This window comes from Mugil cephalus, chromosome 2, assembly GCF_022458985.1.
Source record: "Mugil cephalus isolate CIBA_MC_2020 chromosome 2, CIBA_Mcephalus_1.1, whole genome shotgun sequence".
NCBI lineage: Eukaryota > Metazoa > Chordata > Actinopteri > Mugiliformes > Mugilidae > Mugil > Mugil cephalus.
Window position 1 is genome coordinate 2,833,376 of NC_061771.1, and position 61,156 is coordinate 2,894,531.

The 61,156-nt window shown below is 40.4% G+C and overlaps 5 protein-coding genes across 6 annotated transcripts; 3 read left to right on the top strand and 2 right to left on the bottom strand.

The window, feature by feature from the left end:
* Positions 1-2,842: 2,842 nt before the first annotated feature.
* LOC125004190 (CCN family member 1-like) lies at positions 2,843-8,799 on the top strand. The gene is made up of 6 exons (XM_047578620.1): positions 2,843-3,030; positions 3,864-4,077; positions 4,685-4,932; positions 5,516-5,660; positions 6,537-6,718; positions 7,661-8,799. The coding sequence occupies exons 1-6, from the start codon at positions 2,971-2,973 to the stop codon at positions 7,964-7,966; spliced, it is 1,155 nt and encodes a 384-aa protein (XP_047434576.1). The 5' UTR covers positions 2,843-2,970; the 3' UTR covers positions 7,967-8,799.
* Positions 8,800-9,149: 350 nt separating this feature from the next.
* Positions 9,150-15,267, bottom strand: LOC125004189 (ATP-dependent RNA helicase DDX39A). The gene is made up of 10 exons (XM_047578619.1): positions 15,148-15,267; positions 13,388-13,595; positions 13,133-13,260; positions 11,693-11,969; positions 11,483-11,601; positions 10,873-11,004; positions 10,423-10,532; positions 10,026-10,170; positions 9,624-9,771; positions 9,150-9,405 (listed from the first exon to the last, which is right to left on the bottom strand). The coding sequence occupies exons 2-10, from the start codon at positions 13,593-13,595 to the stop codon at positions 9,389-9,391; spliced, it is 1,284 nt and encodes a 427-aa protein (XP_047434575.1). The 5' UTR covers positions 15,148-15,267; the 3' UTR covers positions 9,150-9,388.
* A 1,608-nt stretch (positions 15,268-16,875) lies between these two features.
* evi5l (ecotropic viral integration site 5 like) lies at positions 16,876-44,849 on the top strand. 2 transcript variants are annotated; one of them, XM_047578239.1, is made up of 20 exons: positions 16,876-17,406; positions 25,263-25,655; positions 27,495-27,684; positions 28,232-28,456; positions 28,943-29,017; positions 29,641-29,766; positions 29,932-30,075; positions 30,172-30,261; positions 30,783-30,880; positions 31,197-31,257; positions 31,365-31,418; positions 31,950-31,982; positions 32,800-32,940; positions 35,551-35,667; positions 36,044-36,184; positions 36,292-36,468; positions 37,272-37,418; positions 37,833-37,928; positions 38,018-38,113; positions 40,437-44,849. In XM_047578239.1, the coding sequence occupies exons 2-20, from the start codon at positions 25,414-25,416 to the stop codon at positions 40,752-40,754; spliced, it is 2,571 nt and encodes an 856-aa protein (XP_047434195.1). In that variant the 5' UTR covers positions 16,876-17,406; positions 25,263-25,413; the 3' UTR covers positions 40,755-44,849. The 2 variants fall into 2 exon arrangements, with proteins under 2 accessions (XP_047434195.1, XP_047434196.1); XM_047578240.1 differs by lacking the exon at positions 31,950-31,982.
* Positions 44,850-46,712: 1,863 nt separating this feature from the next.
* On the top strand, positions 46,713-52,553 carry LOC125003966 (zinc finger protein Gfi-1b-like). Its single transcript, XM_047578241.1, has 6 exons — positions 46,713-47,083; positions 49,728-50,015; positions 50,116-50,348; positions 50,699-50,824; positions 50,917-51,082; positions 51,953-52,553. The coding sequence occupies exons 2-6, from the start codon at positions 49,772-49,774 to the stop codon at positions 52,129-52,131; spliced, it is 948 nt and encodes a 315-aa protein (XP_047434197.1). The 5' UTR covers positions 46,713-47,083; positions 49,728-49,771; the 3' UTR covers positions 52,132-52,553.
* A 5,636-nt stretch (positions 52,554-58,189) lies between these two features.
* Positions 58,190-59,389, bottom strand: LOC125004177 (lysozyme g-like). Its single transcript, XM_047578598.1, has 5 exons — positions 59,224-59,389; positions 59,038-59,115; positions 58,716-58,930; positions 58,495-58,645; positions 58,190-58,411 (listed from the first exon to the last, which is right to left on the bottom strand). The coding sequence occupies exons 1-5, from the start codon at positions 59,225-59,227 to the stop codon at positions 58,275-58,277; spliced, it is 585 nt and encodes a 194-aa protein (XP_047434554.1). The 5' UTR covers positions 59,228-59,389; the 3' UTR covers positions 58,190-58,274.
* Between the last annotated feature and the right edge of the window lie 1,767 nt (positions 59,390-61,156).

Genomic DNA, 61,156 nt, shown 5'->3' on the forward strand with positions numbered 1-61,156 from the left:
TGCTTTCTGTACTGTTAAATAAACATCAAATGCTTTCTATCTGTGGGAACTATAGAATTGTACAACTATTATCCACTTCTGTTGGACTGTTAAATAGATGAATGTCTGTTACATTCACGGCTTTCAAGCACTTGTCACGTGTTACGTCCCTTGGTGGTACTAGGGGAATTTAGAGACAAACACATGGCAACAAGAGAAGTTGAGAGTGAGGGTAGAAGGAACTTAAATAGATTTATTTTACCATCAAATATGCTAAAACTTATTTACACATAAACTATGGGGAAAGATGGAGCAATGTGATTGCTGAAAGCAGTAAAACAAAACCAGGCCTCACTAATGAATTCCCTTGAAATAAAAACAAACAAAAGGCTTATGTGTCATATCTACAAAGACGTAATCACAAAATACATAAATGGCAGTGTATTTAACAAACGTTACTTACATGTGGACGTACTCTTCCACAGCCTTCCAACACAAATCTATTAATACTGACATAAAGCGCACAGGTCCACACATCTCAAGGTTTACACAGGTAGAATAACAAGCAGCAGCCTGGATCCCTTGGCTGGGCCCCTTTTCAAGAAGGCTCAGGACAGTAGTTGGTCAGTCTGGGGTTGAAATTCCAACACAGATGGAAACTAATCTGGCAATCAACACACACAAAACAAACAGTGGAGGGAGAGTGAGACACAGATATAGAACGTAACACAACTGTGCAAACCAATACCAAGGAAATCTATCTTATTTTGCAATACAGAGCTTTTTCCATGGCGACATTCCCACACTGGCGCACCAAAAGCAGTACATTTTACACCCGTGTGCAGTGACTTGTCAATTAGATAGATAGATAGATAGATAGATAGATAGATAGATAGATAGATAGATAGATAGATAGATAGATAGATAGATAGATAGATAGATAGATAGATAGATAGATAGATAGCAATTATTCATTCATTTTCTGTAAACGCTTGTCTTCTGGAGGAGCCTATCCCAGCTGTCATTGGGCGAGAGGCAGGGTACACCCTGGACAGGTCTCCAGTCTATCACAGGGCGCACAGAGACAAACAACCATTCACACTCACATGTACACCTACGGCCAATTTAGAATCATCAGTTAATTAAACATGTATTTGGACTGTGGGAGGGAGCACCAAGAGGAAAACCAACATACAAACTCACAGAAAGGTCCCAGTCGGCCCCAGAACTTTCAGACTGTGAGGCATCAGTGCTAGCCACCAGCTCCAAACTGTAGAATAAGTATGTTATAAGTTGCAAAATCTGCAGTCACGCCACAAGCTGAAGTATACTGGTCTTGTTTCATTCGTTTGCAGCACTGCCAAATGCTGGCATTAAGTAATGGAGGTACAGGAGAGATTAACAGCTGGGGATGTTTATGTGTCATGCTCATCTCATCTGTCTTCCACTTGTTAGAATTGTTCAGGCTGCATCATCTCCATAAGGACATTGATAAGAACTGCTTAATCACCATGGGATTTCCACTGGTGCTCTCAGTCTGAAGAGCATCGCTCAGCAAGGGACTGTCTACACTGTAACAGATGTCACATGGCACAAATAAGGTCGTAGAGGACGTGGACATGGTGTCAAACAGCATGAATTATAAAACCCACTGATCTTCTGAAGGAAAATATTTTACGTTTAAAGTTCACATATATATCCAGAGGTACACAGCTCAGTGCAGTGAGATATTTATTTTCCAGTGTACGCAAAGTATAAAAGTATAAAAAGTATAATATAGTATAGCAATGTATAACTCATAAATCAGTAAAGATATAAGTTAAAAACTAAATATGGACGATATGCAGCATAATACTTATTTTGATGGAGGGATGATCAAGAGATTCATTTATCAAGAGACATCCTGGCACATCAGATAAGCACAACCCATGTGTAAGTTTTTTTTTGCCTTTTAAATTCAAGCCAGAACTTTACAAGTGCACACAGACATTCATAGCGGGATCCTAACCTTTGCCTATCATATTTATTTCATCAAAAGAGGTCTCTGTGTTAGGGCAGGTGTGGCTGGAAACCTGCGGTTGAAAAAAAGACAGCAGAGGGAGGGGAGAGGCAGAGGGAGAGGAGGCCAACCCTCATATGCGCTGCCCTTAAAACAATAATCCCGCTTTCAACCTCGACTCTGCAATACTTTCCAAGTGATCATATCCTCATCATTCTCATGTCAGCACCATGTGGTTGGAAATAATAGTCCGAAAAGAGCCAGTTCACCTTAATTCAAGATGAGGCAGTCACAGAGCAAAACAATCATAAAAACCATGGAAACATTTTCTCAGACTGTGATGGACACAGACAGGGAGGTGTGTTCACTCTCTCTGACAACTGCTATTATCTTACTATTTACTTAATATACTCCACTTTAATTTTCTGCCCTGGCACCTACACTGGCCTGGAAAAACAGAAAGAAATTCCTTCCCCCTCCCTCTTTTCCCCCCATAGGTGGAGGTCTTATTAATGTTGCCCTGCTGTCTGGCCCAGCTGAGTATATTTACTCAGTGTTAGGAGAGCGCTGGCCACAAAAGCAGGAATGTGTCTAAGTGTGACTTGAAAGCGGCAGTTACATTTAATTTTTAACTCATAAAACAAACACAGAGCGGCCCAGCGATTTTTATGAATGGCTGCTTTCATTACGAAACCTGCCCACCAATCAAAAAAAATTTACCCCGGTTGTAAAACCACGCCCATTTGAAAACGTCTAAGTTGTTACCTTTGCGCTGATTGGTTAGAAGTATTGAGATGGGCGGGGCTTTCCATGCTTTCACTGCGCCTATAAATTAGCGTTTAGATACTTATCCCCTTTAGAATAAGGACTACGGTCCGAACTATTAAGAGGCTGAAATTCGGTGTAAATCTATTTAAGACTAAAAATCATTAAGTTGATTGCTCCTTGCAGGCACGGATTTAACTTTACTTGTATTTTGTGAGACTTTCACCATGTTAATCATGGAATTTCTGATCTACCTGACTGTAATGACAACAGCCGTCATCTCGCAGGTAAGACACTTGTTTCCTGACAGAAGCTCATGTATCTGCATGTGAGCCTGAAGTCTGCTTCTAGAAAGAATGCTTAAGGATTAGTCTGTGTTATCTGCTGCTGATAACCAGTAAAAGGCAATCAAACTTTGAACTCCTGGGAATGAAGAGTAAAATTAGATTAATAGTGGTTACTGGAAACATTTATTATGATTACAAAGATTACAAAATAATTATAAAATAAATCATGCATATGGGGTTATCACTACCAGTAGCCTATATCCTTGCTTAAATTATAATGAGTACAGCTCTTCTAAAGGTGTTTGCCTATGCTGGGAATCTGCATGTCTCCTCATGTCTAGTTATAAAGCACAGTGGCGTGTTGATTCCAACAAAATGGAACAAGTTTGCTCTCGTGCTCAGCCATGACTCAAATCACGTGCCAGCAGGGGAGCTGGGTACAAATCCTGAGCTGTCTAGACACTGAGGGATGACTGGCCAGCGCTGACTTGACTTACCGTAGAGAGGCGTACTGCAGTGCTTTGTCTGTGGAAGAATTCAAAATCGAGTCACAAGCTCTGGGGAGTCTGAAACAGCTAACGCAGAATCAAAAATGAATGTATCGGAGCTCTTCTTCACACTTTGATGCTCAAAGAAATGCAGAGGCTGGTGCATTGAACTCCCATGCTGATGACTCTAGCCCTGGTATGGCGAATTTTTCAGTCACCACTGTGTGGTATTGCTAGAATTGGCTAATAATTACATACATTTGTAACGTAAAAAGTTGTATCTCTTCTGTCTTTTGATATTTGCAAACATCATCTGGGTTTTGTCTGACTGTATGATCCCTCCAGGTGACTGCTAGCTGCCCAGCAGTGTGCGAGTGTCCTGCAGAGCCCGTGGATTGCCCTCCAGGCATTAGCGCTGTGCCAGACAGATGTGGGTGCTGCAAGGTGTGTGCTGCACAGCTCAACCAAGACTGCAGCCCCATGAGGCCCTGCGACCACTACAAAGGGCTGGAGTGTAATTACGGCAACGATGTGACCTTGGCCTGGGGCGTCTGTCGAGGTGAGGGCGGAGGGAACAATTTATGTTGGGTGGGAAAGGATCTTGCCATGAAAATAGATGCCATCTGCAGCCATCCGAACCTTTTTTGATTCTGCTGTTCACGTCAAAAGCAAGTGGCAGCTTCTTAAAATTTATTCTGGCAATGTGATGTGCTAGAAGAACTAAAGAGTCATGACAAAGGTCAGCAGAAAAAAAATCACAGCTCGGTGACTAAGCCACGTCTAACCTTTTACACAGGGGGCTTTTTTAATAAGTCAAACATGTTTATGTCAGCAACAGGGGGGTTTCAGAGATAAAAATACTCCATCCTTACCATGCCAGTGTTGCCCTACAAACTATGAATAGCTGGTTCTTCCATGCTTTGGAGACAAGGAGGCTGACACTTCCTGTTTCCTTATTTCCACTCTTCATATGACCTTGGTGGTCCCCTGTTGGATTGTTTGGACTACATTAATTTAGATGACGTCAGGATAAACAATCAAGGGCATTAGCTGTTAAAATAAGATGGAAATACGTTTAATACTTCCTACTTCAAGAAGTGTTTCTTTTTCTGTATGTGACCACGCTTTATTTTCAAGTGAATGTGTGACAATACGTGTCTCTACAGCCAAGTCAGAGGGACGCACATGTGAGTACAACGGCAGGATCTACCAGAACGGCGAGAACTTCCGCGCCGGCTGTAAACACCAGTGTACCTGCATTGATGGCGCCGTTGGCTGCGCTCCTCTATGCAGCAACAAGCTGCCACCAGCCTCACCATCCTGCCCTTACCCGCGGCTGGTCAGGATTCCTGGGCAGTGCTGCTTCAGTGTTGACTGCCACAAGGGCACCTGGCAACTTCCACCCAAGCACCAGGTTTGTTTTGTGTTGATGACAGAAGTCGCTACCAGTTTAATATGAAGCAATGTGTACCCAGTAATGGAGGCATAATTAATTACCTGCTACTGTGACATTCTCTTGATTGAATAATATAATATATGTCATAAAAGGCTATTTTTGTCCAACACAAGTAAATGGCAGTGGGCTTAAGTAGGTTAAATTCTGTTCTGATTTAATTGCTAATTCTCTCAACTACTCAGTTCTTCATTTGACCAAAAAACAAGGAAATTGACCGAACAGAAATTTTCTATTTATGTTTCAAGGACAGGTAGAGACAGAGTTCAGAGAGACTATCTTGTTTCCTATTGCATAATCCAGTTGCATTTTACACAAGCAAATAGAGGTTACTGAACTACTAAAATAATTCTTCTAGTTCTTAGTCAAAGTTTTACAAACACAGACCAGTGCCTTAAAGCATGTTTTCTCATCAGACCCGCACCCCTGCAGTAACCCCTCGTGACACTATGGTGATAAGACTATGGAGCAAAGCACAAAGCACAGACGCAGTCACGCCAGAGATGAATCGCACCGTCTCATCTTATCTCATCTCTCTTCACAGGTGCCTCCACCACAGCAGCACCTGCCCAGACCTTGGCACCATCCTGCGAAGCAACACCTTGAAAATGAGCTGGTCCTCGCCAACGAGCTGACCACCGTCAGGTCCAGCAGCTGGGAAAATGAACGTGGTTACAAACACCTGCCTGGTAAGAGAAAGCAACATTGGGTGGGACTGTAGTTGGGGTTTTTTAATTGTCGCAGTTTGACTTAGTTTTATGTCAGAATAGTTGCCTGTGATAACAAATGGGTAGGGCATTTTACATACTTGTGGAATTTCCTTTGAAGGTATTGTAATGGCAATCAAAATACATGATGCCCGTATATGGAATGACAGAACTCCCTAAGTTTTCACGTGATGCATTGCGCAGGTGTTTGCACAGAATATGACGACTTCAAAGAATCCTTCTTTGCTCTGAGAAAAATGTTAATATAAGCCTGGTAACACCAACCAGGTGTAGCACAAACTGAGATCCAAATGCATCTTTTCTGTTTTACGTTCTGTTAATTACTTATCTTTATATGTTGTCTCAGTGTTGATAGTAGTTGATAGTATTGACCAAATTTTGAACTGATGGTCCTAGATGAAAGGTCAGGGTACCACCAAAGTTAGTACAGATGATCCTGAGTAAGACATGAATATCCAAACCAAATTTGATGGCAGTCTGTCTCTCAATCGATGGTAGTGCCGAAGGGATGGTCGGAGGACCTGTAAAGTCTATCAGACCGAGGCAATCTTGCAAATGTACCATCTGGGGAACATGTTGTACTGAGTGTTGAGATATTTCAGCTTGAACATGGGGCCAGAATGGCTACAAAGGAAAATCAGAGGAAATTTGAATAAATAAACATGATGTTGCATGGAAGAAATACGCTGTTTCTTGATCTATTTCCGTGTTTATTGTATTGCAACTATAAGATTTACTTTGTGATCTTTTGATGACATCTCAAAATGGTGCATGGTCACTTAGATTTTCTTTTTCTTCTCATCTTCCTTCCTCTTTCATGTGTGTGGCGTTCCTCAGTGTGGAACCCTCTGAGGGAGAAGAAGTGCCCAGTCCAGACCACTGACTGGTCCCAGTGCTCCCGCAGCTGTGGCATGGGTGTTTCCTCGCGTATAACCAACAAGAACCCTCAGTGCAAGCTGAAGAAAGAGACGAGGATTTGCACTGTACGGCCCTGCCACAGCCCGGCTCTCCCAGCTAAGGTGAAGTAGACTGAACTTAACCTGAATTGAGGGAGAGAGACCGAACATAGGTCAATTACTGCTTAGAATCATAAACGTTGAAACCTAACATCTTATCTCTCATGCGGTGAGGCCTTGTGATAAAACTTATCATTATGGGAATATTACAGCTAATTCACATCGCATTGTTTGACTGTGGGATAAATTAAAGGATTATCTTATTTTAGACAAAACAATACCTACTCTTTTTGACTCTGCTTAGTTTTTTTCCTCCTTCAGTAAAGACTGGAGGATAAATCAAATCAGTGCTGCGCAGAATGAAAAATTAGATGTTCTGGCCCTGATTAAATATGCTCTTAGTGCTAAAGCCATCTTTATCCTGATCTTAAGAACAGAGATTAATGTTGCGGTACATTCAGGAAGCCTGGTGTCCGCATTGGAACAGGGCAGTGTGATTTTCTCGGCAGTGTTTTGGTGGCAGGCAGGGACCTTTTAAATATAGTTCCCCACCCCCGGCATTCCTGCCAAGCAACTGTCCATAGCTCTGCCCTGGCTGTGTACTCAGAGTCCAGGGAAGTGGTGTGTCTATATTAATCCTCCATGTTGGACTCGCACTCTTCTAATGTTTACCGGATTAAAAGCTCTGCTGCTGTGGACATTGATAAGTGTCAGTGTTTTCCCATAAAAAGATTTGCAAATGTTCAGTCTTTAATCTTAAATTTAATTACTTAAATCTAAATATAATCCCTCTTGGATTTCCTGTTTTGGCAAAACAAGGGGAAGTCTGGTTCTCTTAATGTGAAACTAATGAGTTTTAGTTTAAAGCCTCTTAAATAAGCCGTTATGTAACAGGACGGGGCATTTTTTATTTTTTTTTTCACTTTAATGATTAAGCCAATTGGGACACGTAACACGCGTTATCATCCAGACTATGACTATTTTACTTTCATTATCCAACCACAGAAGGGGAAGCGCTGCTCTCCTACCCAAAAGGCACCAGAGCCCATCCACCTGTCCTATGGCGAATGTAAGAGCGTCCGCCTCTACCGGCCCAACTACTGTGGCGTGTGCATGGACGGGCGGTGCTGCTCACCACGCCGCACACGCACACTTCCTGTGACCTTCGTGTGTCCAGACGGCGAGCGTTTCCAGAGGATGGCCATGTTCATCCAGTCGTGTAAATGCAGCGACGACTGCGGACACCTCAATGACGTGGCCCTTCCTCCACAGCACTGGATGTATGGAGACACACACAAGTTCATAGACTAGGACTGAGGGTTGTTTTTGTTTGTTTTTTGTTTTTTTAATTGTGATGATGGCAGATTTCTTAAAGGAGGAGGAAGCCTCAAGACGAGGGGCCATTTTTCCTCAACCGGCTCCAAATGAGTGAAGGCCACAGGCCGGAAGGAGTATTGGTATCATTCACAATAATACAAGCAGCCCTTATTGTAATGTGTGAGACCGGAGTGGATTGTACACTTGCCTGCTCAAACTGACGAGGGACCTAAATAAGAGCCCTGAAATGCTCTGAACTGAAATTGCTGGCTGAGCTGTGGAGGATTCTTTTTTTAACACCGGCAGACCAGCCCGAGAGAGAAACACTATAAAAGCAACAAAGCACTTTATTTAGCACTGCAACTTGGGACAATATGAGCAGTGCAAAAAATCTAAAATCTAACATGATCAGCTGCTTCAACAGCTTTACCTGCATAAAGCGGTATTGACTTAATATCCCACAATGCACTGTGACAACCAGCACAAGAATGCCATTTGTAGTTTTACACAAAGAACTCAAAGGAAAATGTGAGCAACATTTTTTATTCAAAATATACAAGAGAGCACATAGTGAATATAAACACAGACATCAGTAGTGCCTTTATGTGGCATGCTTCCACGAACAAACATTGACTCGGTTTCCTTTAACTTAGATGATAAGGAACCCTATTTAGCCTTGACAAGCTTTCTGTAAGGGCTGAACCAATGCCAACTGATTTGTTTTTGCATTAAATGCAACTTAAAGAAATATCTTATATAAACCTGTACTTCTTGAGAATGTATGCTGGATCATAACGTATTCTGTAAATACATTTTCTTTCTTTTGATTCAAGTTTGTATTATTGTCACATTTACACTCCTTATGGACTGGGACAGCAGTGTAGCTGTCTTAAAGATTTTTTGTTGGTCCATCCATGTGATAAAACTGGCTGCTGAGATTAAGTTTCATGTGAGGTTTTATTTTAACTCAATGTGCACAGTTTCAAATTATGCTTCTTGGCAGGCAGCACAAGTCACAAGCCATTCAGGAAAACATCAGTGTCCTCAAATGATGACAGCGCCCTCTGCCTGTGAGCTTCATTAATTACAGTCAAAATTGTATTTGATGATGCTGTTAATCTAAGACTGACATGCTTTAATGTTTAAGAGGTGCAAAATTAAATCCAACACTGTTAAATAAGATATAAAAAGTTTATTTCTTCTTAACCAAAACAATATATTCATGGTTTTAACGAGGGAAACACTAAAACAAGCACCCTGTAATGACATGAGAAAATAAAAATGTCACGTCTTTATGAACTTGACAACCTATATGGTGGCAGGTAGGACCATAAAATAAAAAAAAACTTTTTTTCCTTCTGAAATACAGCAACACGAAGGGTCATACGCAGTCTTCACTGGAAGGACACTTGGTACTCATCTTGACTGTTCAACTGAAAATAAGATGAATGAAAGAATTTTAAGAAATTATGTAAATGTACATGTCTTCAACTATTTAAAATAACAGTCGGTTTGTGTTTCTGCACACAAACACAAATAGGTTTGGAAAGAAACCTCATTACCAGGATACTGGCACACATAAACAAACGGTTACTGAAAGTTAACATCTTTTAGCCAACTGTTAGCACCTGTAAGCATCAAGACAACTTACTGTAGGAGGAGATGTCGATCTCCTCTGGAAGCTCTGCTACGTTGACCTCAAAGCGGTCTTGAACTTCATTCAGGGTTTTGGCATCAGCCTCATCTGATACAAAGGTGACTGCCAGGCCTTTTGTTCCAAACCTGCCAGCTCGGGCAACCTGAGGTTATAAGAAGAGTTTAAAATAGGCTGTGCTTAAAAGAAAAGTCAATTCTAATATTTTACTGCCATGAGTCTCTTCTAAAGTTTAGCTTCTGAGTAGACACAGTATTTTATCAAAAACATGTTTTGGTCAATATGGTACCTGCTCCAGATGCTTGTTAATGTAGTTCTTCACTCTTTTTTTTTAACATTAGAAATCAAAATATATATATCTCCTAAAACCATCTTAAATTATAATGTAGCTGAACTAACTCTGTGAAGGTATGTGTCAGAATCCTCTGGCATGTCATAGTTGAAGACGATGTTGACTCGCTCAATGTCCATGCCTCGACCAAACAGATTGGTAGCCACCAGGATCCGCCGCTGGAAGTCTTTAAACTGCTGATAACGAGATAACCTGGAGAGGAACAGAGCAGAGGAACAACAACGTTATGAACCAAAAGAATGAGTATTAAATCCAAATCTGAGACCAGAATTTTAAATTGTAGAAATGACAAATTATTATTTTCCACACAATACTGTGAAAAGTACTGATGCAATTTTATCCCCCAAAACAAAATATCATACAGTGAGTATAGTGTACTGCTTTATTATATGTGCTCCAAACAAAAAATCATTACTGTCAACTTAAGCATAAAGAAGCTCCTACCTCTCTTCCTGAGCCATGCCTCTGTGGATGGCAATAGCAGGGAAGTTCTGCTCCACTAGGAGCTGAGAAAGAGCAACACAGCGATGCACTGACTTCACAAAGATCACCACCTGTCAGAAGGCAAAACAAACTTCTGAGTCCTGCATACTTTCATATTTATATTGAGAAATGAAAGGAGGGAGAGGAGGCTGTTCTACTGCTAAGAACAAGTGATCTAAAGAACTAGACAGACAGACCGACACATTATTAATCCCAAACTGGGAAATTTCACAGTTGCAGCAGCAGTGCACAGGCACTCAACACCATACATACTATATAAAAGGAAAAATACTATATACATGTTAGTTACAGAAACAAACAAGACAAACATTTCATTAATAAAATTACAAAAATAGAAATTAGTATATGCATAACTAATTCTGACTCATCTCAATCGAATTCTACCTATACCTGGTTGAACTCAAGCACGTCGAGCAGGTCAAATAGCTTTCGGTTCTTCTCGCTGTCCTTCAGCTTGCAGTAATACTGCTGTAAGCCATGAAGCGTCAGCTTGGTCTCATCATCAACAAACACTTCCATGGGCTACACAGAAAAAGAGAGGAAGACCAACATTAATCTTATTTGAAGATGACATCAGAAAAGTGTGAAATAACCCAACTTTGGGAAATAAACCATGCTCTTGTTCTCCTGCACTGCAGCACAGCCACGAGTATGACTGTCCAGACAGAGCCAGATCTGCTGAGGAGTTTTAATTTACCCCTCTGTTATGGCCACTTACAACACAGACAGTCACAAGTGGGCAAAGCTAAAAGGGATTAGAGATGGAAAGATTCCGCATTGTTGATTTATAAGGGCTTTAACCTTTATTCAAAATGAAATACTATAATCTATTACGCAATCTAAAGTCATGCATACAACTTAAGTTAAATATTGTACACATGTAAGACTAAAAGTAGCATTTCCAAAGAATCTGAAGATCAAATAATCTGAAGATCTAACAACTATATTGAAGTATGTATGTCCACAGTGGTCCTAATGTGTTGAATGACTGTTAACTCACATCTTGCATGAACTTGCGGCAGACAGGGCGGATCTCTTTGCTTAAGGTTGCACTGAACATCATAACTTGCTTCTCATGGGGAGTCAGTCTAAAGATTTCCTGGACATCACACCTCATGTCTGTGAAAAATGAGAACAATATATGCCAATATACTTCTAATTGCACATTCTATGACACAAGTTGTCTTTTCTATCAAATCCTCTTACTCACCTAACTGCTCCAGCATCTTGTCACACTCGTCAAGCACAAAGTGTTTGATGTTCTTCACACTGAGTGTCTTGTTACGAATAAGGGCTAGGGTACGCCCTGGAGTTCCTACAACAATGTGAGGGCAGTTCTTCTTCAGGACCTCCTCGTCCTTCTTGATGGCCATGCCACCAAAGAACACAGACACCTTAACAGTGGGCATGTACTTGGAGAAACGCTCGTACTCTTTGCTGATCTGGAAAGCCAACTCTCGAGTGTGGCACATCACAAGGACAGACACCTGTCATACAGGAACAGAGGACAGTAAGTCAGCTTCGTCTGCCTACTGTTCCATGGTTCCTTGAATTCTTTGTTTTTCTACAAGACTTTAGAAAATCAGTTTGTAGTTAGTTCTTTAATCAACAATTCAACCCAGATATCCCAGTGATCATGAGAGATCTAAGCCGGAAGGAGTAAACCTGTGACATGTGAAAATAAATATCAAAAAGAACTGCTGCCTACACACTCCCTGTCCACAGTCTAGTGGTGTTTATACTGTTGGCCATAAGAAGCCAAACTAGTTTTAAAAATTAGATTAGAAAAATTACAGACTGACCAAAGTTTGATGGTTAATGCTGAACCATAGAGCTGTATTGTCTCAGATTATAGTTCTGAGAAGCTACCAGCTAATGGTCATAAACCTATTTCCCCACAAACTTATTTACTTATTTATATTCAGTTAGCTTTTATAACCACAGACAGGCATGTATCAAGTGTTTACGAATGATAAAGCAGACTGATCTTGTCAATAAATATAACAGCTGCTGCAGTGTTGTTTTAAATATTGTAAATCACATTACTTCAACCACCACCAAGTGATTACACATCACTATATACATGGTGACTTGGCATAGAACAGAACAGAACAGAGCCTCCTGAGTAAGCTTTTTTTTAATAAAAATAATAACTGTAAACATTTTAAATAGAGAACAGAGAAGGAGAAATAAATATTTAATACACAATATTATTACTAATATACATATATATACATATATATACATATATACATATACATATATATACATATATATATATATATACACATATATACATATATACATATACATATATATATATATACACATATATACATATACATATATATATATATATACACATATATACATATACACATATACATATTATATATATATATACACATATATACATATATATATACACATATATACATATATATATACACATATATACATACATATATACATATATATACATATATATATATATATATATATACATATATATACATATATATATATATTTATATAACACTTGTGAAAATATAAAACAAACGACAAAAATACACAGTGGGTAATTGCACATATGGTTATTGCACCGAAAGGTACAGCATGAAGAATGAGCTTGTAAAAGGGAACCACTCACCTGCCCATCCACAGGTTCTATCTGCTGCAGGGTGGCTAGTACAAACACTGCTGTCTTTCCCATACCAGACTTGGCCTGACATAGGATGTCCATGCCCAAGATAGCTTGAGGGATACACTCATGTTGAACTGCAAATAAAACAAATGGCAAATACACTTATGTTCCCAACATGTATACTGTTATTGTACAGCTTTAACAAAGGGATTACTTGTAGGAGTGTGACTTTCACTTAAACAACCTCAAACTACTATTCACCTTCTGAAGGATGCTCAAAACCACAGTCAACGATGGCACGAAGCAGCTCTGGTTTGAGGAGAAAGTCTCTGAAGCCTGAACTGTGGATGGACACATAGGAACCCTTCACTTCCTTCTTGTTCACTGAGGTACCGCTCTCGGGGGCTCCTTGGGGCTCCTCGTCCTCTTCATAATCCAGAAGTTCATTATCAACATCGGTCTCTGCCATCTGCATAAAATATATACAAAAGAAAAAGCTCAACATCTTCTCCTTTAAAGTGCATGTTTTAGATGAAGGTCAGATGGTCTTGCAAAAATAAACAAATGAAATAAAAACCTCTTTAATGTTTCTCAATCTGGACATGCTATTTTTGCCAATATCCTCTATTTTATACATCAAGATATATACATCAATCAATTAGGTGACAATCACTAAAGAACGCGCTATAAATAGAAAGGAATGAACTTAATGCTGGTATGATCCCAACCCTCAGCTGATTTGTATATCTTAAGTAAGTAGCGATGTTGAATGGTGTTTTTGGTTCAAATAAGTAGACCACAGCTCACAGCAGAGTGAATGAAAGACATTTAACATCTGTGTATTTAGTGCTTTACGAGCAGACTTTAAAATGATATCTTAAACTCATTTTAGTTCGGGGGCCACATTCAGCCCAATTTGATCTTAAGTGGGCCATCATAGCATAATAGCCTATAAGTAACAACAATGTTTTTCCATTTGTTTTAATGCAAAGAAGAATAAGTAAATTAGGAGAATGTTAACATTTAATAAACTATCCTTCAAATAAAACAATTTCGTAAGAAAGATGACTGCCATTTGGGCACATTGCTGTTTAGTCCTGAGTGTCAGTGTTGTGCTCTGTTCACTTCTCTGACTAAAACAGTGGATAAATTTGGCTAGCAGTCATTTTCACTGAAAAAACGCAACCTTCTACGTAACTTTAACTCTTTGCAAATTTCATTCGTGTGGACGCCTGATACGAAACCCACCTCTATCCCCTCTAACCGCAACGTCGTGTATCAACATCAACAACGACGGTCGCGTAAGATATTGACTCTTGTTAGGTGGCTAAGGTAATACACTGTTGCTTCACCACTACCATGAGCTAAAAAGGATTACGGACTGTAATTCGGACTGTACGTTTATATACGACGCGCACGCGTTGATGCCCATACTCTGTAGCAGAAACAGCGCTACGCATAGGCCTGGGATGTGTACTACAGCCTTTATACATCAAGATGCGGTTTTACGGAGAAATTCTAAAAACGACGGCAAGGAAGCAGGAAGGAAAAATTATCGTTCTGGTACGTGTGAGTGTGGCCCTAAGCACGCTATTTCAGCCCATTAGCAACCGTGTGTATGTGTGTGAGCCGGGCCGGGAGACAGAGCACGCTCATTAACAATGGAGTCATCGTCCTTCTCGTTCATCCATACCGGCTAGCAGCGACTAACATTTTATCTACGTTGCCAAAGTCTCTGACACAACACAGTTGTGCATGCAACGCTTAAAGGGGGCGAACGGTTAGAAACAAATCTGCTACCTAAAACTATAGCTAACTAAACAGACTAGCGTTATCTCAAAACATTGGCTACCAAAGCTAACGTCAATGAGCCTACCGTGTTAGCTTCAAAAGAACCCCCCGTATATCAAAACTAGAGACCGTCAACAAGTATTCAAAAATGTCCCTATTATCGAAGACTAAATGTGTCCACGCGAACGTCATGATGTGATAAGAATGCGGCAACTGCAACGTTAACTTACTGTTACTATTTGATATTTCACGGAGGTCGGTGTGCGTGAATCCGTCGAGCTAGTAGCAGCTATCCACAGCAGAGTCAATGAGCACGCGTATGCTGCGTTTAGGGACACTTCGTAAAATGTTCAGCGTTTGGAAAACATGTATCAAAAGAACACGTTAAGCTCTTCTCGCACGATGACAACATTATTACGCCTTATTACATTTTATATGTCATATAATACTAGCCCATTGGTTGCGTTCCAATGTTGTCTTTTGGATGTACAAGTAAAAACTACAAACGATTCAATAAAACACACACATCAATGAATGAGCTGAGCTTACATACGATGCGTTTTAGACAGCTCGTAAAATGTTTAGCTTTCGGAAAACATGTATCGAAAGAACAGGTTAACAGGTTCTTACACGATGACGAGTTGACGACAACAAGATTATTACGCTTTTATTTAATTTTATATGTCATATAACACCAGCCGTTGCGTTGCGTTTCAGTCTGCTTTTTAGATTTACAAGTAGTCTACCGTAAAAACTACAAATATTAATTTACTACCAGTTCACCAGTATACTTGTGTACTGTATACCTATAGTATAGCCTACTTGCTATTGATATCGCTTGAATTTTGCACCGACCGTTTACAAAACGGTTTATACATTTATGCCATGTTCGGAAAGATATAAAATATATAATTCGTACGGGTTAAGTATATCTATAATGTTTCCAGATCTGTGTTTGTAGCATCTGCAGCTAAGACCCTGTGAACTGCAGGATCTGATTTGTCCACTTGATGGCAGTGAAGTGTTTGATCAGATAGACAGAGGTCAGACAATTGGACTAGCAGTTAATATTCATTAAAGCCTGCAAATAATGAAATAAAGTCGTTTTTCAAAGTGAATATACCACTTTCGGTGGCAGATGTAGTAAAAGTAAAAGTATTGCACAATTTTCAAGTATATTACTGCTATATTACTTTTTCTTCAATATTCTGGTAAAGAATGGAGAATTTCCATCAAACATTAATGGCATTTATTTATTCTGTTCCTCCACTGGCTTTGCAGTGACAGTGAAAGGCTGGAGAACCCTAAGGGAGTCCATTCTTTTCTGCAGAAACTCACCATGCCACTCACTTTGCATCTTTTGTCTAATTTATTGAAAAAACAACAATTCTATTCTGATGTTATATTACAGTCTTCAAACTGGATTGTAAGATACATGTGAGCTTGTCCATGGATTTAACCCCTACACTGGAATAGGCATAAGTAGGCAACAACATTTACAATAAGCAAGTTAAATGCTCCTTTGTTTCAATGCATCAGCAATAGTACGTGTTAACTCTTGTTGTTAACTGTTATCCTTGCTGATAACTGTTCACTTACTTTTGGCATACTGAGTATCAGCAATAACAATTTCACTTTATAAAAACAAGACCAGTTACCATTTAAAGAAAAGTAGCATGTATGATATCACAAAGTACTGATGCCCATTTAATGACAATATCACTTGACATTGAAGAAATGTTTTCAGTTACAGAAAAAGGCAGGAAAGAACACAGGGGCCCGTAGGTTTGACAAAACTATTGCTAATTGCTATCACGCAATCTATCACGGTGCCACAGACTGGCTAGAACTATATGGTAAAATATTTTCGTCACATAATTTATAATTTAGTTGCAGTATACAGATAAACCCGTTTCGGCGACATTGCTGTGACACCTGCTAGTCCCGCCTTCCAGCAGAATAAAACTCCACAGTGATTGGCTTTATTTGTTGTCCTTCCAGGAAGAGCCAAGTCTCCCGCCAGACTATTGGTTCGTGGGCATGTCAATCACACCTGGTGCTACTGTGTGATTGGTGCGCCCCACCTCGTGCTCGGTGGGAGCCACAGAACGCCAGCCATTCTGTGTGCTGTACTCGCAATGACTGATGCGACCGTTTACACCACATCCCTGTTGAACTGCCGACTTCATGACACGGGTGCCATGATCATTTTAGGCTCCGGAGATATTCTGCTCCTCTAATTCGGTTCCTGCACTGACTAAAAACAACCATTGCCGTGAGCTGAGGCTCGAGAGCTGCTGTGAAAGGCGGCGCTGCCTCCCCGGTTAGTCGGCGGCAGGAGGATGGCACTGAGCTGGACGGTATCCCTGTCTGTCCTCGGTGGGTTATTGAGAATTTAATTAGCCGATAACACACGGTTGACATTTACGACTGACTGGTGTTGGGGAGCGACGACAAACACGTCTCCTGATTATGGAAAACGAGTGCAGGTAAGGCGGCTAAGGTTGTTTATTTTGAGTGTTTTTTCAAATATTTTTTTAAACCGTATATAAATGTCCTATTTAGGGCCCGATAGCTTAATGATTTGTATCATGTGAATTCAAAAGAGGGAAAACTAAACCGGTCCACGTAGCATGTCATTGTTGTTGAAGCCCATCAACTGCAGCTTCATCCGTCTGCCCCATTATATCCGTGAAGGGAAAAAAAAAAATGCACTGTACAACATGCCAGCGAAGACGCGGCCCATTCATTAGCCTATAAACCGCATTTCTCGCTAAGCCGTAGCATGCTACCGTATCCATATTGCCTCTCCTCAACGTCCCGTCCTCGTTTCATGTCCTTACACAATCATGTTGCTGTGAAACGTTTTGTGCCGCAAAGAGCGGGTGATGTGTCTTTTTTTTTGGGGGGGGGGGGGGGGCACAGATGTTGATCCAGTCGAGCCACGAGTCGACTGCAGAGCATGTAGGCCTGCTGTTCAGGCATCCTGAAGCAGCAGCAGCAGCGGGCCGGGATGATGAGCTGTCATGTCAATAAGATTACTGTATGACACCGCAAAGCAGGGGATTATATGAATCACCCTCACTTTTCAGGCAGATGGAATATCACTGGGTGGATATCGCGATAGCTTCTTTGCCGTCTCTGTATAGACGTTTGTTGTTCTGCCATTGACCGACAAAGACCCCTCAGTAAAAAAAAGGGTTAGTTGACAACAAAATCCTGCTGTTTACTTTATCTATCTGATCACAGTGGTATGCACGTAAATCCTTCTAAAAATGCTTGACTGACATGTAAAACCAGCCCTGCTCTAAACTCAAAGGAGGGTTAAGTGACTCATCCTTGTAAATCTAGGCCACACACGTATGATTTTCACCCGTGTAACTGTAATAAAAGTAGTTAGCTGACAGTTTTTTTGGGGCTCGGATGTTTAAGGATCTAGCAGACTAGTCCCAAAACACAAGAGCTCCCTCAAGCACTTATCTTTGAAGGAGTGGGTTATTTGAGGACTTAATTATCTTCCCCTGTTGATTATAATTGCGATTTAAATACCACATGACTAAGGGCATGTATTAGTGATCATCATATTTTGTTTGAGATACAATGAGATTACTCTCAGGTTTATCTGTGAAATCCACTCGCCATGCAGAAGTCGCACAGTTCACTGTCAAGGAAACAGGTATCAGATTCTCACATCCTGGTGACCTTGTTTGTAAGTGCAAAAACTTGAGACTACTTCTTTTATCTGATCGCACAGGCGCACACAAAAAAACGAATAGTACCTCAGAGGCACACATTCATAGTCCAACTCATCCTAGCTAACGTTGTCCTGTGCATTAACTGCTGCTGATTCTGTATCCGTGTGTGCGCGAGAGAGTCTTGAGCCGAAAGACTGTGGACAGTGTCTTCAGGACAAATGGTCAGCACTGATGTGTGCATACAATTGTGTTTATGTGTGTCCGTTTGAATTCATGCATGTGAATGTAGCCTCTAGCAAGAACTAGAGGAGGGATCTCAGTGTTTTCTCTGTGCTTGTTTGTGGGTTTGTTTGTCTCCCTGCTCCTGTCCAGGATTATTTTTGTCTGGCACCCTGTTAAATTGTTGAACAGGGATGCCTAGAACAACTGTGACCTATTGATTTTCCCCGCATCTGAAACAAGATTTGTCTCTGATAAATAGTGTAAATATGTGTGATGTGTTTTTTCCAGTGCTGGCAGAAAGAGGTAACATTCACTTCACTTGAAACCCTGAGATGAATAATCAAAGAGGAGCATTTTGACATTTTGGAATTATTACATTTTTATCACTACATCTGTTGTTCCATTTTCCAGCTTCAAGCGCAACAACAATCGTGATCTTATGCACCAGTCTCACTGTTGTTGAGTTTGTATTCCCACAATAGCTGTGGGAGCCTATGTTGTAGGTTAATGCTGCTGCTAATGCTGAGAAGTCAACATGTCCCTTCTTATCGCCAGTTTCTATTGAAAATGTAAGGTTGTTGTTGTATTGCAGCTAGTGTGAACGTAGCTTCTGCGGCTGGTCTACACCGTTTTATGCGCTGGTATATTGGCATTGTTCAGTAATTACAGCACTAAAACACTAGTCGGTGGCTGTTCAGCTGTGTAGAAAGCTGTGGTTCAAACTATAGCCTGTAACTGAGCAGTTTTTGTCTCATAAATATTCAACAAATGTTAGTTTTACCAAATCATGGCAGAAAAAAAGTCTGAGCAGCTGGTTTGTTGGGGGCAGAAGGGGGATTTTTCTTGTTTGTCTGACCACTGAGAGATGTGGATGAGGAAATGCATTTTACAATAATCACAATTGTTGCTTTCGGCATCACCATGGGAAACGCCCACTTTTTAAAAAAGTTACCAACATTGTTTTAATTAATGGCGATAATGTGCAGCAGAAGGTTTCCCAAAATATAGTGAAATAAGTCATATCGATAAACACAAGTGGCAAAGTATTTTTTTTTTCAGCGTTGACTAATCTACCTTTTAGTTCACAATTAATTGATTAAGTGAATAATTGATAATTGAGCTGGAAGATTTTGCCATTCTTTTGGTCCCTGCATTACTTTTAAATAGGAACACCAAGTAATGTGTAGGTAGAATGATTTTACAGTATAACAGGGCTAAAATACTGACCTTCTAAAGTCACACGTAGTCTTTCTGAACTGATGTTTTTCTTCCCTCCTGGCTCATTGGTTGACTGGTTTGGTTCTGGCCAGGCCTGTGCGCAGCTCTGCACTTCATCTTCCTTGCTGACACATGAAAACAGGGAGCAGCTTGATGACCTGGCTGCCATGGTTGAAGCTCCTCCACAGCTCTGTCCTATTGTTCTCTGGGCTGCAGATTTGTAACGGAGCCTGTGTTGCTGTGCAAATGTTACACTGACTGTCATGTTCTCCTTTTGAGGCTGCTGCTTGTTGGATTTGCATTATCATGCAATTTATGTTCAGGTAATGAATATATATCCATTCTCCTCTCTGACTAATAATATGAGCAGTTTCTTTTGATAAACACTGAGGACAAGTATTATATAAGCATGTGGCAAAAAAAAGCCCATGTCTTTATTTGGCACAATTCTGGAGAAAGGTACAACCATGCTGATTTTCCATACAGTAATGGCATCGTTTAAAATGAGCACAAGATTTACTGCAGGATGCATTTATGGTTAACGACACAGATGTGTTGCTAAGTGAAAGAGCAAAACGTCTGATATTCCTTTACTCTTTTAACATCACTGTGTGATAATGGGTTATCATTGTATTGGCGTAAATAGTGAAGAAGTTCAAATGTTTGTGCAGCTCAGGTGGCAATTAAATGTCGCGGTGTATTTGTCTGGGAACACTTGAGGTCATCTTCCAAAAGGACAGTTTGATTACGTTTCATTTCCCTGGGAGGCGGAGGTACATACTACAACAAAACATTGTAATGAAAGAAAAAAACATTAAGGCATCAAATTGTGAGGGTGTTGTTTGTGGATTTTAAAGTGTTTGACTGTTTTTCTCCATTTACAGCCATTTCTAAGGCAAACAACAGATGTTTGTAATCTGAATGGTGATTAAACAGCTCGACTACTGATCACTGTTTGTTATATAGCTGCTGGAAAAGGGTGCGCTGTTCTGATCCATGACTATAGTTCTACTTGCAGTAAGGAATATTTTCACCAAGCTACTCTACTGTGGCGCTTTGCTGTGCGTTTGTCTTGAGTTTAGTTTCACTCATTTATCACTGTTTGTATATTGACATATCAACCTCAGCTTAATAGAGCTGTGTATTAAGTTACTGCTGCTGTAAACTTTATCAGAGTTAGTGGATCTGTAACTGTAGTAGCATCCAGTTGGTAGCAAATCAGCTATTCTCCATAACACTATTAATAATAGTAAATAATATGATCAGTATTGGTTTGATCGCACTGATCAGTCAGTGGTAGAAAAGAGCAAAGGAGTCTTCTGTACATGAAAACCACTGATGGATTATGTGACTGCTATTTCTAGACAGTTTCCTGTGACAGTGGTACTTAGGGGAATGACATCTAGAGAGGGATACTAACTAAATTTAGAGCAGGAAACCATTAGTCAGAAACTTAACAGTAGATTTAGGGGGAAAATGGCTTGAAAACATACATTGTGTCCTGAATGTGCCTCTCTTTGTCTGTTCTTAATGTCACAGAAAGTTCACCTTGAAATTGAACAAAAGCACAGGTGCATGGCAGCAGTATGAGAAAGTTATCAGTTATGTACCTTTCAATTATTTGTTCATTTGTGATGTCTAGAGGAAAGATTGGCATTAACATAATAATTCTCAGGTAGCCAGCACAGAAAAGATGGGAAAAGAAGGTCTAGGTTAAATCATACGTTTAAATTAAATTTAATTAAAACTTATATAGACTTGAGAATATGAAAGGTCTGCTGCTATATCTGCTATGTCTGCTTTGACTAATTATAGGACCTAAAGGCCACATTAATGCTACTAGCATAACACACCCAAATCACTGGCAGTGGTTATATTGTATCTTGGGTTCTTGGTGCCAGGTATTGACAAGGATGACTTCATGCCAAAAAAAAAAAAGACTCTTAAATTTTCTTTAATGATTGTAGAGTACAGAGGTATTAGCTACAAAATGCAGAAGGGGTCCCTTCTCTGTGTTGTAGTGTTATGTTTTGTATCTAAAATCTGCATCAGAAGATGAAACATTACTTGATGTGAAGCACTTGAGTGCTTTTCAATGGTGTTTTTCCACCACTGCCAAGCAAGTAAAAAGCCATTTAAGGGCCAGCTTCGTCATGCAAAAATTGATTTCTATCTGCTTTACACACCGTTGTTCTTTTGTGGTATGTGTGGAGTGAATTTAACTTGTCAGTATGACTGCATCAGAACTAATGCTTAAATTGCCCTAAGTTATGGCTTTTACAAAGGGGGGAGAGTGAGCATGGGACAACAGTGTCAGAGTAAAAACATCCCCTTCTTACAATGGGACACTTTGAGCATTGCAGTGCTCCGCATTAGTCACACAGTCACAGAGTACAGAAGTTGTATAGGGTGAAAATAAACAGTCCACGTGTCAGGAGCCAAACATGAGATCATGAGTTGGAATAGCGGTGCAGTTAGTAGCTACAGATTAACAAAAGGGTAGCGCTTGATGTCACAAGCCCTGGAGGCCCTGGAGGTAAGACACACCAACACCAGCTTTAAAAACTAGCAGATTTATTTATTTTTTTCTTTCATAAAAAGCTGATCAGATTTTTCATGGCCTCTGAGGAAATATTCTAGCCATCACATTGTCTATGGCAGTATGTCAAATGATGTCTTTAGGGGAAATACGTCTGTCTGTATTTGTGAGTGTGAAGAGATCAAAAGGGAGCATTAACTGCTTCTTTTTTTCTTGTTACCCTCCTTATAATAACTGCCCTGGGCTGGATTAGTGTGCATGTCCCCCAGTCCAGATGGGGACTGTAAAACCTTCTTTACACAAGTGTAAAGTGGTTCGTAAATCACACATATTCTTCTTTAATGTTATACCAGGCACACAGCACTATAAGCATGGAAGGTCAAAGGGGATGTTGGTTCATCTTGAATGATGACAGATAGTGTGTGTATGTGTGTGTGGAGGAAACAATAGCTCTGTCTGTCTGTGTAGACAGTGAGAGCTTGGAGAGGATGGGATCAAGTGTAGACTATACAATACCATTACTGTGTATGTATCTGCATTTATTTATCTATCACAGGACACAGGTCACACACTGACTGAGCCCAAACACGCTCGCATACATATTTGGTGTCATATAAACATGGGTTACACAAAGCCTGCAGACAAGTCAGTGCATATTCTACAAAATAACCTTTCATACGGTGTGCGCACATGCTCAAATCACCACACACACACACACATAGTGCTTTACATTAAAATGCCCTCCTCTCCAACAACCCCACTCCTTTCTCTCTTACTTCTCTGCAGTTTCGTCCGAGCACACAATGACATTACACCAGCCCTGCTGTCATATACAGCACAACAGCCAAGTTCAGAAAATCTGGCTTGTTTTTCTTTGCGAGACCTTCACAATGTCCTTCCATTAACCAGACTGCGAGAGAGAGGAGAAAAACACACTTTAGCTCTGCGTGACTCACACATTTTATAGTGATCACAGTGACACAGCTCAACAGCTGTAGTACTGGAACCAAAAGAAGCCTCTCTTCCCTTTGTGCTGTTGTCGGTAAGAGGCTGACACTTACAAAGATGCCTCCCTGTCACTTACAGTTTTCTTTCTTTAATTCAGTGGATTAATCTGGTGTTCACTTAATCTAATGACCTGTTTATTAACAAATGCACGTTCCTGGATTCTAGGGTTTTTAGTTTTGTTTTGTTTAGAAATTGAATTAAATTAGTTTGTAATTTTTACCAAGATTGACATTTTTTATTGATTAGTCTAAATCTGGAGCTGTAGTATTGGATCCCTGCAACAAAGATATAAACTCAACAGATATGGACAAAAGAAAATCCTATATCCTACTAAAACAAAACCTTTATTATTAGTGAGTCAGTGTCCAATAGAAAGCCAGCTTTAACATGGCGTCATACACAGATGATTTTAAGAAGAACAGCCAGATAGTTTTTCTTGTAACTGTTACAGCAATTTATTCTGTATTTTGCAAAAAAAAAAAAAAAAAAAAGTGCTTGTGCATTAGCTTATCTTGGTGGAGATACATTTCAAAATTGTCATTCTAATAAATGTGATTGGTTTCATTGGCTTGTTAATGGCTCTTTTGAGGAGTCTGGTTTGTTTCAATGCATGAATGTGGTCCTTGTTTTTTTCCCCGTCTTGCAGTGTTCAGACAGTTCTTGGCTCATTTCCTGAAGGCAAAAGTTCTGCTTTATGTTTTTTGTTGTGTATGTCAACATCATATGCTTCAACCTTCACGCTTGATCACATGGCCAATATCCGTTCTTCATTGTACTGTTTTGAAATAGTAGGGGTAAGGTAAATATGGCTAGAATGACCTGTATTTATTGTGTTTTTGGTATCTGCCTTATCTTATATGTATGAATTCGTAATACCCGTGTTTATTACACAGGTTATCATTAACTTGTATGTGAGCATGTGAGCACACACTGTACTTTCCACAGGGCAGCTCCAGTAGACAAGTAGACAAGGGAGATCCAGTGGATGTTTGGTCACCTCTGGTGGTGCTATGCTGTCCTGTGGCATGTGTAAATTATTCACACTGTCCCTTCCTAGCCAGCTATCTGCCTACTAGACTGTGCTAACATTAACAAGTTGAATGTGGCATTGAGGCCATGTGCACACAAATAACATGGCACACATAAGTTTTGTTTTTTGAATCACTTTTAAACGCCCAGTCATTTTTATTCGCAATTCATTTGGCTCAGACAGAACAGTTGCTTCAGTCGTCTGCTGCCCGAAAAGTTATCTTTTCCTGCTGTGTTTACATGATCACTGCAGTTCACACAAAACAACAGTCACATCAGCAGCAATGTTACTTCTGTTTAGAGTGTCCTCTGATCACAGACTTAGTGTGCAGTGATGCACCATGATGCTCTCTGTCAGGATGATGTCAGTACAGTGACTAAGGGCCACTCCTTCACAGCATTTATTTGAACCAGGGTGTGGAGGGGCTTTTTAATGTGAATAAATGTGATTTTATTTCCTTGGGTAGTCTCCCCAAAGGTTTATTGTATGTTTTCACAGCTAGTACACATTCTGCAGCATAGCAACCTACAAAATATGAAGACCATATTGTTAGCTGGCCTACCTAGCTGTGTTTCATTTTATTTCCTTATCTGTAATCATTTCCATTGATTTTTTTTTCTGTATCCATGACAGGTTTGAAGACCTCTGATCATATTGGCTCTGGGACCCACCAGGTGGCCAATCAGGTGATAGCCAGGCCTGAGGAGGGAGTCCATCAGTGATACTGGGAGACCCCTTAGCCACATCCACACAGCTTCACGCATCCCACTCCTTCCTCAACACCATGTCTATACCCAGCAACAGTCCAGAAAGAGAGGGCTCTGGTGGGGTGCCTCCTCACCTGGAGTGTCCTTCTTCCCCTCCCGGCATGGATCCAGATCCCCCATCGACAGGCAGCCCAGTGCTGAGCCCTGACTCCTCTTCCCATGATGCAGCGCTGTCAGCCCCAGCAGCCTCTCCAGCAGACTCTGAGAACCTGAGTCCTGATGAACTGGAGCTGCTGGCCAAACTAGAGGAGCAGAATAGGTAAGTCAGCAGCTGCAGAGCAGTTCTTCAGCTTCACTGTGACTGAGTTGGACCTAGAGTGTAGTTGTACATTAGGCGAGTTTGACCATTAGGTCAAACGTATGCAGTTTATGGTGGTAATTTCAGGCTTTTAGAAAAACTGGCCTTTGTTTTTACTCAGTATTAAACAAAAAAAGGATTTCCTCGTTCTCATTGATTTACTTCTACATTTTGCCAAAATAAGATATATTTCAAGGAGCCTTTAATCAGCACATTATGGATACATACACAATGAATTACAATGCTATAAGACTGAGGGTTAAAGCAAAATATCTCAGACAGCAAATTCAAATTCCAGCCTTTGGAATAAACTGGGGAATGTTCTATACATTCATCTCCCATTCGCTGGTCAACTACGGTCCTATGAGCTCTGACCTCCTTTTATGCTCCACTCTGCTTTGAGATGTTTTGGATTTACCTTACACAATCTTTACACCACTCAAGAAAACCTTTGTTGCTCTGAAGTGTTCTTGAAAGAAGAAGGAAAAGGTGGCTCACAAACACATACTTAATGCATATAACCTACTGTACTTAACTCTGTCCCTGCTTTTCTGCTGTGAAACATACTCTTACATGACATACGGCTCCATTACTGGACAAGGTACTAGCTACAGCCAGCATTAATCAGCTTTTAGGTGCGTGTTGTCAGCAATTTACCCCGCATTGCTTCATCAGCTCAGAGACAGTGTTAAGAGAGTGGTTCCTGAACACCAGTGAATGAACTCAAAAACATAGCTCAGCATTACCCTGAACACAAACTGTAATCAGAGTTAAAAAATAAACTCTATAAATCTAACTCTTTCACACTTATTTACTTAACTAATGTTCCTACACCAGAAAGTTGACATCCTCGTTAGCAAAATGTTAATCCCTTTAGAAGATTTGGACAAATGAGCGCCACTGATTGTTTTTCCATTGATTGTTTTTTACGTTAGCATTAGTGTTTCAATAAAACATTTTCATATTTGTAGGATGAAATTAAAATATCTTTCAGCCTTACATGAACCTGGGGTGGTTTGAAAGCTCAGCCTATAATGGTGTGGAAGGACCTCCTCATATGGGGCATGATAACATTAGAGAAGATTAACAACCTATAGCCATTTTTACCTACATTTACCTACAGACCTACATTTTTAAACACAGCAAATAAGAGAAAAACTGAAATTGAGATTTCACAAAAAAGAGCTTCAGAGTCTTCAAGTATATTTAAAATGACAAGTCTGTTACAAACACAGTCTAAAAATGCAACAAATCTCATTCAGAAGTAAAAGAGTAGCACTGTTGTATCTTAGATTAGATGACCAGCTCAGCGCAAGAGTCAGAGTGCAGAACGAAAGAGTCAAGTGACTAAAAGAATCAAAGTGGGACTGACTGTAACACCCTCTGGGTGAAGAGCAGCCTCTTAAATCACATCATCACTGCTTCCTGCTCCACATTGATTCCACGAGGAGAAATAAATAAATACACTTAAAGGGAAACTTTAGTTATTTGGTAGCTTGGAATTAACACTGGAAACAGATTATAGCTATTTGTCAGCTTAACACAGTGTTATCTAAGTTAAAAGCCAAACAACTCCTCCTTCCAAGGGACTGATCTTTGAGGCTTTTAGTGCCTGTCTGCAGTTGTACTAAAGTCTGCCTCAGTGACATCTGTTGGCAGGGACTCTTAATACGGGCATAATCTTATATGTCACTCTTTTTCTAAGCCCCACATACTCTTCTGTGTAGTCTTGTGGATATTGTTTTCCCAGAATAATCAATCATTTTCAGCTTTCTGTCCTCATTAACTTGTTTCCTATAGGTTGCTAGAAGCAGACTCCAAGTCCATGCGGTCGATGAGTGGCTCAAGACGCAACAGTGGCTCCTCTCTGGTGTCCAGCTCCTCTGCTTCTTCAAACCTGTCCCACCTGGAGGAAGATACCTGGATCTTATGGGGACGCATTGTCAACGAATGGGAGGAGTGGAGACGCAAGAAGGACAAGTTGCTGAAGGTGTGGCTCTGGGACTGGAAGTGTGTGATGTTTTGTGATGGGGCTAGGTGACTTTGTCACTGGTCTGTTTTTAATCATAAGGCCACTGTGAGTTTGTCAGATATCACTTCACGAAGAGATCTGTCATCGTCTCTGTTGAACAGGTCAGATCAGATGGCGTGATTCTATTGATACACTAGTTTCAACATTAATACAACAGATGCACCTCTCTGTGCGTCCTCTACCTCCCCTCTTTCTCTCTGATGGTCTCTCTTTGTGTCCTCTGTCACAAGAAGAGTAAACCCAGGGGAAGAGAAGATGGATGCAAGAAGAGACAGCAAACATGAGTCAGGCAAAATAGGGCAGCTGACAAATGAAGCAAAAATAAAACGACTGCCTGCTAACTGTACAAATGCAGAATAGAAGTGTGATCCATCATGGTGTAATTATGAAATGACACTAAATAGTCATAAATAAACGTCTTCGTCTTTCTTTAATAAGATAAGCTCAGAGAGCTTAAAAAGTGCATTTAGTTGTCGTCTTTAACCTCTCCCTCTCTGTCCTTAAGGAGTTGATCAGGAAGGGCATCCCTCATCATTTCCGGGCCATAGTCTGGCAGCTGCTGGGCAACGCTACCGAGATGCCTGTGAAGAACCAGTACTCAGAGTTGCTAAAAATGTCTTCCCCCTGTGAGAAACTCATTCGCAGAGACATCGCCCGCACCTATCCTGAGCACGAGTTCTTCAAAGGCCAGGACAGCCTGGGACAGGAAGTCCTCTTCAACGTCATGAAGGTGAGCTCTTCATTTTCAATTTCAATTTCATTTGCATTCATTTCAGTTTGTTTTGTCCAGCTAATTAATCCAAATAATGTATGTTTTATTTACAGTATTAAAGAATGGACACATTATCATATGTTTGCTTTGACTTAAATGATGAAGTGTTTCTTGTTGGTCAAACATAAAAAAGAGCCCCATCTGGAAAGATTTGATTGACTGTGTCTATGTCCTCTGTGTCTTTCCGGTATCATTATGCAATTTTATTCTTGAAACAAAATCCACAGAGACAAAAATGTGTAATTGTGTTGTTGACCACTATGGAAACAAGCTTGTTGACTGTATACAAATCAATCTAGTTCCCTCATTGCAGCGCTGCTCAGGAAATGAAGGGACCTCTGGTGACTTGTTGATCCATTTCCTCATAGTCTAAATGGTTATGCAGGATTGCAGATGTTGTTTTATGCAAATACAGAGCAAATATAATGTAAAATGTGATTTCAGGCATATTCTCTGGTGGATCGAGAGGTGGGCTACTGCCAGGGCAGTGCATTCATCGTGGGCTTGCTTCTAATGCAGGTAATGATAGAAAACTATATATGTGTGTGTGTGTGTGTGTGTGTGTCTATGTATGTATGTATGTATATATATATATGTATATATATATATATATATATATATATATATATATATGTATATATATATATATATATATATATATATATATAGACACACACACATATATACATATATTGCCTAAGACACTAGAGTGAGTCTTAGCTTCATAGAATTTGTCTCATTAAAGTTTAACCTTTATGTAGCTTTTTTTGCACTAAAGTTGTCTTCCAAGGTTCATCCATGAAACACTTGTGTTACTGTATAACTAGCTGTGTGTGGCTTTTTGCAGAAATGAGTTTCTTGTACAGATTTAGCCACAAGTCAAAGGCTCTATGTCCCACTTTTCCTTTTGCATGCGAGCTTCCTGATCTATGAATTAAAAGTTAAGATCTACCTTGATAAATAGATGCTTCTAATGCAGGTAATGATAAAAAAAACTATAAATATACTATACTATATATATATATCACAACTATATATATCACACATACACACACACACACACATATATATATATCGAAAAAAGTCTATAATGATGAATTAGTTCATAAGGAGCTTCACTCACCCCTTTTACCTCTTTCCAGATGCCAGAGGAGGAGGCGTTTTGTGTATTTGTGCGTCTGATGCAGGAGTATCGTCTACGGGAACTGTTCAAACCCAGCATGGCAGAGCTCGGTCTCTGCATCTACCAGTTTGAATATTTGCTACAGGTAAAACAGAATCTGACAACAAACACAAGGATTGCAATGTGAAACGTGTCCACAAAGGGGCAGCAAATCATTAATTGTTATCTTCAGTGCATCATTTCGTTTTCCTGTACCTTCTGGTAAGTCTGCTTAGGTCATACAAAGGTTTGGTTTGCTCTGTTACCTCAGGAGCAGCTTCCAGAGCTGAACGTCCATTTCCGGTCCCAGAGTTTCCACACATCCATGTATGCCTCATCCTGGTTCCTCACCCTTTTTCTCACCTTCCTCCCTTTGCCTGTCGCCACCCGCATCTTCGATATTTTCATGTATGAGGTATGACATGTTTTGTGCATGTGTTTTGCAGATCATAACATTTTTCAAATTGTTATATCAGCTTTGCGTCTATTGTAATAAATCACTTCTGTACAGGGCCTAGAGATTATCTTCCGTGTGGGCCTTGCCATCCTGCAGTACAACCAGACCGACCTCATTCAGCTGGACATGGAGGGCATGTCACAGGTAAGCGACCACAGCTGTGTGTGGCTTTTTGCAGAAATGAGTTTCATGTACAGATTTAGCCACAAGTCAAAGGCTCTATGTCCCACTTTCCCTTTTTGCATGCGAGCTTCCTGATCTATGAATCAAAAGTTAAGATCTACTTTGATAAATAGACGCTTCACTGAACATGCTTTTGTATCAGTGCTTTGTAAAAGTGAAACACTGGCACAGTGTTGATTCTTACTTTGTTTTTAGCTTGTTCTCTAAATCTAAATTTTACCTTTTTTAAGTTGTACTCTACCAAGTTAATACAACAGGTGAATTTGATGATAGAGATATGCAGATACTAATTTTGGAAAATGACTGTTCAGGTCTGCAAGTTTTTTGGTTAAAGTTATCTTTGAAACACAGTAGCAGCAGCTGGCTTACCACAGAGCCACTGCAGATTATTCTCTTGGTCGCTCATCTAAAATGTGTCTGCTTCATCCTAAAAGTCTAATGAGCTTCTTTGTCGCGTGTGTGTTTCTCTCTGGGTCTGCCAGCATTTCCAGAAGGTGATCCCCCATCAGTTCGACAGCTGCCCAGACAAGTTGATCCTCAGGGCCTACCAGGTCAAATACAACCCCAAGAGGATGAAGAAGTAAGAGCACTCATTACTCAGCTAACAACTACTGAGACTGGATTATGTAGCCCGAAACGATTTGTGTTTCTGTCTTACTAATGCTGAGGTTTTTACACTGAAGCACACGCACATCCGGTGTGTTTTATTATAAGTGGTACATTTAGTTGGAGAAAACACTTTCCTGTGTAATCCCCAACTGATTGTTTTACATTTTAACAACAACTGTAATTTTGGATCAGTGCTGCAGAGCAAAAAGGGATGAAGTTCTGCTTTTTTAAAACAAATCATTTGAATGTTGATAAAACATTACATCATTGTTTTTATTTTTCTTCAGACTTGAGAAAGAATACACCACGATCAAGAACAAAGAAATGGAGGAGCAAATTGAGATTAAGGTGTGTATTTTATGTGTCTGTGCTCGTTTGTCAGTATTACAATAAAAACAGATGTAATATAAAGCAACCAATGTGCTCTGCCTTTATTTCTTTTTCTCTGTGTTCAGAGGTTACGCACAGAAAACAGGCTACTGAAGCAGAGGATTGAGACACTTGAGAAGGTAAGAAGAGGGGGCTTTGATTCCAATGTATCTAAATGCTAATAGAAATCTGCGGCATCATTGACATTAAACAGCTAGATCAGGCGGAGCTAGGACCCTTCACATTGTGATTTAAATACTGTAATAACATAATGCGGCCGAGTTAAATTCATGAGCCCATTTCTCTTGTTGATTTTCTTCCCCTGAGGAGTTTGTACTTGAATGTGCGTGTCTGTGGTTGTTGATGCCTGTTATTGGTCATGCTGGCGAGCAAGTTTTTTTTTTTCCCCAGACATTGCAGTTTTTAATCTTGTCTTCTGTGAAACACATTTTTCTGAGTGATCTCACTGCTGCCTCTGTTTTTTCACACAAACAGCTCTGCGCTTCTCTGATTCAAATGGTCGCTTCCCCTACTTGTGATCCTGTTTCTTTCTTTCCCTTGTATTTCCTCATGGGTTTTCTTGTGGTCTATCCTCCCTGCTTTCCCACTGTTTTTCACTCACTCCATCACTTATTTTCATCCTCTTGTTCCTCTCCTTCGTTGCGCTGTAGGAGAGTGCTGCTCTTGCAGACAGGCTGATACAGGTAGAGTACTCTAAACCACTTTCCCACTGACTTTGCTTTCCTCTGCTCTACTCATACCCTCCTCCTCTGTTCTCCTGCCCTGCTTTTCTCCCTCTCCTTAACTGGAAAAACATGCATGAAAAAAATGTATCCATGTTGTACATTAGTCCACGAGACCATCCTGCAACACCTGAATGCATGTAGTGTTTATCTTCAACAGAAATTGACATGAGGTTGTGCAATCCCTGCATGAGGCATGTGGAAGTTTATTGTTATTACTCTTACTGTTATGAGATTTCCTTATAAATCCCATGTAGTTGAATTGAAATGTGCTTATTTGCTTTCATGACAAAACTAGCTACTGTCAGAAGATAGTCCGTCTAGCTTAGCATAAGGACAGCTAGCCTGCCTCTGTACAAAGTTGATATAATTGTTATAATGGCGCACCTAAAGCTCATAAATGTATATGTCTCATTGGTTTGACTTGCACAAAACTGAAAAAAAGTATGGCTTTACAGGGGTATTTACCTCGGGACCTGGCTGACTTTTTCCTTCAGACAGAGCTAGGCTAGCAGGTTTCCCTTGTTTGCTTGTTTGAAGCTAAGCTAGCTGACTACTGTTGAGACATATGAGAGTGGCATTAATCTCCTCAGATACATAGAGAGCAAATAAGCACCTGTCTCAAATGTTGATATATTCCTCTAAAAGCATAAAAATTCTGCAGTCTGACATAATAAGTTCCCCATTATCCTTATAATATATTTTTCTCCTTGAATAGTAATAATAAAGTTGAGACTCCACAAATGCTCTGAAAGCCTTTTCCTGCTTGCTATTTCAGGGACAGGTGACGAGGGCGCAGGAAGCAGAGGAAAATTATGTAATCAAGCGGGAGCTGGCGGTGGTGAGGCAGCAGTGCAACACAGCCAGTGAGAGCCTGGAGAAAGCTCAGGACACCATCAGAGAGCTGCAACAGCAGAGGGTAAACAAATGAACAACTGAATGTACAAAAGCTAGCTGTTAGAACAAGGGGCACTTTGAGCTAAGCTAAGCCAAATGTCTGGCTCTTGCTTTAAACATCTGGTGCGCTACATAGAGTTAAATGCATTGAACAGACTGTCAGAGAAAACAAGACTTACACTATGTTCACACCAGCAGTGAGAAAGCGACAAGCTGCAGTGCATTTTCAGCTGAGTTGTAACATTCGTTTCATGTAGTGTGACCTCTGATGCCACCGATAAAGTGTTAGTACAGAATGAAAATTGTACTTTGTCTGAACTGCATGTTGGTTGGTGGGCTCCCCTTACAGTCTGACTTTCATACTGTGATTTGAAAGCTGTGCGGAGGTGAAAGAGGAACGGGGGGTTTATAGTACTTCCTCTACCAGCTCTGTTTCTATTTGCTACTCGGTTGTTTATCATTTTTAATGCTCCAATGCATCAAGCTTGTTGGCTGTTTTCCCATCTTGTGCTGTCGGTTAGTGGCTCTAGTTTTTCTGACCCCTGTCTGTGGCTTTTCTGACAGTTCACCATGTTAAATTGGTTACAGAGATTACTCTGGTCAGCTTAGAAAAAACAGTACACAAGAAGAAAACCTGAAACGATGGAAGTCATTTAAACTGTAACGTTTATAGGGCCTAAAAAGGACCTTTCCGTTTTTACATGTAGTCTTAACATTTAAACTGCGAATCTTCTGCAGACTAAACAAATTATTTCCAACTATTGCTGTTATTCCAGTTATGGCTGTCTAAATATGCACTGGTTTCTGCCTGATAAAGATCTTGGAGGTTGAGATCTTTTATACATTTTCAGAGCAGACAGTTACACTTTAACTAAATGATGGACAATATATGATATCATCATAGTTCAAAAACAAGAAAGTGATCCTGGCATTTATGTGGATGACACATGGTATTGGAGTATGAAAACTCCCCATTTCACAAATTTGGTGAGTATCTGCAGGATGTGCAGTAACAATCCTGGTTCATAGAGGCCCCTGCCCTCAGCATCAAGTGCACACAGTCCGTCCATTCTGCTGCCAAAGGCTTCACGTTCCCCGTGAGGACATGCGTGCTCCTCCACCTCCACCTCCAGCCTGGCATCCCCAGCACTTCTTCTGAAGTTCAGCGGGAATCACAGGCATCACTCCAGGCCGCTCAGGGGACACGGACAGCGCTAGCAGCTGATCTCTGGAACACACCAATGGACACAACAGCCACTCCACCAAACGGCACAGCCAACGACACAGAAAACAAAAAGTCCAGAAAAAACTAAATAAAATCAACACAAAAAGACAAAAACGACTTGTTAACTGGTTCAAGAATAGAAAAACAAGAACAAGTCAGACAAAAAACAACACATAAGAATAACCCAAAAAAAAGGTTAACATCACAGAGCTACTGGCGGCATGCAGCCACTCTTTTGGGTGCATTTTAAAAAAAAAAAAGTTATTTACTTTGTGTTTGTGATTACAAAACAGGGCTTCGATCTCTAATATTCTGTAAACAATAGTAAGAACTGCATACATGTATCAAAAACTGTTTGTCTGGCTCGTAAGCTAACTGAAAAGTTCCCTGTGATCCCTGCCAGTGCTGTTAACCACAGTTAAAATTTTCACTGCCACCTCAGCAGCTTTACCGTGAGAAGAGGGTGTCAAGTGGAAGCAACTGATGTGAATCAAGCAAATTATTTATGAAGTGGGTCACTAAAAGTTACTTTGAAACAACCATGAAGTCACTGATTTAGCTGTAAGTGATGCCATTATGACGTGTGATTTTAATTCCATCTCAGATTGCTGGCACTCATCACCCACCGAGGTTCACACACCTCCACACACTAGCATACCTCTTTGATAACCAAGAGTGAGAAGCCCAAAATGACAAATCGAGAATGTTGTACTCACGCTATGTACTTGCCCAATTTGAACCTTTATATTATGTGAGTGTTTTTCCGCTCAGATCTCTGTTTTTCTGCTGCTCTCATGCTCTCTGTGTTGGAGTTTCACTTTGATGTGGTGACATGAAAATGTACAGTAGCTTTCTCTTTTCTGACATCACTCTGAGTCACAGATGCCTGATACCAGACAATCTGCACTTAACTTCTATTTTAATGTGTCAAGATCATCTAAGTATAGAGATAACAATACAAAACAGAAGAATAAGCTGACCGTGTTTGGGCCTTTGACATAACTAAGTTTTTAATAATCATAAGGGCATAGATGCTCTTTTTTGTTAGAATTGTTAGAACAATGTAGTAGCTTTGAGCTGCAGCCTAGAATAGTGTGTAACCTTCCCTAAATGTAGCTAGATGCCACTTTAAGTTCTCTGAAAGGACATGTAAAGGACACACAGTACCGTTTTGCTAAATTTTCTGTTTCTGTTTTCTCACCTTAAGAAACTGAAAGTAAAAACAAAGCAACAGTTTGTGTTCAAACATCTGCAACTGGTCTACATGTGAGAATCAAATGAAAACTGACACAGACAAACTCTATTTAAGTGGCAATTATTCTCAATCAAGCAGTTTCAACAAAATGATCAATGGTGGTATGAAGCCCCTCTGAGCTAACATGTTTAATGCTCTGATGTTTGTTTCAGTACACAGAGCAGTTTGTGACTAATCTGCAGACCGAGCTGGAACAGTCTAGGCTGCATGAGGCCGAACTCCTCGGAGCACTGAAGGAAATGCAAGACAAGGTTCTTGACCTGGAGAAAGTGAGCTAACACACACAAACACACACATAAACACACACACACATTAAATGTGTATGAGAAACAGTACAGTGGAGACAGTGAGCCTAGGCAGAGGGTGTGTGTTAAAAATGATCTTACTGTAAACAAACTTCAAACACTGGTGAAAACAAAGTTTTCTTGCTCTCACTTTCAAGGCTGTTGAAACACAGCTGCTCTTGCTTCTTCCTGATTATGATCTCACTGTAACATAAAGATAAAAGTTAGAAATAGATCTGTCTTTGTGTGGCTTAGACTTAACCCTGACTTTCTTCCTCATACAACATTTAGCAGCGTCCAATATTGTTGAAATCTTCTCTCCCTTTTGTTAAATTGGGAACCTGAAATTTTGTCCATCCAGAAGAGCAGCTGCCTACCAGATGAGAACAACATGGTGGCCCTGCAGGAAGAGTTGAAGCAGATGAAGTTAAGGGAGCTGGAGACGCTGAGCTCATTCAGAGAGATGCAGGAGACTGTCACTGAGCTCAACCAGCGCTGGCAGGTAAAACCCACCATCCCTTCTTCATAAATAACTAGTGCTTGCCTGTTAACATGCTCCACAGACATAGTGGCAGGAGAGTTGTCATTGATCACTCTCGGTTTCTCCAGCATCATATGTCCCGTGCCAGCAGCACGGGTGGAGGGGGCGGGCACTGGAAGGAATCCCCAAAGAAGAACGCCATGAATGAGCTGCAGGACAAATTGATGACAGTCAGGCTGAGGGAGGCCCAAGCCCAAGCTGAGCTTAGAGAGGTCAAACTCAAAGCCTTGCAGCTGGAGAGCCAGGTCAGACTTACTTTCAAGATTCTACTGCACTTAAAACGGCTCTGCTCTGTGGGCGACACGGAGGAGGCTCTTGCTGGACTTTGATTTGTTTGTTTGTTCTTTTCGTCTTATATTGTGCATATTTTCTACAGAGCTACCATAGAATCCATTATCAGGTTTGGGAACCTCACAGTCAAGTACAAATCTCAGATCACTCCCTAGTGAAGACTCCTTTTAGGATTATGGGGCCGCCTGCCCTACCTCTCCACAACACTTGTTTGAGCAGGCTAATATCAGGCAAGCTAACAACATATATAGGCCAACAGGCAGGCCAACAACATAACATTCACAAACCTTTAAACTTATTCCCTTCTCAATTAAGCTAATTAATGAGCAGCTAGGAACAGAAACAGAAGTGGCAAAAGAGGCCGAGGTGATAGCGTTTATGGGATGAATGTGGTATGTGTGTGGTTTTGAATGTTGTTTTTGCACATTGTTTTAAGTGTGTTTATCAGGGTTTTTTGTCCTCTTGTCCAAGACAAATTTCTCCTATGTGAGACAAATAAAGAAACTTTGAACCTTTACAACTGCACAGCCAGTGAGAGGGCATATGAACACACTGTCTGTTTCCTTAGTATATATAAGGTGCCAGAATCAGTGTTGTTTAATGCTTTTTGTAAGAACTGTGATTGTAGCATAATGCAGCAATATGACATGAGTTTTTGGAAACTTTTGTTTTCAAACATTCTAAGTAATTCTCGGATTATTTAGAACAGTTGGGGGTCTGACTCTGACCATATCCCATTTGACTTCCTTCTTTCTAGAACCAGATCCACAGCAAACTGATTGGCCGCCACGAGCAGGAACGCTCCGCCCTGCAGGACCGGCTCCAGATGCTGGCCAATCAGAGCAAAGCTCTGCAGGCCCAACTCAACGAGATGAAAAGGAAGCAGGCCGAGTTGGATTGCAAGGTCTGAATGGAAAGCACAGAGGAATAGCCTTTGTTACTTCTCTCAATGTTTCAAACTCTTTGCAAAGGAAATAGAAAATGTTCCTTGTGTGACTTTGTCATAAAATGCAGTAATAGGACACTACATCAGATTGGAAGAGAAGGAGTAGGAGAAAAAAATGATAGATTTTGTGGAACAGAAATAGATAATGATGAGAAAATGGGGCCTGACTATAAATGCTGAGATTCACATCCTGGAAAGATGGACAGATGCAATAAAGGAGCCGCAGCAGGATGTTGATGATGGGAAAGAGACGATTCATTTTGTCTGATAATGATTGTACGATTGTCACCCAAAGTGTTGTGTGTTAATATAAAATGTTCTTTTTCCTTCTCATCTTAACCTACTTCCTCTCTGTCCCCGTTATAAACGTAGAGTAAGGAGGAGGTGATGGCCGTGCGACTGAGAGAAGCAGACACTATGGCTGCCATGGCTGAACTCAGGCAGAAGATCGCCGAGCTCGAGATACAGGTAAGCATGTGTATTGTAACAGTATTGTAATAATGAATTGACTGTGATCTTATGTATGCATGTGTATGTGTGTAAAATGTGTAATTCAGAAGGAAGAAGGACTAATCCAGGGCCAGCTGAACCACTCAGACTCCAGACAGTACATCAGCCAGCTCCGGGACCAGATCACTGAGCTCAAGAACGAGGTTGGACACACGCAATCGCACACAAAGACACACACTCAATTCAATATAGATGTGTGTGTGTGTGTGTGTGTGTGTGTGTGTGTGTGTATATACATTTTACATTTTAGCTTGTAGCTCAGTTTAAAACACAATATATTCATGTATGTGTGTGTGTGTTTACGTGTGTATAGGTATACGTATGTATATGTAGGTGTGTGTTTGTGTGCATACATACACATATCCTGCAGCTTTGCTAGCCACCACAGAAGAATCTCGTCATCTACATGCTGACACCATTTCCGCCACGACACACACACAGGTGTTTAAATATCTTTCTTGTAACAACAGACCACTGCTCTTCCCCCAAACAGATGGGTTCTCCTCATTTGGTTGACATTACAGTGAACTATGATTCTGAAAGAGGAGTGAAGTGTATCACCATGAAGTCTTTTTTTTCTTTTGTCTGTCATAGGTGATCCACAGTTATTCAAAATACTCAAAATACTGTTGTTTATTTTTGCATATCAGATTTCATGTTTGAGCATGCTGAAAATTCAGTGACATCTTGGTTTATGGAGATAATGTCCAACCCTGATTGGAGACACAAAGTTCTCATAAACACTGTGTTTGTTCATTCAGAGAGTGGCAGTGCGTGACTAGGAGGGAGTGTTTAAGAGTGAGGGGGTGTGATGAGACTACCCTGGCCTTTACCGCTCCTCTCTTTTCTTTTCCTCTCCCCACCTTTTTTTATCAAAGCAGCGGTTCTATAAATCAGACCGAAACTTGCGTGAGTACAGATGAGGAAGCAATGAACCATTTAGACAAATCTCAGTGTAGCGCTCCGTGCGATCATCTTACGATTGCCAATACTGATACATAATGACTCATTCTGTCTAACGCAGATGAATTCATTTTACATACAGTTTACATATTGTGAATCAGGTTCATTTTCGTTTTGAATTTTAACGGAGACATGATGTCTAGGATGTTAATCAACCAGTGTTTATTGAAAATCAAATGACCCAATGAGCGTGGATTATTTTCTTTATATTTCTGTGTGCAGTCCGTCACAGTCAAAACATTTCCACTGGTTAACCACTGGTTTCCCCTCCCCCCTCTACTGCAACTACTCTGAATGTATGATAAGGGGAAAACAAAAACCTCTGAGATTTGTCATGAGTCACTGTGGTACATGCAAGGCTAACATGCAAAAGGCATGCATGTGAAAATGGGCTGTGGTGGGTTCTGATCTGCCAGCCAAGAAGGAATAAGGCTGAAATGCGACGGCTGGACAGCAGCGACAGCACGTGTGCTTCTATTTCTGTTTTTTTTATTTGTTCAGCTTTCAATGTTTATCTAGGTCAAATCAGAGCTCCCACATAACTCGACCCTCAGGTGGGTGCTCTGATTTAATTTTGTATTTTAATTCTGAAAAAGAACCCACGACTCTATTTGCACAACCTCTGGACGACAAGAAAGGTGCACATCAGTGGGTTTCACAGTTTAGTTTGTTCACACCCAACATCCCTTTACAAAAAATTCCCAGCACATGACATTTAATGCTTTTGCAAAGAATATATACCTATCTTAGCAAGAGTTACACACCATTAAATGTCCCCCAGTGGCACAGTCAAACACTGTAATTGTGGACTGTAAAAACAGATGAATGGTTTAGATATTTTGTGTTTTAAACTGAGTTAAATGTGGACTTGCGCTTTTACATGTTAGATATGCTCTATGGACTGATGTATTATTGTATTTCTATGAAAAGAAGCTATCCGCAGACCTTATGTCATTGTCACCTTGCGGAGAAGGTAGAGGTTTTGCTACAATTATCAGTACTCTACTTTACCTCTCTGCTGTACTAAAGTTTCTCACGTTTTATTTGTACCTCCTCATAAAGATGTTTTTCCTTGTGTACCTTAATGACAGACAAGCTGAATTAAAGCAGAAGTTTTGTTTTTGGTCTCTTGCATAACATAGCCGTGCTGCTGTGAATACTTAACAGCGAACCAAATGTGGTTTTGTCTATTGTTAAAAATAGTGACCAATAAATAAAAAATTTACCCAGTTTTATCCACAATTGCTCACTGAGGCTCTTGTTTGCTGATCAGGTAAGGAGTTGTTGGACATTAGCAAGGCCCTTGACCCTAGTAGTCATGACTGCCCCTAACCCCAGCTTCCAAACAAAGGAGTGACATGTAATATAAATGAATTAATAAATAAGTTCACGGTGACATGAAAGGACTTGAGTGTCAAAGATGGATTAGGGAGAAAGAACATTTTGATAATGGGCTTCATTGAGATTTGCGGACCCACTTAAGCTTTCGTTCTCTGTACTCAGGTCAGACAGCTGCGAGGGCAGAAGTTGGCAAACAGCTCCAGAGTCAGCGGCGGAGGAGGAAACACCAACTACCAGGATCTCTGCCTGGCCAGTCCCGCCTCTGCTGAGGGGGACTACCTCAGCTCAGATGAGGACCTCCTCCCAAGCCCACTGCCCACCACCGCGCTCTATTCCAACCTGTCCGGCCAGTGTCACCCGTCTGCCCGCCTCGACAGTGAAGGCAGCACAGACAGCGAGGCTGAGGAGCGGGTGCAGACGCATCCAGACCCCCAGCAGCTATATGGCAGCATGGTGTGTGCCGAGGCGCTGGATAACTGACCTGGAAATAGTGCAATGGTTGAAATGGATTTCTTTGGACTAAAGAGACGCTGGAGCTCTGCAGGATGAAACTGCTGCAGTAAACTTGGATTGTATTATCCAGTTGCCCCCTTTGCTATTTCTGTGTTTACCTTTCACTTGATGCAGACGTAGTGGCATTGGTTGGACCTCTTCTTATCCTCTGTTGTCTCTGCTCCCGTTACTGTTTCCAACTTGTTCCCCACAATGTCTGATCCTGTGTCCCCTGACAAAGAGGTGAAGTAAAGCCTCTCTCCTTGTTCCTACGTGTAACTGCGCCAGAAACTGTCAAAAAAAAAAAAAACGTCCACCAAACATATGACATGCAAACACAGTGGATTGAAACTGAACCAGCACGGCAGATGCTGCTTGAGATCTACCACTGGACCTGAACCTGTGACTGTGGTTAAGAGTGAAGGCTGGGTAGACAGACAGTAACTGGTCACACTGTATACTTTGTCTACCCTTATATAATTCTCCTTCCTGACTGATTCAAAGTTAAATATATGTTTATCCTCCCCTTTCCCGATTATGCTTATTATTAGGAAGACTCACATCCATTTTCACTGCCCTCAAAAAAAAAAAGACTTTTATCTGTTCACCTCTAAGTGGTCACAAAAGAAAATTCAAAAGGTGATGATGAGAAGGAACAATGCAGTGTAGGAAGTCGCACGCATCCGTATCAAACTATGGGAATATCACAAGATGACATTCATAAATGAATCATTAACATACTAAACCTTTGTGTTGCTCACAACAGATAATGTCAAAACATTCTCACGAAGCCACAAAAAAGGAAGGAAGAAACTCAGTGTTGCCAAATCATTTGTTTTATTTTATTATTATTATTATTTATGTGTTGTAATTTATTTTTTTAATGTTTTATATATCTATATGTATAACCGTAGGAGTGTAGAGATACCAACCGAGGCCAAACTTTCTACACCGTCTTTTGTGCCAACCAGTGATCTGTCGTGGTGTCACCACGGCACTGGATGTTTCAGAGACAGAAAATGTGCTGCTATGATTTTTTTTGTTTTTAATTCTAATTCTGTTTTGTTCTTACTTATTGTTGTGAGTCAGTGTACAGCCTCCTGTCAACTCTGCCATGCAGTCGGTTTACAGTTAGTATGAAAAACAGTCAAATGTGAAAAAACTGAAGTTTGACCCTCCTCCCCCCGGAGCTTCTCAACATTTTGCAATGGAAAGAAACAGTTTCCTTTAAAACAAGCAAAACTTAAACAAGTTAGAGGAATCGTTCATTGTTTTGGCAAATGCCTGTCTTCACTGTCCTACTCAGATTGAGATGAGAAGATTGATACGTCTATAAAACCACAGCCAGAAGATGGCAGGCTTAACAGTGGGAGTTTATGCTCTGGATTGTTTTCTTCACATAGCTCTCCTTCAGGCTTTGTTTTGCACTTGACTCTTTGTATGCATAACAACTATATGTTTTGCTAAAACTAGGTCATGGTTAATGAAAATGAGGTGATATTATGGTAAATGCTAAAATATTGCGTAACATTAGCACAAGTAGAAAAAATGTCCCTCAGCCATATCAGTGCTATCACTTGCATAGCTTTATTTTGCTAACTTTAGCTAACATTAGCCAGTTCTAAGAAACTGAGCAGTGGGCTAAAGCAAACCAAGAAACTAAACTAATTCCAGCCACTAAATCCCTGAGTATGTGGCAGATGTTGTTAATATATGGGTTCGTTATTGAGCATCAAATGTGCTGGTAAATGGATTTTTACTTTTCTTGTTTTGGGCCGTGCCATGTTAGCAGTTTCCTTCTACTTCCAGTGTTTATGCTAAGCTAAGCTAACTCATTTCCAGGATTTAGCTTCATATAAAACAAACAGAAGTGAGAGTCCAGTAATCATCATTGTCCTCATAATACCATGTGCTCATATCACTTATCACTTGTTATCAGCTAAAACTGAGTGTGAAAGAGGAAGGCAGTAAGGATGCCAACAAAATTCCCTCCATCGTGACCAGTGAGTGCATGGCTGCAAACTATTTTACATATCAAACATTAATATATTCTGTTCAGGAAAAAAAATAAAGGTTGTAAAATATGCAGATATATGAAATATACAGTGTTACAGGAAAAAAGAAGAGATGATATTTAAATCTCACTGATCAAATCCTACTGATGGTGACAAGTCTGTATAGTTTATGAAACAGGGTACATACGGAGCAGGTCTTTGCTCTTTGCACGACAGGGAAAGGCAAACTCTCCACTTATGACATGAGGCTGTGAGAGGTGGTGTGGAGGAGTGGTGAGATCATATCTTAAAGTGCTCCAAGATCATATATTGTGACGTTGTATGGTTCTTCGCTGTTCCTCAGTGTTGCTTTCTCTAAGTTACCTGCTAAAGTCTACCATCTGCCCCACAACACAATTTGTATTGCACAGTATGTGAATGAAAGAACGACAAAGCAGTGCATCATTGCCATCTCTTCAGCAATCAGGAAACTGGATTTTCCAGTAAAGGCCATCAAAAAGCTAAAGAGGATGTTGGTTTGCCCAGCGTGCTGTTGCAAATAACAGCCTTTTAGTGGTGGGTGTAGCAACTGAAATCTCAACACTGGAATCAGTGCTTGGATATCATCAGGGCAAATGACGGTTACACTGAAGACTCTCTTGAGTTCTGTCTTGTTCTTTGTTCAAAGTGTAGACTCACATTAACTCTGTTGAGAATCAGTCATTCAGTGTTTTTGCTTTGAGCTATGTCAGTATATTTCATCCTTGGAATCAGCCTCTTGAAATACTTGTGCATGACAGTCGGCTGGATGGATGTGATGCGGGGTAGGCTTAAAAAGACATTTAAAAAATCTATCTATAGAATATTGATAAAAACCCACACAGGCCAAAATAGCAGGAAGCTAAAGCATTTGTGTGGCGTTCCAACAAAATCAATGCCATTATTTCCATGACTGATTTCTACCATTTCATTTTCTTTTAATGACGTTGTTGTGCTGCGCCTTTGGCTTCTGCAGCAGTTTAATGGTACCTCACTGGAAAACATCAACATTTATTTTTGAGATGTTACCATGAAGCTAGTTAATGGACACAAGAATGAATTTGTCATTTTATTTGACATTTTATTCAGATTTACACCACATCTGGATGGAAAACTTGCCTCCTGCTGACTGCCTTCTTTACTGAAACATTTTTCCACCAATGATTGGTTTAGCTCCTCTACTTATCTTATCTTGCGTATCTTATCGTTATTCTCAAACCACATTTCACCGGAAAATAAACATATAATGTACAACATTGGGGTTTAAAGTTTCAGTTAGGCTTTCTTTTAAAAAAATAAAAATAAAAAAATACCAAAACTAGCTTTCATTCAGGATTGAACTTCATTTCCTGAATCAACATTAAACTGAACCCAGATCAGCGCTCGGCATCCCCCAAAATATGAACACATCGGTACATACACTGCTGTTCAGTGCAGGTGCTCTTCTCACCACTGTCGGAATACAACTCTATCTACTGTGATTAAAACCTTTTGATATGTTTGTAAATTAGTTTTGAATATGATACTAGCCTTCATCCTTAATATTATTTTTATACTTACCATCAGTACTTTGGCTCCTCCTGCTAAGAGTATTACACGAGATGACGATGACGATTTAACATCGTAATGTGCCATAAAAGTAGAAAGATTTACACACTTCATTCATCCATTTAACAGCCATGGGATACTATCACAGTGTTAATCCAGATAAATAGTCTTCAGACTGGGCCATCTGTCATACATTCTCCCCGATATCACACTGACAAACATCAAGAGTTTTCCTTTCAGGTAGTGTTGGTCTGCTCTACTATTTTTCAGATTTAATGTACTGTATGTGACGGCTGTTTGATATCCATAGCATCATACCCACGAACCTTGTCCACCTTCATAGTTTCCCTTTTTTGCAGTTCAACTGATGTTGTCAAATATATTAAATGACAGTAAAAGTTATATAAATTCCATTATGATGGGGAAAATATACATTTCAGTGTTCTGTATCCTATGAATGATACAAAATAAACTTTGACATTGCACCTTTGCAAAGACCTAATTTTGTTGCGGTTATTTTTTTAATGAATCCTTGGTTGTGTTTATCATGTTCACATGGAAGGTTCACATGATCACTGTCAATGGTGGTATTCACTATCTCAGTGGAAAATTGTGGAAGTGGACATTTTTATAGTGTCCAAGTTCATGAGTTGCAACCAGTTTACTGATGTTTTCAGGAATGAATCGAAGTGAGTGGAAAAACTTATTGGAAATGTAATCGTTTAGAGTTATATTTTAAGTCGTGTTGCTACTTCCAATGACTCCTCCTTTCATCTTACATTTCTTACATTACGTTAAACAGCATTAGCTTGCTAATGATTGGCCTCTGTGAGTTTCAGATGCCAACCTTGCAGCCTTGGTCTTGACACTTACTTATGTTTCGCTTATGTTTCCATTAGAATGTGGCTGACTCATATATAAACCTCACCTCAGTCTTCATCAGAAAACTCTTCTGCATTTCAAAATGTCAACTTAGCATTTATTCCATCATTTCTGAAAACCTAAATAAAAACTTCACAATATCTGACCCTAACAAAGATACCCAGTTATGACGATGTAACTACCACAAGAGGCCCAAATGCACACATGGAGAAAACAACCCTGTTTGTGGGCAGCAACAATCTAGTTGATTGGCCTTTAAGCAGGAGTCATCATCACACGTTTTACTAGATTTCCTAGAAGTAAAGAGGTGTTAACTGGTTAGATACCAATGCTCCCTTCAGTGGTGTATTTTCTGTGTTCACAAGTAAACACGAGTAAAAGTTGTCCTCTTGAGGAATTCACAACCTTGAAACTGGACATTTGTTGTTGTATTTACTGAATTTTTTAAAAAACGGTAACTTAATATACAGTAATATTGTCAAATACTAAAGACGCAAATAAATAGCAAATAGCTTTTTAATTTTTTCATATGCAAAATATAATATATATCAGGACTCTTAAATTAGTGGCCCGGGGGCCACATGCAGCCCAGAACTAATCCCCAAGTGGCCTAGCCTGTGAACTGATGCAGAATGCAGCGTGTTTCATAAGATTTCAGATATTTCTATAGTGTTTCAGCCCAGAAATGAAGCCCATGTAGCGGAGCAACAGTCTGCCCACAATGCAGCACGTTGTTTTGAACCATGGCTAGTGGTGCTCATGGGAGTAGTGCCAAAATACAGAGTCAAAGATATGTCCTTTTAAACTACCATTCAAATTACCACCAAGTTCAAACATCAAACCTAATTTAATTTAAGTTAATATTTATTTGTACTGATTTAAATTTGCTATTACCAGTTGCTTATTAGGCACCTCACATGTCTGGCTCAGCTACATTTCTTGATTTTAACTGAATAGCCCTCTTATATACCATACTATATGTCTGAGGGAAGCACCTTGACCTAACACTTGACACCTTGCGTTTTCTGTACACAACTTCCTATGTTACCACAAGATCTAGATCTACGTAAACAGCAAGTGTCAATGATCCATATCTTAGAAATGATTTACAGATTTTCAAAAAGCTAAGATGGACAACAATATTGTTCAATATTTTAAGAAAGGTGGTAGCAGTAGTTTTTAGCCGGTGTCTCTGAAAACAGGAGTAAAACACTACTGTCTGGGATTGATTCACATTTAGTAACCACAATGTCTATCTGTGTCTATGTCAACCTAAAATCCACTGCAGCAACCTGCATCACTGAAGTGCTTTTAATGTACAGCGATAGAAGGAAATCTGAAGTTGCATCATCCAGGTTCTTTTAAATTTGACCTTAATGGTTTCTTTTGCAACTAAACTGTGTCAACATGGCGTGTCAACACTTTCTGAAGAATTTTCAGCACAGTTGTCTATCCGCTTCCTCTCCAATCAGATTGATCTCTCTTCCCAACACTCATCATCGCACGCTGCGTTCCCTTTGTGCAACACATCCACAGTTTACCTATGTGTTTAAAAGTGTTGGTGGACAGATTTTGTGTTGCTGCTGTTGCTGCTGTGAGTGTGCAGTGGGTTTGTGTGTGAGGAAGCGGTGTGGTTGGACTGTCAAGCGCAGAGGTGACAGAGCCGAAACACTTCCTCGTCCTACTCACTACTCGCATCACGACGACCTGCAGACTTTACCAGCCTCTCATAATCCACATTAGAGCGAACTGACCTCACGTGTCTCTTCCAACTTGGCATGAGGCGCTCATGTAAGTTAGTGTGAAGTTTGCGTGTAACGATCAGAAGCATTGGCGGAAGGAATGTAAAGTCTGGTGAGTGTCTTCTTTATTTATTTCTGTTGCCTACGTCTTAACAGTTATTATTCTTTTGGGTAACCAATATACACAATGTGGACTGAATTATTACAAAAGCGGCCTTTTTTGTGAATTATCTCCATGTGCTCCTGTGGATCATGCTTTTCTCCACTATAAAGACACTAGTAGATCTTAACATGATCTACTTGCAGTGTAAGTTAGTCAGTTTTCATGTTCATCACAGTGACCTATGCTCTTTGGTAAATTCACATTTATGAGTTCACAAACCAATTTTGTTATGCAATTTCCACCCAACATACATACTTAAAAACTAGCTTTAAATTAGTATTTAAATTCAAAAATACTTTTCGGACTGAGCTGCAGAAACGATCCATGAGTGCCCTTTAATCGTTTACAGGATAGTGCCTTGATTATAGCTGTTTGGTTGTGCCACGTTCTGGATATCAGCCCACATTTGACAGGCCATACTCACGCAAAAACAAAGTGTAAGCAGTTAGTTTAGAAGAAAACCACTCACTGTAAAATGAGAACGTCTGTGCTGTCTTACTGACAGTGGCAGGGAATTCACGCTACGTGACACTAATATCAAGGTTTATCGTCAGTGCTCACTTCCAGATTAAATAATACAGATATAGATACACAACTTACAGTAACAGCTATATTTAAGGTAGGATTTATCTTTTTTTTATGGGTTGCACACAAAATATCTCAAAGTGAAAAAAAGGCCCCTCTGAGTACTCCATATATTGTTCTCCGTTAGTCATAGATACACCCTTTTTAAGAGTCCGTCCGAGTTCATTTTCACAAGTGGGCTTTGGCTATTTTACTTGTAATCATAAAATGATGACCTTTTGTTATTTTCAGCTATTTGTATGAGTTCAGCATTGCATATTCACGTTATGTTTTGAGCTACTTCATACCTCTAAGTCGTTACAGCTGTCTAATAGCCAAATTACGATTTCATATTATTTCATATTTTGTCTGGTTATGTCCTTTAGTCTTTACCTTTTAAACTTTTTGACGCTAGAGGACATAAATGATTCTATTTGTTTTTGAAGTTTGTTTGCAGGGTCGTGATCATGTCACAGCCCCATAGATTTATCCTGCTACCCTCCAGAGCAGGGCTGTTAAATCTGTTTTAGTTCAGGGGGCACATCCAGCTCAGTTAGATTTCAAGCGGGCCGCAGTAACTTAATACTATAGTAACAGCTACAAATGTTTTAGTGCAAACTTGGTGTCTTCTACGTATTTTTTTAAATTCATCCTGCCAACCCTCTGGCAGGCCAGCTGCGGCCTGTGAGTTGTGTGTTTGACATCCCTGCTCTGGCTCAGGAGGGACCAGGTTAGGAATCACATTATTATATTGCTCAAATGCATAGGGCTTTGGAACTAACTATGATTCGGCCAGCTGTGACAAAGAAATGCTATTTTCCAATGGTTATACGACTGTTGGTAATAGCAATCCTGTAATCTCTGATCATAAAAGTAAAATCATTAATAGTGGAGATTTATCTGTGAATACAGTTCTAACTTTTGATATCATAAGTACATATTACTACCGAAGGGTTAGCGATTCCATCCCCGTAATGTGCCACATGCCGAAGTGTCCTTGAGCAAGACACTGAACCCCCAGTCATTCCCAGTGCAACTGGCACTGGTGTGTGAATGCGTGTGTGCTTGTGTGAGTGAATGGGTGGATGTGTCTGTGACTGTAAAAGGGCTTTGAGTACCAGTAGGTGGAAAATCGCTATATAAAAGCAAGACTATTTACCGTACTGCTGATAACGCTTCTGCACTTTAAAGCTCTGAATGAAGGACACATTTTCAATGCGTACTGAAACTCAACCTCATGTCTGCTACTGTTGCAACATGCAACATTCATGACACTTTTTGGCCAGTGTGGTCTAACGCCTCAGTATTCTTCAGTGAACTCCCTTATTTCACACTGGCGCACTGAGTGATGACCGAGTCAAAAAAAAATGTATTGGTGTTATATCGCTGCCATTGTGATACAGCAAAGCACCTCATCTCCGTCCTTTATGACAAAATAATGCTGTTGATATGAGTAAAGCAGAGAATCAAATCCAGGCCGAACAGGGAGACGTAGATTCTTTGCTCCGACTTCGACTTGCCTGCAGATCTCTTCTCTGGGGCTGGTAGGATTTGTTTAGGAACAGTAATCAGAGCAAAACACAGACAGCTCGGAGACTAAAACCTAAAACGTCTCGAGTGGATTCAGGATGAGGTAGCTCACAGTTCAATCTGGAGATCAGAGGTTTAGAAGTAAACTCACCTATTTTATCTTATCTTTTAATACCATGAATACATTTGTGTCATTTGCTAATATACATCTATCTACTGGAAATATTAGAAGCATCACAGTGCCACCAAACTAAAACGGTCACAATTTTTCTATGTTGTCAACACGAAATGTAATGTAATCATTATGAAAGTACAGTTGTGCTGCCCTCTTTAGGGCACAGCAAATATTTCACCATTTGTTATTTACACACTGATGTACACACATATTTTTTTAGGCAGTATATTTCTTATTGTTTTAATACATTTACAAATATGCAACCAATGACATTCAAATAATTTTGAATACCTCATCTCAAACTGTTTTTATTTTATCTTCTAGGTGTCTGTGAATCTACCATAGAGCACGTCTTCCTCCCCTTCTGAATGATGCCTCGTTCATTCTTGGTGAAGAGAGGAGGGCTGCACCACATTCGGCCTATAGCAAGAAGCCCCAGCTTTGGATCGACCCCGGTAATTTTTGGCGAACTTAAGAAAAAGACGGGGCCCTGGGGTACATCCTTGGAGTACACCGCAGCAGAAGTGCCAGATGATAATGCAGCCTCCATCACATCATTGCACCAAGACGTTCCTCCTGAGAACGCTCAGCCATTCAGTCCCAAGTCTTACGGTGGGTGACAGAGATATTTCATGTACGTTTAGCCTCAGACATCACAAAAACACAAAACAAAGACATTAAATTGACCTGACCTCTTTGTCTTTCCTTTTAGAGTGTAGTTTAGCAGAGCCCTGCAGTCCTGTCACCAGCAATGTTGAGAAAGTTGTCCCTCACCCTCCCACGCCAGCAGTATGGTCAAGTCCCCACATGAGCTCAGGATATCCAGACAAACTCTCAGCAGGCCTGGGAGACTTGACTGAGCACCATCAGATCCTGAGGGAGACCAGGAGCGGCGGCTGTTCCAAGATCAGTGCTGCGAGGCAGGAGTGTCCACTCTGTAGCAAAGTATGGCCTCCCTCCATTACAGTAAATGATATTTATGTCTGAAAGTTTGACCTGGAGGCAGAGTTAGAGGGTTAAGGGTTTAAACTTCATCCTGAAGGTGGCACAAGTAGGTGTACCAAATAGCCCAGTTACTGAAGTAGTCGTTCATCATTAAATTGAGAAAAATCTTCTGGAGAAAGTTAGGACAGTTTCACTTAAGTATCTCTGAACATTTCAGAGATTAAAGCAGCAAGAAATCTGAACTTTTGCACATATTTAGCTGTCTCCTGTATTTTCTAGAGGTAGTTTTCTCCTCTTTCTTGAGGTGTACAATTACCATTTACAGCATTAAAATGCATTCGTCTTTGCAGATGTTTTCATGTCTGTCAAGTTTGAAGACTCACATATGTAAAAGTCATGGAAGCAGAGCACGTCTGTCAGCACCACACCTCAAATCCAGGAGGCCTGACAATGAGCGGCCATCAAGCAGAGGAAAGGTCAGTCTCACATTAAGGGTTTCGTCACGTTTTTGGTCACCATGCATGTATGAGGTCCAGCTCTCCTTAAGTGCCTTGTTATTGCCTTGTAGGAGAGGACATTTGGCTGTACGGTGTGTGGAAAGGTGTTCAAGCGCTCCTCCACCCTCTCCACCCATCTGCTCATACATTCAGACACCCGGCCCTATCCCTGCCAGTACTGTGGCAAAAGGTTCCACCAGAAGTCTGACATGAAGAAACACACCTTCATACACACTGGTGGGTGACACAACTCACGCTCCATTATTCATCTGCAATTTGTTTTTCTAGACATTACAGCTGGTGCTATGCACATACTAATCCTTCAACCCTTACGTCCACACGCCAGTGTGGGAACGACTGAGTGGGTCAAATGCACAAAAATAATTACTTCATGTGGTGGGATCAATACAGTAAATCTTTAGCTCTTATTTTAGTCGACAAAGGCTAATGCTAATTATTACCGCTAATCACTAAATGTCCTAAATATATTGTTTACAAATGTATGACAACAGTCTGCAACGCTGTTCATGCAGTACGTGTACACAATACATAAAAAATGTTAAAATATATCTATCTGTTTCGCGACCATAAACAAATCCTTAAATCCTTATAAAAACCAAAGAGTTTTAAAATGTATCAGACTATGAAGTCCTGCGATAGGCTGGCAACTTGTCTGGGTATACCCCGTCTCTTGCCCAATGCCAGCAACCCCCGCAACCCTAGTGCAGGATTAAGCGGTACAGAAGATGAGATGAGATGAGACTATGAAGTCTTGTCACTACCCCTTGTTAAGACACTGCCCAGCACAGTAAATTCCCAACTCATCACTTGTATACTTTAGTTTTGTATGGATTAAACAAAGAAGGCTTGATGTGTTGGTAACCTTCCATTCTTTATGCTAAGATAAGTTAAGCTAATCAGCAGCAACTTCATATTTAGCATACAGCTGGTTTTCTGACTTTACTGCCAGTAAAAAAGTGCATATGTCTAAAAAAGGAACTGTACTGGTTTGGGATTTCCTCGTATTAGGTCGGTGACTGTTTGATCTACACAATTTCGCCGTCCTGCATATTCACACAGCTTGTGATCTGTCTCTTTGTGTACTAGGGGAGAAGCCCCACGTGTGTCAGATTTGCGGCAAGGCGTTCAGCCAGAGCTCCAACCTCATCACCCACAGCCGTAAACACAGGGACGACCGGCCCTACCGCTGCCCCCGATGCTTGTACGGCTTCCAGCACAAACTGGACCTGCGACAGCACCAGGAGCACCACTGCACCTACCGCTGATGGTTGCACAGCCAACACCTAAGACGTTTTTTGGTCATCAGGGAAACACTGTCGGAAGAGAAAAGCTACTGACTGTGTTGTTCTAAAACCAGAAGACATATTATTTTGCTTTAATTCTATTCAGCAGTCTTTTAGGACTGGGATAGGCTAAGAATTTAATCTTCTGTGTTCCTCTTCAATTGTAAAGTTTCAAGCTACTCTTGTTCTAATTACAGTGTTTTGATTATATAAGGAAGTTTAACATTATTTGTATTTTTGTATCTTCTGTAATGAAATGTCCCTCCAATTGTTTTCTGTCCATTATTGTCAAACCAAAAATGATTTAGAAGCGCACATGCCAGAAGTAATTTTTATATTCTGAGAAAAGCCACTTGATAATAATGGTGAAAATAAAGACCTGAGGCTGTTGCTGTCAACATCTACATGTCACCTACTGATATTACTTTAACTGTACAAGAGATGGGGTCCATCTGTCCTTAGAAGACCAGTCTTCTCCAGAAGTTGCAAAGAACTCAGAGGACCTCTCTGTTATTTCAAAGTTGAGTGGAAAACTTCAGATAAACACAGCTTCAGATAAATGTAAATCAACCCAGCAGAAATTCTTCGCATTTCCCCTTTCACTCCACCAGAGGGTGAAATCTACCACAAAAACAGGTACCAGTTTTTACTGGTTAGTAAGTCTACTCTTTTCTACAGAAAAGCATTAGGGCCAACCATGAGAAAAAAAAATAAATTAAATGATTTTTTCCCCATTTTCCCATTTTTTTTCCTAGTTGTGGGGGTTGGCGGTATGGGAGTTGAGATGGTGGGGATTACTGATAGTTAAGAGTCTCAGTTGTCATTACTGTTTTCAGTTGCTTTAATAGTGCGGATGATTCCTAAGGGAGTTAAGTACCTTTCTACATTTTAACAAGTTATTAATGCCATTAGTAGTCCATGTTAAATACTTAAAAGCTACAGCTGTCATTTCTTTAATCTACTTCTCCTATGAGGTGATGCAAGATCCAGAAATAATCAGGGCAATAAATCCAGGCCATTGTCTTATCTAAGAGATACATTTCTATGTCGTGTACGTAGAGTGAGAGTGTAAAAGGAAAAAACAAAAAGAGAGTAAACGGGAAATAAATCACACTAAACCCCCCCGGTCCCCACTCTTGCCCCACTCCCTCCCCAACTGAGGGAGTGCTGAACCCCTAATCTTCCTGACTATTTGTCACGTCCAACAAAAATATTACAATTTAAGATAAGGAAATAGTGTATAAAGTATAAAGCATATTATACTATGGAACAAATCCCCATAATAACACCAGGGAAGGACTTCTAATTACATAAACAGAAAACCACAAAGCCAAAAAGCTTGTAATTAACAGACCTTTTAGTTATTAAACTATTATTGGTAACTGAACAAATCGCCCTCTGGTCCATAAAAACATATACAAGTGTAACACAACAGAGTGATGCTTATAATACCGAGTCACCCTATAATGGAATTCTAAATAATAACCATTACCTCTGTAGTCAGAGGAGAGGAGAAAAAGGAAAGCGCTATGTGTACCTGATAGACTGCTCCTTAACTTACCGTTGTTATACCTGAATATTGCTCTACTTCAACAAGGTGAACAGATTACTATAAACGCGCCCTGTGCATACAGATGGACCACAGCAGAGTCAACGGAGTCAGTCTACCTCCACTGATTGACATTTAAAGATGGCTGAAAATCATGCCAATGTAACGAAAAAGTCTCATCTCATCTCATCTTCCGTACCACTTAATCCTGCACTAGGGTCGCGGGGGTTGCTGGAGTCTATCCCAGCTGGCATCGGGCGAGAGACGGGGTACACCCTGGACAGGTTGCCAGCCTATTGCAGGGCTAACACCGAGACGTAACGAAAAAGTAAAAATAAAAATTACAGCAAAATGACACCAGAGTGAGGTAGTATGGACAATGGTCTATTTTGGTTTGTCAAATGAGGATCACGTTAGCTGGCAGTTATAGTAGCATATAGCATGTCTGCCTTAACTATAGTGCTTTTGAACATTTTATAAACATAATTTAAAGCACAATTGCAGACCCTTAGTAATCTACTTACATCTGGGATCCGTGAAGGAGATGAACAAGTTCGAACTGTGTCCAAAAAAGGAGAGTGATAACCAGGCTACATGGCCAAAATGATGCGTTTACATGCACGTGAAAAAAACTGATTATTGCCTTAATCGGACTATAGTATCACCACCTAGTGTGTCGATTTTCTTGCGCTGAATGTAAACTGGGACAAGGACTGTAGTCAGAAAGTCGAATTTTGAGCATAGCTCAATTAAGCTCTGCATGTAAACGAGTTACTCCAGAAAACAGCAAGCTCGCGTCGGAGCAAACACGAAAGTCCTCAGAGCAAACAGGTCCATGATACTCAAGCGTTGTGGAGCGGTAAAATTGCGCTGGTAGGAAAAGAAGTTTCCCCGGCCATCCATGATCAGTCCTGTCCACCCGCTGCTGTTATAAGTCCCTGCAAGTCTTGGAAGAGGGTCGAGATGTGCAATCCAGTTTACCGTGTAGTGAATTAGTCTTGAGGCAGCACATCTGGGTGATATTTCTTAAGATAGTTTTCAGCAGCCTGTGGTGTTGTGAAGGTGTGCCGTCATTATCATTATGGTCGAGTTGCCGTATTGTAGCAAACTTTTGTTCCGGGTGGCCTCGGTCATCTTGACCGTGTCAGATAAGCGGAGCAGTCGGATCACGGTGGCGCGGGGTCTGGCGTCATCTGCTGGGCGTGGTAACAGACCTGTGAGCACGTTCCAATTCAAAAGTTTCCCGTTCCAAGTCAAGCATCTTGGGTAGCCATTCTTGTACAAATGCCACTGTGTCCTTCCCCTCCACTCCTGGAAAGCCGACCAACCTCAGGTTCTTCCTATGGGCTCGGTTCTCTTTGTCGTCCAGCTGTTCCCTCAGGTCACTCAGTTCACTGTCTGTGGTTTTTTTATAGTCATCCAGCTCACGCTGCAAGGCGGCTAGCAAGTCATCAAACTCACATTGCTTCCCCTTTTAGCCCATTTAGACATCCTTCAATCATGGATTCAGTCCTCTGTATTCCTTTCTCCATCTCAGAAATGAACCACTGAGGTGCATGCTGTGGAGGCTGGTTAGCTAGCCTGTTGCTGTTGCTGATAGCACTCGGTGATGGCACTCACTTGTTCTTCTCATTTTTATTTCCATCATATTTCCATCGGTGGCATTGTCTCGTTATCAGTGTTTCCACTTATTAAAGCACGATTGGCATTAAGTTGACTTGGTGAAAAGTCGGCAGAAGGCTAATTTCAGTGAGCTAGTAAGCGGAGTATGGAAGCCAGTTGGAGGGTTTTTTGCTGCTTTTGCTTCTCGCCATGACAAGTAGTCCCACGAACCATGCCGACAACAGCCTCAGCTGCTCCTCTTGACGAAGCTATGGTTTTAGCTTCAGCAACTGCATTTTCAATCTGAGCAGCAGTTGTCAAACTCTTTTCAACTGTAAGTTTATCCTCAAGCAGCAGGCACCCTCTGATCCGTGCATTGCACGTTTTCTCCACAATTTGGTCCCTTGTCCTCAGATAATGTTCCAAACTCACATGTAACATTTAGCTCCCACAGGAGAGCTGAGTTACATGCTGCAATTCCAACATACTGACATTCTACTATTCAGACACGTCACCATTCCGACATGCGGACGTCCCGCCATTCTGACAAAGTTTCGTCCCAGCACTCTGACAAGGCTTTAGTTTTCATGAGGAAATGTGCAATGTACTTACGAGTGTGTGTGTGTGTGTTCTTTTTTCATCTTTTAAGACATGTGTACAGATATGATAAATAAACAAAAAATAAATAAAAAATAAGTCTCGCCGTTCGAAGGAGGTGGTGCATTGATCGGGAAACAGACCATCGTGGTTTTCAATCACACAGTCCGATCATAGAACTAGAGGTGTACTCCATCAGTCTCCCTACCCACAGCACACTGAAAAAAAGAAAAAAAAAAGAATCTGAATTTAAACTCAGTTTGTCTGACTTACATTTATCTCACATAATGCATAGATCTATGCTTGTGCAGCCTGCCTGGCTCCATGCAGCAGCCTGCCATCTGGCATAGTATGGATAGAGTCAGGCTGCATCTGACAGCTCGGTGTGACGTAGGCTACGACCGCTGGCCTTTATTGGAGGCAATACGAAAAACAATCGATAGGTAATCACAGATCGCAGCTTCAACACAGCTATACCAGTGTTTCCTCTTCTAGGATGTTCAGTCTCTGTGTTTATAACAGATGCAACTTCTTCGCTGTTGTAATTTAGCTAGGACAATATTTTAAAAAAAATTAAAAAAAAAAAAAAAAAAATGCTCCCTCAAAAACGAGCAAGTGAGGAATCATGTGTTTCACAAATAGCTACTTATACATAGTTTTCTGATTTTGTCATGCTTTAAGATAAATTGAACATAAGTCTGTAGAAGACTAAGCCATTTGAAGATCTTTTCCCATTATCTTTTCCAATTTTAGTCCACTTGAGGATGAGCTCTGTGTACCTCTTTCCTTCTACTCAGAAGCCTTCCTTCTCTGGTCTGCTTTTAAAAGAAAACCACTGTGAACTTTATTGGACTATTTGTCACGTCCAAGAAATCATTTTTGTTAGGTGGTTGTTGTCTTGTGACTTCCTGTTTTCTTTTGAATTCTCACACTCTTCTGGTTTCAGGTAACTTGTCCCTTCCTGCCGTTCCTATGATTGTCTTCCCCGTCCTGATTGTTTGGCCCAGTTCCCCATTATCTTGTGTATTTAGTCTCACCCTCTCACTTCTTTCTGTGCCAGTTTGTCTTGAAAACCGGAATGTTTCCATGCTGTTGTCAGGTTTTCCTTTTTGGTTGATACTTTGAGAAGTCGATTAGTTGTGTTTTTTTGTTTAACTTTTCACTTGTTCCTCTTTGAGAGATTTTCTTAGTTTCTTCTAGTGTTCTTCTAGTGTGATTTTTATTGGTCTTTATTAATAATTCAATCATTCTTTGAACTCTGGCTCTGGAGTCGTGCTATTGGGTCCTGTCCTTGTTCAGTTCTGACACTTTTGACCCATCATGCAGTCCTCCTGAGAGGACACATCCTGCTATGGTGAATTCTTGTTTCCTGCCATGTTCTGCAACACATAACAAAACTGAAACAGAACACACACACATACACAAGCTCACTCACAACCACAATAATATCAAATCCTGTCAAAACTTTGCACGCAGCTTTGCATCCTTTGCACCATTATGTTGCTAACCACCTTGACTCATACTCTGTTTGTCTGCCTAGTTGGCGCTGGTCTCTGTTCAGTTTAATGTCTTGATGTGTGTATTGTCTCCTAAATATTCTGCACTGTCTATATTGTACTGTTTCCTTTTGCACTGTTCTCATTCTCATTCTGGGCTGTATTTTGTGTATTTGTTTGTCTGAATGCACTAAATGAGCCATCTGTCCAGAACGTTCTTATATGAGGTTGTTCAGCTCAGAGATTCAAACTCTACATCAGATGGAAAACAGAGACTACATGCGACTAGACTAGCACAGAGAGGTAAGGTTTTGAGTCTGAGTCCATTCATTCATTACCTATGACTGCTTGTCCTCTGGAGGGTCACAGGAGTCATTAGTCACTAGTCATTAGTCATTAGTTATATTACATAATTACGGCAGATAGGGCTGTAAAGGCCAAAGATTCATGTGCAGCTCAACTGTTACTTCAGTTATGTTTAGATTTGAACTCTGGGGAAATGTACCTTTGATACAGACTATGGACACTACAGGAAATTATTTTCCTTGAACTTTAGTTAAGTTAAAGTTATTTATATTCACAAATCTTCTGAATCCAGATGTTGTCAGTTAGCAGCGGCTGTTTGAAGGGACATGAATGCAAAGGCCGCATGGGAATTTGCGATTTTTCATCACAGTGACAGAATGGGCTTCAGTTGTTACTTGAATCTTTTGACTGTGTGACCATGAGACAGGAACTCAATTGCTTTACAACTCACAAGAAACAAAGCAAACAACTTAAATACACAGAGGCATTGTTTGAGTGTTTGTTATGTATTTATTCAGCTTTGACACAAGATAAACAAGTTCATAATTTGTTACAGATTTCCTTCACCTTTAGCTTTAAAAGCCATCATTAGTTTTGTACCACTGAGCTCTGGCAACAACATCATTGGAGTAGTCTCTACCCGTTGTTCCGCCATCCACGTGTTCGTAGGAATGGACGTTTCTATCCCCCATGTTGTAGGCCGCAATCCCTCCTAAAGAGAAAAATACAAATGAAACTGAAACTAAGCAAAGTTCTAACAGAGCTGTGTGGGTTTTCTGATTTCGTAAAACAAACCTTTCAGCTTCTGGTTTTTGTTCCACGACGGAAATTTCTTGCTGATCTGATCGATAAAATAAATCAGGATCTCGGTTCCTTGGCAGAGGTGTTCCTCACTGTCCCATGCGCCTCGTGCAGTGTGTCCACCTCCTTGTGGATTAACATCAACCTGCAGGGAACTGTGTGGTTAGTGTACTGTAATATGAGGCTCTACTGAAGGCAGCAGTATTTGTGCCAACCTGCATCAGTCCCCAGGCGTTGTACGCTCCTCTCTTTGGGTCATAGTCCCCCCAGCCGTTATGTAACACATTTCCAGCCCTGGACTCTCTGGAGATGATGCCAGCAATAATAGCTGGATCTATGCCATATTTTCTGCCAACATTGTTGATTTTTGTCCTGTATTTCTCCATTCTGCCAGAATCAGTTTGTGCCATTTTGTGTGACGCCCTTACACCTTTAGGGAACAAGAGAGCAAAACTTGTTACGACAGTGTTAACAACGGCATCTATTTCCTCATTGTTCTGCATGCCATGACTGTTTCTGTCTTCCTGAATACGTTACCTGAGTAGTCCAGTTTGTCCTGCTGAGCAGTTCTCGCTGACGCTCCAGTTGTTTCAACCTGCATGATGTTTCCATATTCTGCAAATGTTCAGCTTATTAGACACATAGTAAACAGTATCCAGACAGTACAGGTGTGTATTCAAATGGAAGTTTTATAAAGAGTACAACAATAACACAAGTTCTCACCCATTTTGTCAGATTGCTCTTTTGCTGCACCCGTAAAACTGAAATGTGAGAGATCTGGACACAGCGTCTTTCTGTTTCGTCTTTGATAGGAACTCACAGGACAGCTGTATTTATATCCGTGGGTTTACTTCCAGTTTCACTCTGACTCCCTTCTTTTTCTGTTGTTTTGTTTTTTCACCCGAGGGGCTGAGGGGAAAGCACAGAGAAAACAAGTCAGCTGATTTACAAGAAATAAACGTCACTGACGTCACTGAAACAGACATGTGACTCTTTGTGCAGGTGTTGCGTCAGTTGCACCAGTTTCATTGTCACGATATGTTCCCACCCTCTCGATGTCAAAACAAAGCCCATCCCTGAATAAATATTTTGACATAGACTTGGTTAAAGTCAGGAAAGACTCAGATAAATTATGTTGTAAATGAGATCACGGAGTCAGCTGATCTGATTTCCTCATCAACTCCACAATACACCATCTTATTGTTGCCACTTTGTGGAGAGATGCATTCTCAGATGGAAGTCCAAATGACTTTGTTTCCAGTATATTTATAACTTATATGTTCAACGTGACAAACAGCCCTCCTCAAAGACAGGTAATTATCCAACTGTTAGTTGACTGCAATGTATTTCCAAAATCACAAGACAGAATGTTGACAACAAGTTTGATATATTTATATAACATTTTAAAACATACCATACAGTGTATTTACAAATACCCACTTAAATCATTAAAGATGTGCATTTCAAAAACAAAGAGCCTCTATGAAATCAAGTCCTTTGCTGAAAAAATGAAAGGAAAAAGTGCACATTTGCTCGTAAAAATGCAAACAAAGTCCTTCCTTGTCAAAAAAAAGGTAAAAGAAAAGTGCACATCTTTGGAACAAAAATTTAAAAAAAAAACTTGATGGAAACAAAAAGGCTTCTTTTATGACTTCTTTCTGTTACTTGCTTGGCGTAGCTTATACTGTTGCATTTCTTTCTTATGATTTGTCTCACATCTTGCATGGTGGTGTCAGGGAATTTCACCTGAGCTTGGACTGTCAGTGAAAAAACACACATACAAAACAAAACATTACTTCAATGTTATTTTTATTCACCATCCACAATCAACACACATGTCAAAGAGACATGAAGGATGGTTTATCAGGATTATTCAAACCACATAAAAGCCTATTAGAATATGGAAAAACCTAGAGAGAAACTACCACAGGCTAAGCATGTAGGTCAATTAAAATGGGGTTTAAGTGCTAAATTAAATTTACACTTATATGCTAAATTACTTACTTTTGAAAGCATTGCCATGTATTGTGAGCATGTAAATTAGCTTTTTTCAAATATATAGGTATAGATGTCTATTTCCAGGAACCACTTTGAGAACAACTGGGCCATGACAAAGTGACAGATTAAATCAATGCTATCAAGGTAACTGGGAAGGAATAAAATTCAACAATTTACCACCAAACATTAAAACTTTTGCTGGGAAAAAGGTTGGACTGTCACACTTTTTTCTGCCTTTAATGTCCCACTTTACCTCCATCCATCCATCTTCATCTTCATCTTCGAGATTAGGGCACTGGGTGATTCGTTTTGGACATTGTTGCTGGTTGCTAGGACTCATCCATGAAACCTTCCCAACTTCCACAGCCTTGTCTTTGAAATAATAAATGGCAATGCCATTGTGGTATCCTAATGCTGAAAATTACGTTTTAGGTACCGTATGTCTTTTCCTCCTCCTCCTTTCCTCTGTCGGTACCAGATATGCTCGCCCCTAGTATCCGGCGATTCTGGATGAGGTCACTTCCGGTCAAATGCATGTTCATGAAAATGACCGTGTTCATTTTCATTCGGCTCGGCCTGCGAGTTGGCTTGCGGTTAGACAACATGAATACACAGAAGTTTTACATACATATAATATCATATAGGTGTGCCATTGCAA

Excerpts from the sequence above, each read along its gene's own strand:
- LOC125004190 (XM_047578620.1), top strand. The coding sequence starts at position 2,971 with ATGTTAATCATGGAATTTCTGATCTACCTGACTGTAATGACAACAGCC. Across the intron at positions 3,031-3,863 it reads CAACAGCCGTCATCTCGCAG|GTGACTGCTAGCTGCCCAGC; the intron begins GTAAGACACTTG and ends TGATCCCTCCAG. Across the intron at positions 4,933-5,515 it reads AACTTCCACCCAAGCACCAG|GTGCCTCCACCACAGCAGCA; the intron begins GTTTGTTTTGTG and ends CTCTCTTCACAG.
- LOC125004189 (XM_047578619.1), bottom strand. The coding sequence starts at position 13,595 with ATGGCAGAGACCGATGTTGATAATGAACTTCTGGATTATGAAGAGGAC. Across the intron at positions 11,602-11,692 it reads CAAGATGCTGGAGCAGTTAG|ACATGAGGTGTGATGTCCAG; the intron begins GTGAGTAAGAGG and ends CATTTTTCACAG. Across the intron at positions 10,171-10,422 it reads GGCATGGCTCAGGAAGAGAG|GTTATCTCGTTATCAGCAGT; the intron begins GTAGGAGCTTCT and ends GTTCCTCTCCAG.
- evi5l (XM_047578239.1), top strand. The coding sequence starts at position 25,414 with ATGTCTATACCCAGCAACAGTCCAGAAAGAGAGGGCTCTGGTGGGGTG. Across the intron at positions 27,685-28,231 it reads AGAAGGACAAGTTGCTGAAG|GAGTTGATCAGGAAGGGCAT; the intron begins GTGTGGCTCTGG and ends TCTGTCCTTAAG. Across the intron at positions 31,983-32,799 it reads TTGCAGACAGGCTGATACAG|GGACAGGTGACGAGGGCGCA; the intron begins GTAGAGTACTCT and ends TTGCTATTTCAG.
- LOC125003966 (XM_047578241.1), top strand. The coding sequence starts at position 49,772 with ATGATGCCTCGTTCATTCTTGGTGAAGAGAGGAGGGCTGCACCACATT. Across the intron at positions 50,016-50,115 it reads ATTCAGTCCCAAGTCTTACG|AGTGTAGTTTAGCAGAGCCC; the intron begins GTGGGTGACAGA and ends CTTTCCTTTTAG. Across the intron at positions 50,349-50,698 it reads AGTGTCCACTCTGTAGCAAA|ATGTTTTCATGTCTGTCAAG; the intron begins GTATGGCCTCCC and ends TCGTCTTTGCAG.
- LOC125004177 (XM_047578598.1), bottom strand. Across the intron at positions 58,646-58,715 it reads ACGCCTGGGGACTGATGCAG|GTTGATGTTAATCCACAAGG; the intron begins GTTGGCACAAAT and ends AGTTCCCTGCAG. Across the intron at positions 58,412-58,494 it reads CAAAAACCAGAAGCTGAAAG|GAGGGATTGCGGCCTACAAC; the intron begins GTTTGTTTTACG and ends TTTTCTCTTTAG.